Source organism: Asparagus officinalis, chromosome 2 (assembly GCF_001876935.1).
Source record: "Asparagus officinalis chromosome 2, Aspof.V1, whole genome shotgun sequence".
Lineage (NCBI taxonomy): Eukaryota > Viridiplantae > Streptophyta > Magnoliopsida > Asparagales > Asparagaceae > Asparagus > Asparagus officinalis.
In genome coordinates, this window is record NC_033795.1 from 79,085,765 (window position 1) to 79,147,655 (window position 61,891).

At 37.6% G+C, this 61,891-nt stretch overlaps 1 protein-coding gene and 1 long non-coding RNA gene across 3 annotated transcripts; one reads left to right on the top strand and one right to left on the bottom strand.

The window, feature by feature from the left end:
* On the top strand, positions 23,876 to 58,059 carry LOC109831735. 2 transcript variants are annotated; one of them, XM_020399132.1, is made up of 5 exons: positions 23,876 to 23,968; positions 24,078 to 24,157; positions 44,388 to 44,989; positions 50,821 to 50,996; positions 57,220 to 58,059. In XM_020399132.1, the coding sequence occupies exons 2-5, from the start codon at positions 24,130 to 24,132 to the stop codon at positions 57,671 to 57,673; spliced, it is 1,260 nt and encodes a 419-aa protein (XP_020254721.1). In that variant the 5' UTR covers positions 23,876 to 23,968; positions 24,078 to 24,129; the 3' UTR covers positions 57,674 to 58,059. The 2 variants fall into 2 exon arrangements, with proteins under 2 accessions (XP_020254721.1, XP_020254722.1); XM_020399133.1 differs by lacking the exon at positions 23,876 to 23,968 and having other exon boundaries at positions 24,059 to 24,157.
* On the bottom strand, positions 49,440 to 49,644 carry LOC109831736. The gene is made up of 2 exons (XR_002244536.1): positions 49,599 to 49,644; positions 49,440 to 49,529 (listed from the first exon to the last, which is right to left on the bottom strand). It is a non-coding gene; the product is annotated as an uncharacterized LOC109831736 (long non-coding RNA).

The window sequence follows — 61,891 nt, forward strand, 5'->3', positions numbered from 1 at the left end:
TCTAGTCCTCTTGCTCCCGTCACTGCAATCAAGCTGAGTTCAATGTTTCCCTTGTTGAGTAAAAAATCGACAAGCTTCTTTTTGTGCTTGTTGATGCCAACAAGCAAATATTCCTTAACATAGAGGGAGGATATATGAGGATCATGCCGTGCAACTTTTAAGGTCAGAAGTAGATGATGTTGAAATAAATGAATCTTAGAGGATTTCTATGGAAAGATATCATTTAATGATTGGATTTCAGTGAACTTTAGTCCCACATTGGCTAATAGAATACATTTTAGTTGGTTCAAATCAACACATGTGTTATATATGGTATAACAAATGTGTTAATATTATACACTTGTGCTGGTATATAAGCAAGTGAGACCGTGCGTGCGTGTGGTCTGGGTCCGTGGCCCAGCTTGTGTACGTGGCACATGCTCTTTTTACACGTGCTGTCTTTAAACGAGCTTAAACGTTTTGCATGTGCTCACTTAAAACCAGCTGAACATTTCATATGTTACAAACGTTATAAGGATTGAATAGGTTTTATTGTAGACGTTACAAATATTGTAATAACGAGAATTAAAATCTTTGTCTCCCATGAACCTTATAAAAGGGCTTCTTCTGATCATTTGAAACACACAGAAAAATGAAATCTTCTGCCTTCTTCTTTTTTTTAATAATTCAATAAGATGTTAAGTATTGGAAGTTTTGGTGAACTAAAGAAGTAGTTGTGGTGTTCATAGTGTTGTGCCTCGAGAATCCAAACCAATCGCCGAGAAAAGATAAACCAACACACCAAATCAATAGCACAAACAATCAAACACCAGTTTTACGTGGTTCGGCATGATGCCTACGTCCACGGGGCAAGGAGGGGGGAATTTTCACTATTAGAAATTAAGAGGAACAAACTAGGGTTACAATCACTCACCAAAAACCCACAACAACTCACTCTTGATCTCTCCAAATACTCCTAGAATAGAAGCCCAAGCGTCGGTCGACCGCGTCGGTCGACCGCTACCATCTTCGGTCGACCGGTCCGGTCGACCGCCACCAATCCTGAAGCACAGTAAGTGACGTGCACGAAAGCGGTCGACCGGACCGGTCGACCGCCACACTGTCAATCTGAATCCTGAGCTAGAAATCCACTTCTGCTGCCAATTCTACACATAAGAAGAGAACGTTTCTTGGGACTATAATCGTTTCATCCTCGGAAGTACTATGCAGACCCAACGTTACCGTTGGTGGGGCATAGTTTCTTCAAGGCCAGTCCTCTATTAAGAGGGCGATTCGGCACTTCTGTAAAGTATTTCAAACTTGAAGTGTATTTAATATGATGTTTCTAACTTTCTGTTCTTTTCTTTCTTTCTTATACGGTTTGTTCTGTACTATTTTGGATCAGTTTTTATGCTTGTTTTCCCCAACAGATGCTTCACTATTGCTGATGATTCCATACCGCAATCTTCTCTGGCTCTAATATTCAACTCGAGATTTCGTGCTTTGAATCTCGGCTGCAATTTGATAGCACACTCTTAGTTTCCCGAGTGACTGAACTGGGTGTGCGCATGCCCGGAGGCAAAGCCAAGAATTCTGTGCGATAATTTGAGCATAGTATAAGTTAGTTCCAAAAATAATCAGTAAAGCATGAGTTCTTCAGAAGAAGAAAAAATCAACATGATATTAAGGTAAAATTAATTAACCACGCCGTATATGTATTAAAATAGAAAGATAGATGGGTCTTACACACACTGCGAAACTATTAATTCAATATATGCATTGTATTCAACATATGCATCATATTTTAAGAATAAGATTATGAAGTAGATATTTGATATAGATATTAGAACTAATAATATATGAAATAGTACATCTTTTTGTATCAAGGTGTATGAAGAAATCCTGGGAGAATCTACTAATGATAAATTGTCTGATAAAGTAAGTTGGTGGTTAATGAAGAACTTCTGAATCAAATTAGAGGGAAGAGAACATCTTATGAAATGGTATGTGAGTAGTATACCATGTGTTTTGAGTATAAAAAAGTTCATTCGTGAGGAAGAGAAGAGTCAAAACATGCACAACGGCCAAAATCGTGAGAACTAGAATTTCCTAGTCCGGTCGACTACCATGGTCGACCGTAGCCGGTCGATCGCCACGGTCGACCGTGAGACCTGCAGAAAGTTTTCTCCTGTTTTGAGTTGGTTTCGGATGTCTAAAGCCCATATTCGTTTTCCCTGGTTTATATATCAAACTTTTACGAATTTTCTCAGTTTTCTAAGAATCCTAACAGCCACCAAACCCCCCACAAACCCTAATTTGATTCTTGAAGAATATTGGAGGCTTTCAAGTGGATTTTTCAGGTGATTTTGGCTTTTGGATTGGAGATCTGCTTTGGCTTGACATCCTAAATTGTTTTCTATAAGTTTCAGGCGAATTCATCTCTGCTAATCCCCCTCTTAGTTTTAAAAACGTTTTTGAAGAATTTTTAACATGTTTCATAGAGCCAAATTGACTAGTTTATGAATAAAAGTCAATTCTTTTATATTATATGTATAAAGACTAGGTCTTTTCATGTTAAAAAGTTTAAGAACGAACTTACAAAAGTTTTCAAGATCTGAGAATGATTTAAAACGTTGTTTAAAGTGAAGAAAGAGGTTTTGTTCTTCGTTTTGAGTTTTTATGCATGATTTAGGGTTTTGAATATCAATTTACTGCAAATAATCATGTTACATATGTGAGTTGTTTCCAGAAGATTTTATCTGCTGTAGACCTATTTTTTTTCTCACAAGTTTCATGTTGATATATATGTGGTTGCACCATACAAACACGTCACAAATACAATATATGATCACATCTTTAGAACCTGGAAATTTCGGCTCACGGTCGACCACGCCCTAGCGACGGTCGACCGCGTGCAGGACAAAGGTTCGGATAGGCCCTAGAACCCGTCGCGGTCGACCGTTGCATATTCACGATCGACCGCCAAGCTGCATTTTGGCATGTGCATGTTTTCTTCGTTGTTTTGCTTTTCGAGTGAGTCTCTCGACTTTGCACTGTTATGATAAAAATGTTTATGAGCTGTTTAACATCTGAAATGTTAGTAAACACCAGATATGGACACGTACACCAAGATATATACAGGTATGTTTAAAATATGATGTGTTAACATGATAAATAAGAAAAATACATAAATGTTATGTTTTCGGAATAGGGAGATAAAACCTATTTCTGCAGGGCGATTGAGTAAGAGTAGTACAAAAGTATCGTCATATTATATTTTCGGAATAGAGAGATGAAACCTATTTTCGCAGGGCGATTGAGTAAGAGTATTATAAAAGTATCGTTATATTATGTTTCAGGGATAGGAAGAGAAAACCTATTGCCGCAGAGCGATTGAGTAAGAATATTACAAGAGTATCGTTAATGTATAAGAGATGCACATTTGTAAGTGATATAAATTATAAATTGTTTTCCATTTTTGAATACCCGCGAGTAGGGTGCTTTCTATGAGACCGTGACTTACACAACATGGTATTTGGTTGGCTTTTGTTTGGATGAGTTCCTTTTTATGTTAGATCCATCTACCCGAGTGTGGATCAGGATGAGATATTTGTTCTACAGGTTTGAGGTTTGGAGTATTATCTATTTGTTTGTTGTTGTTCATTCATAGAGTTTGGAATTAGTATTTAGGGAGTCATAATTTGAGACATTCTATTTGTTTGTTGTTGTTCATTCATAGAGTTTGGAATTAGTATTTAGGGAGTCATAATTTGAGACATGTTATATACATGATGGTTTCCTTGTTTGGATTATTTCGCTTGACGTCCTAACTCTCGTATTGTGGATTCCTAAATACTAGTCTCCAGATAGATTTATATAAATGATTCTATACTTATGTATTCTCTATATTTTCTATACACTCCTACCCCTTCCCCTGGGGAGAGGTGGAGATGTTCTCACTATAGCGCTTTGACGCTCGTTGTCCCCCCTTTCAGGCAGCGAGTCCAACGTACGGAGAGTCACAGATTGATGAGATTTATGCATAGATCTCACCTAGCTATTTGTTATGTAGTAGTTAGTCAGAACTCCACAGTTAGTTGATTATGTTCAGACTCTAGACTTGTATTTTATTTTGTAGATGCTGAGAGCCATAGTGATACTTTACTTGACTCTTTATATTTGAGGTTTATTTCAGATTCAGAGATACTTCTATTCTATTTTTGTTGGGCTCATTGATGACTATTCTCTTATTTGCTTTTGTTGTTCTATTTATTTTATTTGCCTGTCGGTACATTTAACTATTTGTTGTTTCTACTAGAGAGATAGTTACTGTGATGGTGAAACATATCGTAGCATGATGTTTGGTGCTTGACAGGTGTTCGCGGGAAAAATCGTGTCTTTCTTCATTATTGATTCAATTGCTATCTTTAAATAACAACTTTTTGAGTTACAAAGATCCGGTCTTTTTATAAGATCCGGTTACAACGAAATCAAAGAAAATAAAAAAAAAAGATTACAACTTTCTCCTTTTATCGAACAAATCACGAGCTCCTGTTTGCGGTCACTCGCTTTGTGGGCGTGGGTTGTTTGCCTGCGCCGGGGTTTATCCGTGGACCACCGCGAGATCTAGATCCGGTCGGATCTACGCAGTACGATGGGTATTATTTCACCAAGGAAATAATAGCCGGGGAGGATTAGTTCACCAAGGAAATAATCGTCCAAATCTCGGGTTTAAGGCCAAGCTTTGATCCGGAGTATGCCTGCGTAGATCTGAGATCCGGTCCTCTCGAACACCTGCCTTATTTGGCGTTGACGATCGCCGAGCACCAGATCTGGATGAACAAGTCCTCGAAGTCCCAAAGCTTGGATCTTTTTAAGTTCTGAGTCTTGAATCCAGTAGGGCTTCGCCTCTCCAAATCTTCCAACCTTCTTGAAATGAAACAAGGGGGGCCTATTTATAGGCTCCCTTTACTGTGCCCGGGCACAGATCTGGCTGGCCACCTCAGGGTGGCTCAGCTTTGGCCGAGCCACCCTGAGGTGGCTCGGCCTTTATTCCCGTTTTGTCCGTGATTCGGCTGTGCGATTGATTTGTCTGGACTCGATTTGTTGACCTAATTTGGCAGTAGATCTGATTCCTGATTTGGCAGTAAATCCACTTCTGAGTTCGAGTCCGAAACTGATCTTGATTCGATCGTGATTCGTCCGAGTCTGCCCTTGGTTGGATGACTCGTTGACTCTTCGAACCCTTGGTTTGATTCTTCACGCGAATGGATGTATTCCGTTGCTTGCGTGCGACTCATCTACCTTGTCGCCTCGTTGGTTCGTCGGTTTATGCCGATCTGTGCTAAGGGACCTATAAGCAATTTTATATGCCTACAGATACCCCCTCCAAAGTATTTCAGCCTCGTTCTTTTATAGAAGAGTCTTGAATACTTTGGATATGATTGTCCCCCACCTTCAGTCGGTGTAATGAGACCTTGGAATGACTTCCGTTCTTGATTCCTTCAATTCTCCAGGCTATTCGGTGCTTTGTCGAATGTCTGTAAGAGTTCCGGTGCTGCATTTATTATCTGACCGTTGTCAGAATTTTAAACTTGAAGTCGATTCCTAATTTTCTAATCTTTAGCTCGTGTTTGTTGGTTCAACATAGAACTGACCATCGATTGTTGGCGTTGAGTTCTCATTTGCGACCGTATACTTTTCGGAGTAAGGAGCAGTTTATACTCGTATACTTTTCGGAGTGTTTAAGAAGCAGTTTATACTCGTATACTTTTCGGAGTATTCATTCTTTCGTTGCAACGCATTGATTGGCGTCGACCCAGGGTTACGCGTTGTCCGGCGTTGACCTTAGGGTTTTGAACGTCGTACGTTGACTTTTTGATCGTAACGCGTTGATTGGCGTTGACCTAGGGTTACGCGTTGTCCGGCGTTGACCTTAGGGTTTTGAACGTCGTACGTTGACTGTTTGATTGCAACACGTTGACTGGCGTCGACCTAGGGTTACGCATTGTCCGGCATTGACCCTAGGGTTTCGAACGTCGTTGGATGCTCAGGTCACGAGACCAACTAATGAAGCTGATGCGTCAGTGACTCTCGTATTTATAGGATTTTTGGCAAATCCTCAGCCATCAACGGGTTTAATGAGCCTTTACCGACTACCGTTTGAGTCGGGCTAGCATGCAGATTGTTCAAGTCCGTTCCGCATGTGACGTTAAGCTAAAAGAGTTAACCCTTTTAGTGCTACGATATTGAATACGTAGACTTCGTCTTTCTCTTGTGAAAAGACTAAACAAAAACGTGTATGAGACGTTGACTTAGGATTTTTGGCAAATCCTCGGCCTTCAACGGATTTGACGTGCTCTTACCGACTACCGTTTGAATCGAGCTTACATGCGGATTGTCTAAATCCGTTCCGCATGTGACGTTGTGCTAAGAGAGTTAATGCTCTTAGTGCTACGATATTGAATACGTAGACTTCGTCTTTCTCACGGGAATAGACTACCCGGCGACGCGTGTTAGGCGCTGACTTTAGGATTTTTGGCTAACCCCAAGCCTTTAACGGATTTGATTAACCTTTACCGACTACCGTTTGAGTCGGGCTAGCATGCGGATTGTCTAAATCCGTTCCGCATGTAACGTTGTGCTTAGAGACTGAATCCTCTAAGACTTGTTGCTATGACTTTGAATACATAGACTTCGCCGTTGTCATGGGAATAGGCTACCCAGCAACGTGTATTAGACGTTGACTTATCCCTACTTAGGCTTCGGGATAGTATACCCCAGAATCGAACTCTGGTGTCTTTTTCTACGGAGAAAGACTAAACCGACGACGCGTGTTAGGCGTCGGCATATCCTTTCTTAGGATTCAGGATGAAATTCCCCATGCGTGTAAGGCATGGATTTTGGTGTTATTAATAACAACCTGCCACAATGTTGAATATGTGAACGGGTGTTCTTTTTAACGGTTAAGAACTAACCAGCGGTGTGGGTTAAGCGCCGACTTATCCTTGCTTAGGTTTCAGGATAAAATACCCCAGAATCGAACTCTGGTGTCTTTTTCTATGGAAAAAGACTAAACCGGCAGCGTGTGTTAGGCGCAGACTTATCCCTGCTTAGGATTCGGGATAAACTTCCTAGGATGAATCCTGAATTCTTCGAAAAGGATTGGTATGGGGAAGGAAGAATTTTATATTCTATTCCCCGAACAAAGAAGGAAAGGAGACTCGAGGTGGGATCTCCACCCCCAGAATCCGGAAAGGTGAAACTAAGAGTGGGATCTCCACTCCGAGAATCAAAAAGATTCGGATAACCCTAACTGTCGGAAGGTTTGATTATCGAACTAAAGATGAATTTCTCGTTTATCGAGAATGAATCGTGGTTTTGGTCCTAACTGTAGGAAGGTTTGACCAAGTGGGAGGTTTGAGGTGACCCTAACTGTAGGAAGGTTTGATCACTCGATTTGAAAGTGGACCTCTCGTTCATTGGAGGAATCGAGAGGGGTTTTTGGTTTTGGTCCTAACTGTAGAAAGGTTTGACCGAATGGAAGGTTTAAGACGATCCTAACTGTAGGAAGGTTTGATCGCTTGATTTGTGGACCTCTCGTTCATTGGGAGAATCGAGAGGGGATTTTGACTGTGGTCCTAACTGTAAGAAGGTTTGACCAAGTGGGTGTTTTGAGACAATCCTAACTGTAGGAAGGTTTGATCGCTCAATTTGTGGACCTCTCGTTCATTGGGGGAATCGAGAGGGGATTTTGACTGTGGTCCTAACTGTAAGAAGGTTTGACCAAGTGGGTGTTTTGAGACAATCCTAACTGTAGGAAGGTTTGATCGCTCAATTTGTGGACCTCTCGTTCATTGGATTCGAAGATGGCTGGAACATCTTTGTCTTTGAAGGAATACTCTTTTTGGAGTTTCCGATCTGAGGTCTTCTGCTGTCTCCGGGGCTGCTGTTGCGATGTTTGATTAGCACCACCAGTAGCTGCAGGTGTTTTGCCCTTCCCACGGGAGGTGAAATTTGAGTTCGGAAGATTCGCCGTCGGTTGGCTCCTCTCGGCTTTCTTCCTTCGGAGGAAGCATTCGGCTTGTTCACCGCGCACCTTCAAGTCTTTTCAAGTGTCAGACGGTGCTGTTCCCATTGCTTCCAACACATCTAAAGAGAGGTTGTTGTGGCAAGTCTGGAGAATGAACTCCTTAGTGATCGGGTCCCGACAGTTCATCGTCTTGTTTCGGAACCTCTTGACGAAGGTATCGACTAGCTCCCCGTCCTTTTGTTTCTCATCGAGCAACGTTCCGATGGATATCTCAGTGTCGTCATCGAAGAATTTAGCGAGGAATTTGGTCTCCATGTCATCCCAGCTATTCACGCTTCTTGGCTTGAGGCGGCGATACCAATCGAAAGCGGCTCCGCGAAGAGTGCCAACGAAGGACCGTACCATCAGAGGCTCATTACCAGAGATAACACCCAGGTGCGATTTGAAGTAAATCAAATGCTGAGTGGGTGAACCCTTCCCATCAAACGGCGTGAAGTTGATCAGATTGAACTTCGCCGGATAGGGGATCGATTCCCATTCTCGTGGGTATGGACAAGGAATGCCCGTCTTCTTAATCTCTTGAGCAGAAATCAATGTATTGATTTTGCTCTCGAGGTTTTTGATCTTCAAGTTTTCACTTGTATCTTCGTCAGCATTCTCGTTACCACCCCCTGCATTGACGGGAGGAGCATTGGCGTTATGAGTTTCATTCGCACCTGTGTCCTCATCTTCCAGATTAATCTGGTTGCGATGACTTTGCTCGCCTCGCTGGTTTGTCAGCGCTTGGATTTGCTGGTCATGCATTTCTCTCATACTCTGCATGGCCATCTGCATTTCGTGCTTGAAGCTCTCTTGCTGTTTAGCCATGGCTTCCTCGAGCACTTTGGCCACTTGTTCCGCGCTTATCATCAGTGATTCGCGGGGTTGCCCTTCACTGGAGACTGTATTATCCGATGCAACCGCAGAGCAGGCATCCGATTCTTCATCTTCGGAAGGTAATCTTGTCCGAACCCTACCATAAGTTCCTCGCTTGATGGCTCCGGACTGTAGACGGGTTACACGCCGGGACGCTTCCAGAAACGACTTGAGATTACTTGGTTTTGGCGTTTCGGTGCTGAGCCTTTCGAACACTGAAATTCTCTCGGGGACTACCTTGATGCAGTTGCACTCAGACAGTATTGCCCGAATGAGCTTTGAACAAGGGCACTGAGTTTCTAGCCTTCGAGGACTCCTCTTTCTGGCTTTGCTCGTACCCCCAGCACGATAGTACAGCTCGTCAGTTTGAAAGTCAGAGCAACCTATCGTGTGTTGGCACGATTTCTCAGGTATAACGCAATCATCACCAGACGATAACGTTTCCTTCTGAGAGCGAATTACCTTCTTCGGACTTTCGAGAGTCACGCGTCTCGAAACGCGCCTTTGTGGGCGCGAATTCTCGACGGGCTCCTGAACTTCAATGCGCAAAGTAGTGCGCTTGGTTGCCCTGATTTCCTCGTCATATTGAGGGTTGTGGCGACCCCCATCATGTTGATTCGTTCGGGGCTTTCTTAGTGGGCCCAAACGTCCTTGGATTGGAATTTTGCTTCGCTCCTCGGGAAGTGGACCGAGGCGCTCCAAGACTGACTTCCTTTTCTGGGATGGTCCTGCGGGATCTCCCGGAGCAGTTGTGGAAATCATCGGCGGTCTGGATTGATTCGCCGGAGGTTGAACTTTCGGAGGCTGCAGTTGTTGCTCCTTAGTCTGAATCGCCGCTTCAGACTTCAGTCTCCAAGTTTTACGGGTTGATGGCGGTTCTTGGCCACCTCTTAGACTTGAGCTCGTGCCTGCGCTGACATTGCGCGGCGCTTGCGAATGCGCTCCTCAAGCGTCGAACGATTCCGTTTGACCCGGACCCATTCGCTCGTTGGCGGCTTGGAGGAACTGCCATTCATCGGTGGTTGAGGCTGTTTGCCTCTCCTGTTCTTCAGATCCGCGTTGTAGCGGATTCCGTCGATTGACTCCATCGCTTTTGCGAATTCTCGGGCCAAGCGTTGGCGTCGCCTTTAGCGAGCTCTCTTTGAGAGAGTCATCACTTCTTTGGTGACGGAGGGATTGACAGAAATAGGCCTTCCCTGGTTGGAAGTTGGAGGAATCTTACCCGATGCGACTTTGGCATCAAACGGGGCGAGATATTCGTTGGTGTTTTCTACATCTTCACACCAACGAGCTTTTCTCCTAGAGGAGAACTTCTTGGACTTCTTGGACTTGTGAGGGGAGGTAGATCCGGACGAGGATGTTAGATGCTCCTCGAACTTTTGTTGGTTGAACTCATATTCGACCTCCTCCTCGACAGGGATCGAGATCCGCGGCTGCGACGCAACGATCTCGGCAGCGAGATCGGTGGCTCCCACTGTGGTCGCCAGATTGTTCGCGGGAAAAATCGTGTCTTTCTTCATTATTGATTCCATTGCTATCTTTAAATAACAACTTTTTGAGTTACAAAGATCCGGTCTTTTTATAAGATCCGGTTACAATGAAAATCAAAGAAAATAAAAGAAAGATTACAACTTTTTATCCTTGTTTGTCGAACAAATCACGAGCTCCCGTTTTGCGGTCGCTCGCTTGCGTGGGTTGTTTGCCTGCGCCGGGGTTTATCCGTGGACCACCGCGAGATCTAGATCCGGTCGGATCTACGCAGTACGACAGGTATTATTTCACCAAGGAAATAATAGACGGGGAGGATTAGTTCACCAAGGAAATAATCGTCCAAATCTCGGGATCAAAGGCCAAGCTTTGATCCGGAGTATGCCTGCGTAGATCTGAGATCCGGTCCTCCCGAACACCTACCTTTTTGGCGTTGACGATCGCCGAGCACCAGATCTGGATGAACATGTCCTCGAAGTCCCAAAGCTTGGATCTTTTTAAGTTCTGAGTCTTGAATCCAGCAGGGCTTCGCCTCTCGCTTGGATCTTTTTAAGTTCTGAGTCTTGAATCCAGCAGGGCTTCGCCTCTCCAAATTTTCCAACCCTTTTCAAATGAACCACCCTTGGCCTATTTATAGGCACCCAGATCTGTGCCTAGGCACAGATCTGGGCTGAGGTAGCTCGGCCACAAGTGGCCGGGCACCCCTGGGTGGCCCGAGCCACCCTGAGGTGGCTCGGTTTCGGCCGAGCCCCTCAGGGTGTTTGGGTTCCGTCGTTTTGTCGTTATTCCCGTTTTGTCCGTGATTCGGCTGTGCGATTGATTTGTCTGGACTCGATTTGTTGACCTAATTTGGCAGTAGATCCGATTCCTGATTTGGCAGTAAATCCACTTCTGAGTTCGAGTCCGAAACTGATCTTGATTCGATCGTGATTCGTCCGAGTCTGCCCTTGGTTGGATGACTCGTTGACTCTTTGAACCCTTGGTTTGATTCTTCACGCGAATGGATGTATTCCGTTGCTTGCGTGCGACTCGTCAAACTTGTCGCCTCGTTGGTTCGTCGGTTTATGCCGATCTGTGCTAAGGGACCTATAAGCAATTTTATATGCCTACAACAGGTTTGACAATCCAGGTTTTGCCTTGGACTGCAGCCTCGTGTAAAACCTGGGGCGTCAGAGATTTGTTGTTAGATTGGTCCAGTTTCTTGATGCTTTCTAGACTCCAAGTCTACAAAATAGAGAACTCCAGCCACTAATTCCAAAGCTTTGGTGAGCTGACGAGCCAAACGTTGACTTTGCCTCTGACAAGCCCTCTTCATCAGAGTGGACGAACTTCGATTGAACAACTCCTTAACTAGAGAGGAGTTGGGGGAGCAGAGCTTCTGGCTTTGTTGGTTGCCGGAGTAGCGTTGCGAGGGGAAGCCTCAGCAACGATTGGGCGAGAGTCATCACCCACAGCCTTCATCGGAGTTGAAGACCTAAAAACCTTCTTCAAATGCGAGATCTTCCTCATCTTCCTGCACTTGCAGGGTGAGGAAGAACTTGATGAGGATGAGGAGAGGTACTCCTCGAACTTCGCTTGGTCGAATTCGTACTCGACCGTTAAATCAATTAGGATCTTAATCGGTTGTGACACTCTAACCTTAACACTGAGATTGGTGGCTCCCACTATGGTCGCTAGCGTGTTTGTATCGGGAACGAGTTTCATTGTAGTTTCATTATAAAATTTTCTTTTTGGATAGAATCAAAAGAGTGAGCCTTACAATGTAAAACTTCTCTTTACAAAGAAAAAATATCGGGGTGCTCCCTAGAAACACATACAAAAACTATTTATTAATCTCTACTTGCGTGGAATCTTTGCCTATGCTGGGGATGTTTTGATCCGTGGACCATCGATTCAACGATCCAAGTTAATCGTGAAGAAGGCTTAATGTTAATGTTTCAACATGGAAATAAGAACAGAAGTAAATATCTTAGCCAAGTAAGATAGATACCCTTCTCAAGATCAAATTAATGTTTGAACTCGAGGAAATACCAAATGGATCTTGAGATTGCTTAGAAACGATGAAGACTCTCTCTCTCTCTCTCTCTCTCTCTCTCTATTATTCAAAATTGGCCAAAACGCCAATTCTATGCTCTTAGATCTACTTTCCCCCATGCATATGGGTACCAAAGGGGTATTTATAGCATTTGAAATCCGTTACTAGAGATAAGAAGCTGAAACAAACCCTAACCGACAATCCCTTTGGGTGAGACAATGTTTGCTGTCTCGGCCAAAGGGAGTGGTTTCAAGCAACTTGTAACCGTCACCCAATCTATTAAATACCATAATTTTTAGGGATTATGGGTGGATTTGTAGTTTGTAATGGCCTCTTCGTGTTTATGGATGTTCCCAGGTAGTTATGGAGCCATGTAGACCGCTCGAAAAGGATCAAAACCGTCAACAAACAAGCGTAACTGTCTCGCAATTGGCCAGACGACTTACACTATCTTGGCCACCGAGACGGTGTACGCTGTCTTACCAATTGTGAGATAGCTTCAAGTCCCGTCGTTTTGTCGTTTTGCGCATTCCTTTGCTTCTTTTGGCATTGGATGATTCCCTTTGAATTAGATGATAACGTCTTCGTCTTCACTTTGTCTCGAGCTGTATTTGGAACCTTTAGGCAATTTTTGACACCTACAATAATCATATAATTTTCTCATTTTTTCTTTATTTTTTGCCTTTACGGGGACTTTTCATATGTATTCTTCAATTAGTATAAGTACATGTAACCATCATCATCAATAATGTTGATGTTAGTCAGTTAATTAGGTACAAAATGATGGTTTTTGTATTGTTAAGGGTCCCTTTATCTTCTTTGATGGTTGATTATGGCCGCAAACAAATATTCATGCACACAGTAACACCATTAGAGTATTAGAGTTGAGTTCTCCGACGGGCTCTTTGACGCTCAAGTTAGTTACTGATTAAGTGGTCAAATACTAAATTTAGTTTTAGAGTATTCTATTGCCAAAATTGCTCGTACTTTCATGTAGAAAAAATCATACCTATTTATAGGAAGCTGAGGATGACTTTTTAGTAATTTGACCAGGTCTATGTGGGCGATTAAGATAATACTTTACATGTGCCGATCATAGAACAAACAAGTCATCCTCGCATTTGATGTGATAGTGATGAGGTGGTTGAAGTGCTGGAGTCATAACGACCCTAGTCATGCATTAAATGCCATGGTGACTGGACTACATAGCTAAGCATGATAAAGCTGATCAATTCGTCATTCAAGACATTTCGTAGTGAAGTCGAGCGAAAGATGTCATTTATCTTAGAATTCTCAACTCCTTGAGCAGATCCCATCCTGAAGGTGCTTTTTTTATTTGGTCTGGGTCGTGAGACCGACTTGAAGATGCTTCTTGTCTCGAATCTGCACCTCTAAAAATAAGTCAGCTATGTGTATACCTGGGTCAGGTTCTTAATTTGGGAAAGGTAGCCCGGTTAGACATGACACATGGCCGCATTAAGGGGGTCTGTTATACTTAGAAATTTTTAGGGTACAACAAATAATATCAAGCCTTCTCTAATACTTTAAAAAATAATAACGTTGGTATTAAAGCCTTGCTATTAGACCTCTAGAGAGACTTCTTTTTTCCTACTCGATCTCGAGCCCCCGAGGGGGTTTTGCAACTCCACAATTCCCCTTGGCGGCCTCAATACCAGCTTCGACTCCTTTCCCTCATTACAACCTTACTCACAAACAAGTTGCTAGTGAAACCCTAACACTTGACGACGCCTCTGCCCTCTCGGCCTACAAAATCCTAGCACTATCGCTACTGCCTACACTGCTACTGGTAATTCTTACTATCTTGGTTATCTAAACGACACCGCCCTCGACCATCGAGACGATCTCCTACAGTGGTCTCGACTGCCAGCCACTCAACCAACATGCGACCTCTGCCGACATCTTCATCATCATCAATCGCCACACCCCCACCATCGTCTGTTAAATTTGGCTTCATTGTTTTCTCTCTCTTTTCTCTGTCAAGAAAATTAGAGATTTGAGTATTCTTTAGTTTATGATGCACATAGAAATCAAGAAATTTTGTTATCTATTACTCACTATGTGAAATTTGTTGGATATTTTTTTGGTCAAAATCACTTTCTAAAAATGAGTTTTCAAACTATGGATTTATTAACCACTGGTATTTTTTAGAAATCCTTAGTAGCGTAGCAGAAAGTTAAAGTTTTGATATCTCAAAGGTCCTGTGTTCGAGGCTTGCTAACGGCAAGCTGAGAATTATTTTTATTTAATTAATCTCTCATAAGTTCTAGTGGGTCGCGGGCCATAGAGTCATGGGTCGTGGGCCCGTGAGCTCATGATTCGTTGGCCAATGGGCTGAGGATCGGGGCTAATCGGGCTGAGGTGCTAAGTGACGTTTTGTAAGACGCACTTTGTACTTCGCACGAAAGCATCAGGGCTAGGTGACACCTTTTAGCGGCCTCACAGGCTACCTCACAGCATGCGGACAAGCCTCACGTTCGCATGAGGGTTCGACCCTCGCGTTCACAAGAGGGAACGCGACCCCGCGACCTTCGTGTTCATGGGAGACTGGACGCGACCCTCGTGTTGCGTAGGATTATGACCATCGCATTCAGACGTTACTGCATGCAACAATTATAACATTTATGTTATTTGTCATTACAAATATAATTATCATAAATACATTATGTTTATCATGGTCGAATTAAATGTGGGTGACCTTTGAGCTGGTCTTAAAAGCCTATATATAGTGCCTCTTGGGGATCTCTTGGAGATATGAAAAAAAGAGATACAAAAAACACACAAGTGTTTTGTGTTGCTGCTGCAGAGTCTAAAAGCGTGAAAGCTTTAGTCTATGCCCGAAGGAACATATCTCTAAACCGAAAGATTTTTACAGATCGAAAGGTCTTTGCCTGAACTGAAAGGTTATTGAACAAAAGGTTTTAACAAAATCAAGGAGATCTCTGCTTGAACCAAAATGTTATTGAACTGAAAGGTTTTAATAGATCAAGGAGATCTATGCCTGAACCGAAAGGTTTTAAACCAAAATATTTAACAGATCGAGGAGATCTTTGCCTTGACTAAAAGGTCTTATAGATCGAGGAGATCTTTATAGTACTTGGTCGGTGCACACCAGTGTACTGTACTGCTATTCCTGAAAACAGTTTGGCATTAGGATCCTCGCACCGGAGTAGGCCAAATATTTCTTTAAGCATAGCATTTTATAAACGCACAACAGTTAAACTTGAAAAAGTTTTAAAATATAGCAGTTTAGCTCTCTAACAGATTTATCTATTTTATTTAGATTTAGCCACAGACGCTAACAATCTTAAAGCAACATTTCTGATCTGTAATGGATCCTACGAGGACACTTGGAGTGGACTGTCTTAAGTTAGAGAACTTTGACGGATCTAACTTTAACACATGGCGTCGAAAAGTGATTTTTGGGATGCAACTTTGGAAAATCTACTATGTGGTTTCTGAGGAGAAACCCGACTCTGAAGAAGATTCTAAGTCTGAAGCCTCTTATGCTAGAGATGATCACTTCTGTAGGAGTTATCTCCTTAATTGCGTGGCCGATCATTTAGTAGATGCTTACACCAACAAACCCTCTGCAAAGTAAATCTGGAATGCTTTGGAGGACCAGTACAAGGATGAGGAGAATCTGTCCAAGTCTCACCTCATTGACAAGTTTCTGGACTTCAAATTCGAAGATGACACTGAGGTTTTGTCTCAAGTCAAAGAGCTTGAAAAACTTGTTATGAAGCCGAAGGATGAAAAGATTAATCTTTGCCAAACCTTCATTTATGGTGTAATTGTCAACAAGCTTCCTCCATCTTAGATGTCAATCTCTACTAACATTCGGAGAAGGAAAGTGCATGTGACTCTATCTGATTTGAAGAGGTTCATTCGGATCGAGGACGAGATTCGAACTCGCACGAAGAATGAGCTCATTGCTAAACAAAAGGCGTTTACTAACATGGTGACTGCTAACTCTGAGAAGGGTACTAGTTCTTCTTCTAAGAAGAAGAAGAAGTCATTTAACAAAAAAGAAGAACTAAAATCTGAAGAATCTACATGTTCAGAAGAAAGAGTTCAAGAAGAGTGACAAATGATTCAACCGTGGGAAGCAATGACATTTTGCCAAGGACTGTAAAGCACCAAAGAAGCGAACAACACACAATGTTAATTAAGTTGACAATTGTGTGGCTATGCTCTTCCAAGTGATAACTCCCAACAACATCTCTGGTTGGTGGTTAGACACAGGTACTACCTGCCATGTTTGCTCTAATAGAGATTCGTTCTCTTCTTATGTAGCTGCCAAAGAGAACGTATCAATGGCTGATCGTTCTGTGATTCATGTTCTTGGAACTGGGATAATGGTGCTGACTCTCTCTTCAGGGAAGACTCTCACATTGAAGGATGTAAAACATATTCCCTCAATTTCTAAAAACTTAGTCTCAGGAAGCCTATTGTGTTATAGAAGTATGATGCTAGATTTTCAAGGAGGAAATGTTGTGTTATCTTTTAAGAAAATATATTTTGGAAATACATATCATACTGATGGCATATATAAAATTAGTACTATCATACCCAATTCAGTTGTTAATGAAATATCCTCTTCTGCATACTCCACTATGTTATGACATAATAGATTGGGATATGTAAATTATAGAAAACTGTCTAGCACGGAGAAGTTAGGATTACTTCCAAAATGCAGGGGTAACAAACTTGAGAAGTGTAAAGTCTGTGTGTAAGCGAAACTGGCAAGGAAGCCCTTTTCAAGTGTCATAAGGAGCACTAACCTATTGGATCTATTCACTCATATACTTGTGACTTCAAGAGCTTCAACACTCAAGGTGGCATGAAATACTTCATCACCTTCATTGATGATCATTCTTGATTCTGCCACGCCTATCTACTAAAATCTAAAGATAAAGCCTTCAACAAGTTTATCGATTTTTAGGCTCGTGTGAAGAAGCAACTTGGACTTCAGGTGAAAAGACTCAGGAGCGACAGAGGAGAAGAGTATCGATCTAAGGAGTCAGAAGCATACTTCAAGGAGCATAGAATCATTGCTGAGACTACTACTCCATATTCTCCGCAATCTAATAAGATTGCAGAAAGGAAGAATAGCACATTGACCGAGATGGTGAATTTGATGCTAATCACATCTGGTCTAGATACTTACTATTGGGGAGAGGCTATGCTAATAACAAACTAGATTCTGAATAGAGTATCTTATTCCAAAACTATCAGTACTCCCCCGTCAATTATGGTTGGGATATCCGGATCATTTGGATAGTCTCAAAGTGTGGGGGTGTCTCGCATATGTTCGAGTTCCAGATATCAGAAGGCCTAAGCTCAAACCAAAGGCAAACATATGTGTGTTTCTTGGATTTGCTGAAGATAAGTTTATCAAAGATAAATGTTTATTACTTAAAGATATAACAGAGAATGCTAGTACGTCAGATGCACCAGATGAGCCAATTTTGTGAGAAACTAAAAGTGTCAATGATGAAGAAGTTACAGAATCATCTTCCAAGTGTGTTAGGAGACAGAAAGATTTTGAAGATGACTTCATCACCTATAATGTGGAAGGAGATCCATAGACTTTCCAAGAAGCAATGTAGTTAACATATGTTTTTTTGGGCTATAGATGATGAGATGGATTCATTGATCCAAAATTATACTTTGGAGCTGGTGGATGTACCTGAAGGTGCAAGGACTATCAGTTGCAAGTGGATTTTTAAGAAGAAGCTTCATCCTGATGGTACTATTGAGAAGTACAAAGCAAGACTGATAGCGAAAGGGTTCTCTTAGAAAGAAGGAATATATTTCTTTAATATCTATGCACCAATTTGTAGGATCACTACAATCAGAGTGCTTATCGCATGGGCGGCGATAAAAAGGTTTGTCATACATCAGATAGATGTGAACATTGCCTTTTTCAATGGAGATCTCACACAAGATATCTACATAGAGAAACCAGAAGGACTTGATACTCTAGCTGGTAAAGTTTGTAAACTTGTTAAGTCTCTATATGGACTTAAGCAGACACTGAAACTCTGGCATGAGAAGTTTGATGGGGTTGTTCACAACAATGGGTATCAAGTCAGTGAATCTGACAAGTGCTTATACATCAAGGTTGCTGAATGAAAAGTGATGGTTATCTGCATTTATGTGGATGATATGCTCATCATCGGAAGTAATTTGGAGATAGTAATATCTACCAAGAAATTTCTTTTAGCACAGTTTAGCATGAAGAACCTTAGAACTATGGATGTGATTCTCAGAATCAAAATCATATACTCTGAAGAGGATATTTGATTGTCTCAATCTCATTATGTTGAGAGCATGCTAAGAAAGTATGGCTACTATGACCTGCTAGAACTATCAGTGCCGTATGATTTTAACAAGAAGTTTTGACCGAACACTGGAAGACCAGTAGAGCAGCTAAGGTACTCAAAGATCATTGGGAGTCTTATGTACGCGATGAGCTGCACAAGACCAGACATAATTCGCTATAGAAATGCTTAGTAGGTTTACAAGTAATCTTAGAAAGCTTCATTGGGATGCTATTCAGAGATTGATAAGATATTTGGAAAGGAACTACAGGTCTGAGCGTATTCTACACTGGATATCCGACTGTAATTGAAGACTATTCAGATGCGAGCTGGTGCTCAGAACCAAATGAGTGCAGATCTACTGGAGGATTTGTCTTCACCATGGGTGGAGCTGCCGTCTCGTGGAAGTCTAAGAAGTAGACTATGGTTACATAGTCATCGATGGAATCCGAGTTCTTTGCACTTTGTGTTGTAGGAGATGAAGCTGAATGGCTCAGTTGTTTTCTTCAAGACCTTTCTTAACAAAATTACAAGGCATAATTGCTATCTATTGTGATAATCAGGTAGCGAGTACTGTGACAACGAACTCGATGTTCAATGGAAAGAAGTAGACCATTCGTCTGAAGCATGACTATTTGAGAGAACTCATTTTCTAAGGAGTCATCTCTGTGATTAACGTTCGGTCTTAAGAGAATGTGACTGATCCTTTGACTAAAGGTCTAAAAAAAGATATAGTCGAAAGGACGTCTGCTGCAATGGGTCTCAAAATTTTGTGAGTCTTACAAATACTTACCATGTTCATCCAATTATTAGTTCAAAGCTTACACTACTAATAATAGAGATAACTGGTTCGAAAGTCAAGTAAGATTTGTAAAGTTTGGTGAGTCTTACAAATACTTACCATTTCGTCAAGTTATTAGTTCAAAGCTTACACTGCTAATGACAAGATGATTAGTTCAAAAGTCAAGTAAGATTTACAAGTAAAATCCTATCATGGTAAAGAGGATGACTGTTAAGCCTTAATGAGTCCAAAGCATTTTGGATGCAGGCTGTTGGATAAGTAATATGCCTAAATGACTCAACGATGATCCTATCATGTAAAAAGGATGGTTGTTAAGCCTTAATGAGTCCAAAGCATTTTGAATGTGGTGTGTTAGATAGGAAACACCCCTAAAGCACTCATTTAGAATCCTATCATGAGAGATGTTGACTTTTAAGCCTTAATGAGTTCAAAGCATCTCGGATGCAGGACATTTGAAAGGAAACATGCCTAAAGAACTCACCTATACCTGGGTGGAGATTTGGCTGTCTCCTATGGTGTATTGTGAAAAGATACCCAGAGCCATAGCTGAAACCAGGACATGCACATGGCCATAAATGTGCAAGGCAAATGCAAGTGTGGTTCAAAGTAAAAACTACCACATATGAGTTTGATCTTGTGTGATCACTGGATTTTAGACATGTGCTGGTTTAAGTCTCTGCAACACTATGCATCTATCTTTTATTCAGTTGGTCTAAGGGGGATGCAAGTCCTTGCGACATCTACCTTATGCACAACGATTGAAACAACGACACTATTACACGATACTAGTTTAAAAACTTATGGGGGATTGTTGGATATGGTCAAAATCGCTTTCCAAAATTGAGTTTTCAAACTATGGATTTATTAACTACTAGTATTTTTTAGAAATCCTTAATAGCGTAGCGGAAAGATAAAGTTTTGATATCTCAAAGGTCCTGTGTTCGAGGCTTGTCAACGGTAAACCAAGAATTATTTTTATTTCATTAATCTCTCATAAGTTCTAGTGGGTCATGGGCCGTGGGCCCGTGGGCTCGTGGGCCATGGGCTAATGAGCCGAGGATTGGGGCTAATCGGGCTGAGGCGCTAAGTGGCACTTTATAAGGCGCACTTTGCACTTCATACAGATGCATTAGGGCTAGGTGGCGCCCTTTGGCGGCCATGCAGGCTGCCTCGCAGCATGCAAATGAACCTCGCGTTCGCATGAGGGTGCGACACTCGCATTCATAAGAGGGAACGCGACCCTCGCGTTCACGCGAGGCTGGACGCGACCCTTGTATTGCGCAAGAATGTGACCCTCATGTTGCGTAGGATTACGACCCTCACGTTCAGACGTTACTACATGCAATAGTTATAACATTTATGTTATTTGTCATTACAAATATAATTATCATAATTGCCATTATGTTTGTAATGGTCAAATTAAATGTGGATGACCTTTGAGCTAGTCTTAGAGGCCTATATATTGTGTTTCTTGGGGAGCTCTTGGAGATATGAAAGAAAAAAGATACGAAAAATACACAAGTGTTTTGTGCTGTTGTGTTGCTGTTGCAGAGTCTGAAAGCGTGAAATGTGCCCAAAGAAACATATCTCTGAACCGAAAGGTTTTTACAGATCGAAAGATCTTTGCCTGAACTAAAAATTTATTGAACCGAAAGGTTTTAACAGATCGAAGAGATCTCTGCCTGAACCGAAAGGTTATTAAACCGAAAGGTTTTAACAGATCAAAGAGATCTTTACCTAAACCGAAAGGTTTTGAACCGAAAGGTTTAACATATCAATGAGATCTTTCCTTGACCGAAAGGTCTTATAAATCGAGGAGATCTTTACAGTACTTGGTCGGTGCACACCAGTATACTGTACTGATGTTTCTGGAAGCAGTTTGGCTTTAGGATCCTTGCGCCGGAGTAGACCAAATATTGTTTTAAACACAGCGTTTCATAAACACACATCAACTAAACTTAAAAAGTTTTAAAATATAGCACTTTAGTTCTGTAACAGGATCTGTTTTATTCAGATTTAGCCACATGCGCCAACAAAATTATTGAACTTCTTATGCATAGTCCATTAGGTCGTGAGTGATAAATGTCTACCATTTTTGTTGTAGATAATTGTCTCCAATCTAAATGGATTCAGTTACTGATACTTGTGGAGTCCCATGTGGAATTTAGAGGTTTTTTCTCTCCTTTTTATCCTTCTGCTTCTGTTGCCATTTTTTGGCCAAAAAAATCATTTTAATTATGTAGCGTATTAATTGTCATTAATTTTAATGCTTAGCATCTTGTGTTATTATGATTTAAGTTCTTAAATGACTAATCTACGTTTGAACTTTGTTCTTGTCTGGTTAATAGTACAATGTTTACTGACATCCCTCTACTTTTTACAGGAATCTTATATCACCGTGTCATTTGAGAACATTGAAACCTTACTTGATATGGTTTGGCATAGATGATTGCATATACATTTGCACATACATTAATTGTTATCCTGCAGGCTTGTAAATTCTACAATATGATATTCACATAAAAGATTAAAAATTTGACCTTTTTTTTTCTAGGAAACTAGCAAAGAACCTCCGCATAATGCGGGTGAAAAAAATGAATTTAAATCCATGTAAACAATTGACAAACATATTTCTCTGAAATGATTTAATCTTAATACTCATAACGGTTGAAAGGAATTTGATGTTGCCCAAAAAGATAACATTATAAAGCAGCTTGGGCAAGAGATGTACTAGAAATTTTTTTTTTTAAATATAGCTGAAGTTAGAAAACATAAGGATTATACCATACTACAAACAAATATATCCGTATACATGTTCATATCTAGAATCATGACTCAACTTATTACAGATAGAGGGTTGAGAGTTAGTCTAACCAAAATCAGTTGGAAAGATGAAGTCTCTATTCTTCAACATATATCAAGTGATTAGCAATGTTAATATTTACATAACGAAGAGGGAAAGGAAGCAAAACATTGACTGTTCAACATATGTGGATACACATTAATACCGAGTGCCACAAGAAGAGTCGACTTCAAAGCTTCTTCAGGTTCCATCTCATTGTTCGTGGTGCCTTGGTCAATCCTCAGGTTCAATCTTATTATTTGCAGTAGAACCAACTCATTGAACAAACAAAAAGATGAGTTTGCTAATTCTTGAAACTTGAAATCAACAGAAAATGATAGAAAGGTTAAAATACGAGAGGTAATTGGTTGGGCTGGGGTTAAGAGTTGCTCGACGAACAAAGTAGAGTTAGGACCTAAAAAAATAGTTTTAGTCCCAAACTTATTTGTGTTGTGAGATGCAAATTACAACAAAATATAAAAAAATAGTTTTAGTCCCACATGTTTGCTATCATGGTCGTCGAAGTTGGTAGCCTCCTCGGTGGTAAAGTCTTGCGCCATCAAGACACTCGTTTTCATTTTAAGTTTTAGTCCCACATCACTCGGCTGCAAGGAAAGGAATGGGCTTAAATTAATATGCTAGGTTTATGTTGTCAGATAACTAGCTTGGACATTATACATTCTTTAGTTACTCTTCCTTCTCGACAGAAATATTGATATTTTTTTTGAGGGTAAATTTATAATTTCATTGAAGAAGAGATACTGATGGCAAACTTGTGCCAATCCTCAGCAGTAATATTCCTTCGCTACTAATTGGGCATCCATCTCAATCTCGATACATGAACAACCCACGTCAAGCTCAAGCTCACACCGAGAAATATTGATATCAAAGTGATTAGCAATGGATATAAGAAACAGTGGTATATGAGTGGTAATCGACAGAAAATGTGTTGCAACTCTTGATACATATATATATATACATATATATATATATATATATATATATATATATATATGTCACATTACACGATTTTTACTACAGATTGTTACATGTGTGGAAAGTTTCTCCGCACGTGTTCTACCTACACTGTTGAGTTGTGTAACTTGTGTTGCTATCCATTTGTGCGAAACAACAGCGTGTCACAAGGTTGAAAAAAATTAAATTATAACTCTTGTTGTAGTGATGGTTGTTATTAAGGTAGTGCAAAGAGAGGAGTTAGGTATAAAAAGGAACTCAAATTCTCTCCAAATTCCAAATATCCACAATCCTCACGTAAGCTTTTTAAAAAAGAAATAAATTTAAAGAAAAATCTTTACGTGATATATCGCATCCGAAATCTCAACGTTGAAACCCACCAAAAAGTGCCAAATAAATATTCCTACAGTCCCCTAACACCAAACACCATCACAGCCGATCACAAAATGACGCGAACGGAAAACTGGTGGGTCCCACCTGTCAGAAAGTACATCTATATCAAGGAAAGAAAGCAAGTTGTCATCCTCATTCTCGCTCTCGAGCGCTCGAATCACGTGTAAGTTAGCGAAAAATTAAAAATAAAAATAGAAAGAAATAAAAATCTCATTTTTAAATTCGTCGGTTTCATTTCCCTAATTTCTTTCAGATTTCATTTTGTTTTGAAGATCGGGGAATGGGATTGGATCTACATGAATCACAACGATCGCTCCCTTCAAGATGATGACAATCGACAGAGGACACAGAGGTTAGGGTTTCCTTTTCTCTTTTTATTTAATTCGGATCTTCTAATTTGTAACTTATTCTTGTGATTTGATGGTAATTTGAGGGGAATTGTATGTATAATGAGGGAAGTTTTGATCTTGGGATAGGTAGGGTAGTTATTGGTGGTTTATGTAGTGGATTGCAAGTGTAAGGATTTTTCGTAGGTTTTGGAGCATTTGAATGTTTTGATTGATTGCTTTGCGTTGCGGCGTGCTTATTGTCAAGATTAGGGAAGTGTTTGTGAAACTTTTTATTAGGGTCCATTTAGTCCCACATTGGCAAATGGAGAGTCAATTGTGGGTTTATATGGGATTTGGGCAATGTCCCACTAATTGCTAGCTTGTAGGCGAGTTCTGCCAAGTCCCTTACAGATGATATTAAAGCCAACTCGAGTGTTGCAGTGTTCGACTGGGCCTAGACTAGTGCACGTCCGTCCAGCATGGATGCCAAGACTCTGGAAGTGTAGTGGTATGTTAGGGCTCATTTAGTCCCACAATGACTAAATGAGGAGTCAATTGTGTTTACAAGGGGTCTGGATTCTTATTGTTTAGGCATGTCTAGTTCCAGTTTGGTTGTGATTGGAATTGTTGACTCTTTCATGAGAACCACCATTCTTATGTTGCCATAGTGTTGTTGAGGTTGCACAAGTGCATTTAAATGGTGAGGGTTGATAGAACATCGGTGCATGATTTAATAAATACAAAAAATAATTTGGACATCAGTATATTGTGGACATACTGAGGTAAAGCAATATTGAGCATGTGTAGTTTAAACGATAATGCTAGAAAGGGGAATACATAAACATATACTTGGACTGTTTGGCAACTCACCTGCTAACCATGATAATAGGACTAACTTGGTTAAGGGTTTAAAATGTGTTTGGCAAAATCTTGTATGAGCAAACGAAATTAGACTAGTTCATTAGTTGAAAAAAGGCCCTCAACTAGGTTATCTCTGGACCACCCCCACCTTGGTTCAATCCTTATCCGGTTAAGGCCTTAGTCAGATAAGTGTGAAGTTGCCAAGCACACCTGTAAGGTATGGATGTAAATCAACCTTTTGCAACTAAATTATCTGATAGGGATGCAATCAAATGTCATTTAGCCTAATGTATTTATGTTACAATTTGCTATTTTTTCGAATATTTTAAAGATTTGTCCAAAAACGTGACTTAAATGTAAATATAATTTTCTTCCTAATTTTTTTATCTGATTAGCAACCAAATCTAAAGAATATCCAATTTGTACTATAATACACATGAAGATATAGTAACAAATTGATACAGACCTCTTATGTAACATATTTGTTACAAAAAAAGTTCAATTGGGATTGTGCCTTTTATTTAGTTTATAAGTGTAATGTTTAGTTATCAAAATTACCTGATGATACCTTTATAACCATTTTTTATTGCGCATATGGGGTATGTCTGTTAACAACATCACATCCTTTGGTTACCACTTCTTGTAAGTAATGTTTTAATTGAATAAAAATCTCCAAATGTTCACTTTTGTTTTTGATGGATAAGAAAATGACTGATACACTACTGAGAATCCGAATCCATAATCATGTTCAAACTATAATAACCAATGCGAATAGACACTCTAGGTTGAATTTGAATACAAGCCTGCAACTAATACATCACATTTCTCATTTTATAGAATTGAGCTAGAAACCCGAAACACATAACCTAATTAAATTGAATGTGTGATCCAATTCAAAAAGTATTAAGTAGGTTTGGGTTTGAATTCCTAATGTAGAATCTGAAACCATTTAGACCTTATAACGTTACCCTTGTTCGTATTTCTGTCCTAAATCAAAACGCCGCTGGAGAAGATGAATATTGGGCTTAGAAATTTAAAACCTTGAATCTCACCCGAACCCGATACATCCAAACCCGATGCATAACATATAGGCTGCTACTTGAATGACCTGGTTAACCTTTCTTTAGACAATAGTCCAAATATGAGCTAATAGCATCAAAACGCAGACATTTTCCTTATAACATTGATATCACTCAGAAACATCATATGAACTGATACTTATCTTTGTGAGATATCAATTAATACACATGAGTGAGCCATTTACATGTACCATTATACCGATGTTACAGGTGGGAGGGTGCTTATGTATTGCATTCAACCTTGGTTAAGAATGCTTTGTAAATTTCAAATCTGTAATGCTCAACATTTTTCTTTCATTGGTTATTATGTTTGACAGAGGGGGGAGGGGAGATAGAGTCTGAATTTCTCTTCTAGTTTCAACGTTTAATAAAATGACACCAGTGAGAGGAGGGATTCCTACTTCTTAGCTAGGATTTTTGAATTTAATTAGATTGTAGAGTTCTCTCCTCTTTGGCATTCGGTCCATTAATTTGGTCTTTGCGCCATTGCTGGTGTCTCTGCTTCCTTATTACGTCATCGCTCCATTGCTGTCATGGTCCTCGGTTGAAGTTGTTTATGGTGTTGAGTTCTCTCAATCTCATGGTTGCTGTTCCTTGACAAAATAGAGCGACCAATGGAGAGAGAAGTAATTAGATTGCGATTGTGAGTGAAGAGTTGGAAATATTGTAGCTTGTCATTATCAAACATGGGAAAGAGGAGTTAAGTGCTTGACGAATAGTGGAGTGGCAAAGAATTTCAGAAAGAGCTAATTAAAATTAGTCCCGACCATAATAGTGTAAACTGAATGGTTTCAGTATATGTTAGCTTGGGCTTGGGCTATTTTCTTGACTAAGAAGAGACACACGACTTTTTTCTCTTTTCATTCAAATCAAATCCAAATGCTATAACTAGGGTTAAATATTCATTTTCTTTTATAGAACCTAAATAATACCTAGCTTGTTTGCTCATTAGAAAGCTGTATAGATGGGCTTACTTGAAATATACTAGTATCTTGCACGCACATGTACATACTTACTAAATTCTTATATTAAAACATATTAAATTGCTTTCTAAAAAGTTAAGAAGCAATTTCTAAAAATAATAAATGTGCATTTAACTATATTATTATTATTATTAGAACACCAATATTTCATGTAGGCCCTGTTTAAGAGAGATGATGCCACCTATTATGAACACATGCCCATGTACTCCATATAGGCTAAGGAAAAGTACTTAGTAGAGGCTAATCAATAAATCCATATTTTTTTTTTTACTTTTGAGGCTATATATCAAACTCACTGATAAAACACTCGTCCATCTTCACTTGGCGTAACTCGAATCTCTGCACGGTCTTAGTTAAACAGGTAATTTTTAATTAACAAAATTGTAACTCCTATAAAAAGTGTATGATCAACATTAGAGAATATCTATCTACGAATAGCTATCAATATGAGGCCTGCTAAATTCATTTTCATTATTTTGAGGGGGAAATCAATGTAGGTCCCAATTGAAACATGAACTGACATCATTTATGAACAGAGATTTAGTGAATTTTGTCTTATATTTTATGTGGATCGACTTTTAGTATTTCCCTCAGAAGAACTTCGTAAGGATCCTTGGTAAAAAGTGTATTTATGATGTCATGCTTGAACTGTTAGTCATGAATTTATAGTTTAGATATAAGATCAAGTAGTTAAAAATTATATTTCAATTAAATATTGACCTATCATAGTTTGAAAATTGAAAGTAGATTTAATCAAGAAAATGTTAAATTTTAATTGGGAATCACTCAATATTTGGACACTTTTCCACATTTGATCTCTAGGTTCAACTTAATTTGCAAAATACTTCGATAAATGATGTAATTAGAATTTATTAAAAAGTACTCAATAGATTCTTAGAAATTCTATTTTCTTTTCTTTTTGGCAAAAAAAGATTTTATAGAAAGAAATAGAAAAATTTCTTTTCAATTTGATGTAACTAATTATTTAGCAAAGGTTTTTTTTTTCACAAATACCACCTTTAAAATTGGATGAAAATACAAGAACAACCTTTCAATTTCAATTTATATAAAAAAACCACCTTTAAAGGGAGTTTAGTTTTTAATGAAACCACCTGGACCTATTTGCTGGTTAAGTTTTGATTAAATATCTAAAATGCTTTTGAAAAACACACTGAAAAATATGTCAACAGTGGTTAATCATATATGTCATGATCCTAACACATGTATTTTAAGGTTATTTTGGAGATTTCAATTGGAATTTCTACAAAAAATTAGTCAAGGTGGTTGCAGTTCTATTAAAGGCACGTGCCGAACCGTGTCTCATGCGCTGTGCAATGTGGGACAATGGCAAAGTGCTTTCATCTGATGTAGTACTGCTTTTTGCACCTTGCAAACACCATGCGCTTTTGGTAGGGTGCATGTAATATCTAACCTTTTGTTCTTTAACAATTTACCCGGGTCTTTATGCTTGATAACCCATATCTGAAAGAGCAAAATAAACCCATTAGGCTTTTTGGTAGCTCGATTAAGAACCTTAACTAATCCTCATTTACTAGTTGAGTTTGCTTCGATATTAGTCTTGATTTTACTTTTATTTTGGAGAATTGTGAACTTTGCTACTATGTGAGATGTGTTAGCGTTGAGAATTAAACCTTATATTGTGATTTTTAGTAGATATTATATATCTGGACATATTTTATGTGAAAATTCATAAAAATGTTCTTTTGTGCTCGATTATCTATCTTGTAAAATTGTGTGTGCGGTGTACACCTCGCTTCACTCGAGCACGCGCATCATGTTGTGCCTTCTGCATGTGCGCGTAAAGGGCCCTAAATTACGCGTTGCACATTAATAACACTGTGGTTGATTGCAATGGAAAACCTCTTTAAAGATGGTTTCTGTATAAATTAAACTTGAAAGGTGCTTTTTGTAATCTCAACCCATTTTAAAGGTGGTTTTTATGAAAAACCCTTTATCAAAATATGTGTACAATATCATATATCTAAGGTTTTAAATGACGACCGACATGACAGGCATGCGGCTTACATGTTGCTTTGGGAGATCTAATGCCACGATATCATGTTTTCGAAGTCGTATGACGTTTTGAGGATAAATATCAGGACATGTCAGAATATGTCGGCCTCTAAATATTTGCCTATATCCTGATTTTAAAAACCTTACTCTTTCATGCTCCCAAAATTCCAAGCATAATTATCTAATTGCCACAATTTCAATTAAAAGTACTTGATAGCCACGTTTAGAGAAAATTATGCTTCAAAAATAATTTTCTCTGTTTCTTCTCCTTCACTTCCTCTCCGGGGAGAAGTGAACTAAGCGTTCACTGCCAAATTTCGACTTTGGATTGTGTTTTCAACGATGAAGGGTTATAGGGCCTCCCTCCCCCCCTCTCTCGCTCTCTTTCTCTTGTGATCAAGAAGCAAGTTTCTAGAATTAGTTAATAATCTTAAACATTATATGTTACTTGCATTTTGTATGTTTAGACTATATATTTTATCAAGTATGTTTAGGTTGCATTTAGGATGTCACGCCCCCGAAACTGCAGCGAAAAAATTCATAAATACAGGGTACGTGACAGCAGCGACCCATGCACAAGACAAGTTTTATGCATGAGTCAAGCCTGACACTTCATATCACATAGTTTATCTTAAAACATTTATAAACCTACTGATGATAGAAGTTCAGAGTAACTATATATATGTATATAATCGATACTTACAACCCACAAGCTCACCATTATAAGCATTTTATTAATTCAAGCACATTGTTGACTGTATGTAATATCAAAAAGGAGACTCTATATAACACCTCTCAACCAAAAGCTCTAACCAAAAGTTCGGCTAGTATGAAGCTACACCGGATCTGAATTTTTTTTAAAAACAACGGGATAAGTTAGCGCTCAGTGAGAATATTTCCCACTAGAGTTCCTAGATAACTAACAAAATAATAATAAGAATAATTCCCAGAATAACGAATTATAAGTTTTGCATCAGAAATTCAAAATAGCAAAATACTATCCAAATATCATAATATTTTCATCTTCAAAAAAGAATGCACCAATTGTACTTTCTTTCTTATGTGCAACTTAATATACTGTGACATTTCCTGGAATCAAACCCTTTTTGAATCAATGTAAACATTAAAAAAATTACTAATTTGTATAAAATCAGAGGATTATTGTTTTCTCAATTTCACAGTCAATTATCAGAATCTTAATTCTCGATGAGTTATTCATGAATGTAAAAGTTACCTCATTGGTCACACTAAGGCTACAAATTATAGTCCAGTAGTAAGGGAATGCGTAAAACGCATCACATAACAGATAATTTCCGAGAATCGAATGCACCTAACACTATTATGATTACTGGGCAAATACAGAGGGGCCAGAGCAGATTTCAGAATGGCCAATACAGAAAGGTCAATACAGAGGGACCAATACAGAGAGGCTAAATAAAGGTGCATTCACCATATGACAGGTATAAGTCACTCCATAGTGGACTATTTGAGGATTTGAAAACATCGAGAATCACATGTCAAATGAGTAATACCTTGCGTATCAGAATTTACAGATATTTTCAAATAAAATGGACAAGACAAAACTCCTCATTTTAGTTAAAATAGTTTACGAATTTTTTACTTTTCTTTATTTGTATCAGATACTAAACCACGAAATTTTTTTGATTCTGTTAAACTGTTGAAATACATTCCAAATACTTCATCAAAAACTTTCAGATAAAACAATGCCTACAATTATTTGAAATTTCATGAGAGCCAAATTCACTTTTTATATTTTACATAAAAATCAAATTTGTTTTTCATATCTTGTACGGGGCTAACATCGTATTATAGGATAGACCACAACAGAAATAAATCAAATCTTTATATACATGAAAATGATATATTATTTATTTTTCGATCACAAGATAAATCAAGTATAACACTAATGCAAATTTCATATTATAAAATACTAGGGAGAAATCATTGACAAACTTACACCATGCTCGTAATCCTCAAAATGCTAGTATACTCTCTCTTTTTTGTTCAATCTACAAAAAATACTTTGATAAGAGATCTACTTAAAGTCATCATTTGCCTTGGATAGCTATTAAGCTGGACAATTGGTGGAGGATGATTCATTTTCCTGTTCACTAACATACAATAGGCACAATCTATACCAACTGGATGATTATATTATTTTCACCAGATTCTTAATAAAACAAAACCCATAAGAAACTTGATTTCCATCCTTAATTACTTATTTATATCAGATTGCTCTCGACGTCCAGGTGAATCTCAATTATGTCATTAGCCACCACTTACTACTTACTACTAACAGCAACTAATTAAAGATCAAATATTGGTTCAAGGTCAAATCATTTGAACAATCACTTCTAAACTTAAACCGTTAAAAATCATTGATCCACTAATTCATTTCAAAAAATTTCTAACTCTTCTGAATTATATAATTCAATAACTTTATCCAATTTCTTTCCTTAATTAAGTTATAAAAAGGTGGAATCATATTTCTCTCATAATTCCAATTCATTTACACTTGATATCATGTATTTCTTTGTACTGATAATCTCCAACTTTTAGTAATTAATTAAGATGATATCGCTCATAATTCCAATTCATTTACACTTGATATCATGTTTTTTACTGATAATCTCCAACTTTTAGTAATTAATCAAGATGACATCGCTCATAATTCCAATTTATTTACACTTGATATCATGTTTTTTTTTGTACTGATAATCTCCAACTTTAGTAAATAATCAAGATGGCAAACTTCAATTCATGTGTGTAACTCTAATCATAAGGTATAAGATAACTTATTATCTCCCACTTTATTTTGCACATGTACATGTCCATTATCAATACTAAAACATCATTATATACCTCAGTTTAATAATCATGATAATGAGTCTTATTTATTTAATCAATCTTTTGAATCTTGATAACTCCACTTATTTTTTTTATCCATTGGAAATATTAGTCTAAGCAGCATGAATCAAGACACTGAATTTCACTAATATGAATGACAGATCTAAAGTTTTAACAAAGTTTTTCATAGGAACTCATTTCCTGGAAACTAAACACATTACACTAACGCTTAAAACACTCTAGTTTATAGGGTCTACTTATAAGGAGGCATCACATTTAGAGAGTATCTAGATTGCAGAAATACATCTTCTAGTCCCAACGGACTCTTATTATTTACACTATAAGTCCAAGGGACATAGAGGCATATACATCCATGTTAGAACTATTCAAAACCAAGAATAATTCAAGTGATCCCCATGCTTCCTAACTATTGGAAAATCCTATACAGAACTAGTGAAAATACTGTAAATTACTCCATGATAAATCTAAATATTGGATTCATTAATGCATAGAATTGGTGTAATCATCCATCTTTGCTATCACCAAAATAAAACCTTTTACGCTGTAGTTCAATCACATCAATCATAAATAGACTAACAAATAAGATAATTAAAATTATTAGAGTACCCAACTAAATAACTTATAACAACTTATTCTCACTAACATAATATTATCCATACTATCCCTCACATTCCATGACATCAAAACTAAAGAGAAAAATAAAAAATCATATCGTCCAATAGTTTCAAACACTATGCCTTGAAATTAACACATATATTCCAAAATCACTTAATCATTTAATATATCATATTATTCTTGATTATTTGCCAAATAGGGCACTAGACATCATTTATATCTTCGCAATCTAACATTCTCACTTATCACTAAAGCCAATGTTCTAAAAAACGGCCTGGGCGGCCGCCTAGGCGGAGGCGGTGCTCAGGGCGTGCAGAAATGCCCTGAGCGGCCACGTTTAGGCGCTGGAAGCGCCTAGGCGGCCGCCCAAGGCTAAGCGGGCCGCCTCACAATTTAAATAGAAAAAAACGAAAATCCAAACCCAAAACCAAAAAAGAAGAAAACTAACCCTAATTTCACTCTCTCCACGCCGCCAGTCTTCAATCTCATCTTCAATCCCGTCGAGCTCGTCTTCAATCCCGTCGAGCTCGTCTTCAACCGGGATCTGGTCTTCGATCTCGTCGAGCTCGTCTTCGATCTTGCCTGGGAGCTCGTCTTCGAGTTCGAGCTCAACTTTCGAGCTCGTATTCGAGTTCATCTTCGAGTTTGTCTTCAAGTTCGTCTTCGAATTGGTCTTCACTCTTCAAGTTTGTCTTCGAAACTGCCTGGGAGCTTCGTCTTCGACTGGGAGCTTCGTCTACAAGTTTGTCTTCAACTGGGAGCTTCTTATTCAAGTTCGTCTTCATCTCCTCTGTACGTAAAGGACTAAAGACGCTTAGCACAGATAACTTTGGATATTTTGGATTCCCCCCCTTTTTTTTATTTGCACAGATAACTTTGGATTTGTATTACACAACTTCATGTTTAAACCTCGTAAACATGTACAGATTATGCAAGATTATGCAACATTAACGATGTTTTCACACATAAGTCCACTTTTATTAAATGTTAACTTAATATATTTATATTATATTAAGTTTAATTGTTTAAGTTTAAACTGTAAATCTCAGAATTTTGAAAGAGAGTGTAAATATGTAATCATGGGGCTGTTTAATTGTTTAAGTTTAATTGTTTAAGTTTAATTTTAAGTTCATTTTAAGTTTATAAGTAATTCTTGTTGTTCAAGGTTGTTCAAAGTTTAATTGTTCAAAGATTACATTTGTCCAAAGATTACAACTGCATTTGTTCAAAGATTACAACTGCATTTGTTCAAACTTCAAAGATTACATTTGTCCAACATGACTGCATTTGTTCAAAGATTACAACTACATTTGTTCAAAGATTGCAAGTTTACAACTGTACATGGATCACCGCATTCACCTTGTAGTGATAGTTGCAGCAATAACGAATGAAGTTGCTGTTTTTGACCTACAAAATAGAACAATAATAAGTTTGGATAGCATATGTGTTGGTATTTTTGTATTTATGCAATGTTGATTGAGTATATATATATATATATCTCTTCAAGTATCACAATTAAAAAAAGAAAAGAAAAAAACCGCCCAGAAACCGCTTAGGCGCCCGCCTAGGCGTCTAAGCGCTGGGCGCCAAGTCCGGCGCCTAGGAGCGCCTAGCGTTTAATGTAACATTGACTAAAGCATTATCAAATTCCAATCGACCTATAATCTAGGCTCTGATATCATCTTACTGTCACGCCCCGAAATTACAGCGAAAAAATTCATAAATACAGGGTACATGACAGCAGCGATCCATGCACAAGACAAGTCTTATGCATGAGTCAAGCCTGACATTTTATATCACATAGTTTATCTCAAAATATTTATAAACCTGCTGATGATAGAAGTTCAGAGAAAGTATATATATGTATATAATCGATACTTACATCCCACAAGCTCATCGTTATAAGCATTTTACTAATTCAAGCAGATTGTAACTGTATGTAATATCAAAAAGGAGAGGCTCTCCATATGCGTTCCTCTTAGCCAAAATCCCTAATCAAAGGTTCAGCTAGTATGAAGCTACACCGGATCTGAAAAAAAACTTAAAAACAACGGGGTGAGCTAGCGCTCAGTGAGAAGTGAGAACATTTCCCACTAGAGTTCCTAGATAACTAATAAAATAATAATAAGAATAATTCCCAGAATAACGAATTATAAGTTTTGCATTAGAAATTCAAAATAGCAAAATACGATCCAAATATCATAATATTACTGTCTTTAAAAAATAATGCACCAATTTTATTTTCTTTCTTATGTGCAACTGAATATACTGTGATATTTCCTGAAATCAAACCCTTTTTGAATCAAGGTATACATTAAGAAAGAAAAAACAACTAATTTGTATAAAATCAGAGGATTATTGTTTTCTCAATTTCACAGTCAATTATTATAATCTTAATTTTCGATGAGTTATTCATGAATGTAAAAGTCACCTCATAGGTTACATTAATGCTACAAATTATAGCACAGTAGTAAGGGAATATGTAAAACGCATGACATAACAGATAATTCCCGAGAATCGAATGCCCTAATACTACCATGGTTACTGGCCAAATACAGAGGGGCCAGAGCAGATTTCAGAAGGGCCAGAGTAAATTTCAGAAGGGCCAATACAGAAAGGCTAATACAAAGGGACCAATACAGATGGGCTAAATAAATGTGCATTCACCATATGACAGGCATAGTCACTCCATAATGGACTATTTGAGGGTTTAAAAACATCGAGAATCACATGTCAAATGAGTAATACCTTGCGTATCAGAATTTACAGATATTTTCAAATGAAGTGGACAAGGCAAAACTCCTCATTTCAGTTAAAACAGTTTACGAATTTTTTCTTTTCTTTATTTTTATCAGATACTAAGCTACGGAAAATCTTTAATTTCGTTAAACTATTGAAATACGTTCCAAATACTTCATCAAAAACTTTCAGATAAAACAATGCCCACAATTATTTGAAATTTCATGAGAGCCAAATTCACTTTTCATATTTTACATAAAAATCAAATTTGTTTTTCATATCTTGTACGAGGCTAACATCGTATTATGTGATAGTAGACCACATCAAAAATAAATCAAATCTTTATATACATAAAAATGATATATTATTTATTTTTCGATCACAAGATAAATCAAATATAACACTAATGCAAATTTCATATTATAAAATACTAGTGAGAAATGAACTCACCTCCAATGAGTACAGTTTCCTCAAAATACTACTTTCCAGATATCAATCTGAACCTATAATATAAATATAAGACTAATATTAAACTAAGGACAAGTACATATTATAGGATAATCATTGCAAAAATAAGGTACACGTAGGTTTCTTTCTAATTTTAACAATTTACCTAGCTTAATTCCTAATTAAGTTTGAATTTTCTGGGTCTAGTTACAATTTACTGAACAATAGGGTCCTTTTGAATAGTTTTCATTTATTTTTATCTTTGGACCCATATACAAGCTAAAAATCTTTCAGGGGTCCCCAAAAAATTTTCTATTTTACTTTATTTTCCCATTTTTCTCTCTCCCTCATCTCTTCTTCCCCGTTCCTCTTCTTTTTTTTGTTCATTCTCTCTCTCTCCCGCGACTATCTGGCGGACCGCTTGCCGCCTTCGGAGCGGCCTCCCTAGTCAAGACTCCGTCGGCCCGCGACTATCTGGCGGACCGCTTGCCGCCTTCGGAGCGGCCTCCCTAGTCAAGACTCCGTCGGCGATTGGGTCGATGGCAGCCCTTGCCGGCGGTCAGGTGAGTTCTCTCTCTTTTTTTTATTTCTTTTTTTCCCATTAATTTCTAAAAATCAAAGAGGATAAATGAGAATAAGGAATAATACCTTTGGTTTTTTCCTTTATTTTTTCTTATCTTCTTCCTCTTCTTCTCCTTCTCCTCTCTGTTCCTCCCGATCTTTCTCTTTTTTTTTCACCCTAATTTTTTCCATTTTCATCCTCTTTTATAATGTCGGGAGGCGGTGAAAAAATCACTGACTTGCAATTTCTTTATTATTATTATTATTATTATTATTATTATATATTTTATCATTATTTTATTTTATTTTTATTTATCTGTGGCTATTATATAGGACATTATATTATATATATGCATACCATCTAATATGGCAATCCGATATTTTACTACATATCCCCGATATTTTTTGATTTTCGCAATCCAACATGGATTTTAGGCATCAATCATGTCCCCGACATCCAACATTTAAAATATTGCTTGATTCATTTAAATAAACTCTATATTTGGTCTTATGTATTAATGGTCTGTCAGGGAATGGCTTAATGAGATGTTCTTTTTTTTAAAGATGAATTGCACAAAATATCCATTTATCTAAAATAGCTTCATGCCCCATTTGTCCCCTAAACTATTCAATTGTTCGCTTCATAACTTTAGGGAATAACTTATATACCATAAGATTTACTCGTAATGACAGTTCCCAATTGGATCTGTAAGCTTAACCAATTCTTCAATGCAATGTGTAGCATCAGCGGTAATGACGACAAATAACCTTGTTCGTAGAATATGTTGTATTTATTTGAATATTTGTTTCAAGAATAAATAAAATACAATTCTATAGCATGTAATTATGCTGATAAATTAAGATCGTATAAGTTACATGGAATAGGTTGTACTTAAATGTTAAATTAAGAAATTAAAAAATAGAACCAAACCTATTCAGGCTGCACAAAGTCAGGGATCAATTAAATGTAAAATAATCTTAAAATTGAGACAAATAATTGAAAAGATAAACAAAATTAAGAACAATCAAGATTCTATTGGAGCCATCTTTGAACTAATTTCTGTGACTGACTTCTCGATTGGAGAAGCTGAGAACGGTTGAAGCGATTAATAAATGATAATACATTCATGAAATTGAAATCAATAAATAAATATCAGGGGAAAATAGTAAGAAAGTAAGAAAAGTATTACAGGGATCAATGAACTTCATATAGTCATTCATTTACATTCATTCAGGAATCATCATCCAACATTTTTGAGGCCATTACCCTGACATGTTTGGTAATTCCAATCCCAAGTGTCTGCCATAGCTTCAATAACAAAAACAAAGATCATAATCAACAATATTTACATACCAAAAACCAAAAAGAATATGTGGAAATGTCAGTCATCATGCAAAAGATAAACTTCATATATAATTATTTAAATGTAAAGATGTTGAGGTGATTGCTTGATGAATTTACTGAGTTGTTGTGGGGTGCTTTGAGAGGGGGATAGGGCTGGGCATATTCGGTTCGGTTCGGTTTTAAGCCCAATCCGCATCCAATCCGAATTTTTCGGATTCTCAAAACTCTCATCCAGATCTAGATTTTTTCCCCTTCATCCGAATTTTCGGCCCAATCGAAATTCGGTTCGGATCGGTTTCGGTTTTGAACCGAATTAACTCCATTTCACAAAAATTTAGGCAAGTTTCAGTTATATAACTTATATTCATCAAATCAAAACTGAAATCAGTGAAATGAGCGCAACCCATATCAACAAGTACATACAACACCGCAATAATAAACTCATTAAAGAGTTACTTAGTTACAAACCATGCAAATAGTCCAGAAATAATTAAAGGAACACCTACTTAAGTTCTTAAGTTCAGTACATTGAAATTAAAATAAACATTAAACAAGCAGCAACAAATCCCCACATTGATAAATTCTACATGGTCCGTGATGATGAGGCTGAAGCATTTGTGACAACAGATTCTACAAAAACAAGAGAAATAATCTTTAAAAACCATACTTACAAAACAACAAAGATATATAAATTCAAAACCAAAACAAAATAGCTACCTGATGTGAGCTTTTCCAACTCAGAATACTGCTCCATTTCAGTCTTGATAGGCTCAATAAACACCGGCTTAAACATTGGCTTGCTAGTGTCTCTCAACCAGTCACTAGTACATACCAAAGCCTCAACCATTTTTGGAGTCAGACTTGCACGAAATGGATCTAGAATCCTTGATCCAAGGCTAAAAGCACTTTCAGATGCTACTATTGAGGCAGGCACTGCAAAAATATCTCTTGCAATTTGAGACAAGATTGGGAACCTAGCTGAATTCTCTTTCCACCAACCTAACAGTTGAAAGTTAGGGTTTCTAGGGTCCTCAGATGCCTCCCCATATACTTGTCAACCTCAGTCTTTATCTCCACCACATCTTTCTCCTGTCGAAGCTTTACAAACTCATTCACAGTTGCAGAATGGCTGTCCTCCTCATCAACTATTCCACTTGAGGCTGACATTGGCTGAGTTGAATTATAAGAAGCAAGGGCAGCATCAGGATCATTAGCTGCATACTCATTGAAGAGCTCCTGCAATGTGCTCTTCACATTAATCACCAACACCTCCGCCAGCTTCTCGTCTATTTTCAAATTGGGGAAAAAGAAATCCAAGTACAGAAACTTGTACCTGAAAACAAAACATAATAAAAATATGTAACATAGTTATCACTGCTCCAAATTTAAAGAGTATTAATAAGTGTCATAATGCAATATTACCCGAGTTTATTTACGTGCTTAATCGACTATATAAAATACGTGCTTAATTACGTGCAATATTACCCGAGTTTAATTACGTGGAAGGGGAAGCACAGAGGTGATATTAATCATACATGATAAGTCAATTGTCTATAAATCAAAGAAAAAAATTTATTAAGGAGGGTATGCGGTCAGGTAGATGTTTTTTTGTCACAGTTTTGTCACTGCATGAAAATGGAATCTTGAACAACTCGGACAAAAAGATAACTGACAAAAAGATAACTGACAAAAAGATTACTTCATTCTTCCGTTACTTGATATATAAAATGACACAGATTCCCTTTCATGTTAGAACAAAGGAAATGCGAGCAAATATTAAGCATGGTTTGTGCATTAATTCCTTTTACCTTCTCAATATAAAAGTTTATCACCAAATATCTGTTTATATTTTTCAATAAAGGTTGAGCTTTGGTGTATGCTTCCTGCATCCCCAAATCTCCCAACTATATACATGTAACATATTAAGTACAAGTTATAATATGTTACGAGTTATCATTAATTACAACTATATACATGTACCAAATATCTGTTTATATTTTTCAGTAACTATATACTCGTTAAGAATTTGTTTAAGAATTTGTACCAAGAATCTGTTTATATTTTTCATTAATTACAACTATATACATGTACCAAATAAAGGTTGAGCTTTGGACTTGATAAGCTCTACAAATGACAAGGAGCTATGTGCAATCATTCTATTAACCACAAAAATAGCATCATAAATGATTGAGAGACAATTTATCAGAAAACAACAGTGCAATACCTTGGATCTAGAACAACTGCAATGAGAAGAATTTTGTTGATGTTTTCAACCTTCCCCCAATATTTATCGAATTTCTCCTTCATTGATTTGGCAATTTTGGCAAGCAATACATCATTACCTTGCAAAAATACGCATAAGAGGCATTTAGTTAAAATTGTTAAATTGTTAAAGACATAAAAAAAAGAAGATAAAATCATAAAAGTAAATTTGAGATGAAGTTTAATAGTTTACCATCGATGCACTTGTTCATCTCAATCAGTGTACACATCCATTGGATTGGCTGATTCGAAGTCACAACTTGTGTCCCACTAAAATCAAGGGTTGCCTCATAGGAAATCTTCAAAAACCTCACCAGCCTTTCAGATTTGTTCCAATCCTCTGCAATTGGAGGTCCAGCTCTATCATTGAAGTATGCAACAAATTGTGGATCCTCATCTTCCAACCTAAGAAATGCCTTCCGGTACTTAATGGCTATGTCTAGCATTAAGTATGTAGAGTTCCACCTAGTGCAAACATCCAAAAGCACTATCCCACCTTTTTGCTCAACTTTTTCTTGAGTTGCACACTTTCTAAACTTCTCCAACCTAGAAGGACTTGATCTAATGTACTTCACACAATTTCTAATGGACTCAATCAAGGAGTCCAGCTCTGCCATTCCATCCTTAACCACTAAGTTAAGAATGTGACAACAACACCTCATATGCAGAAACTCCCCTTTTAGGACTAGCTCATTCCAATTCCCTATCTTCTCTTTCATGTAATCTAAAGCCACTTGATTAGGAGAAGCATTATCAACAACAATGCAGAAAATTTTCTCTATTCCCCACTTAATAAGACAAGTTTCAACTAGCTGCCCAATAGTCTTCCCCATATGGTTTGGTATCACACAAAAGTTCAAGATTCTTTTGTGTAAAATCCAATCATCATCAATAAAGTGAGCTGTGAGCACCATGTAATTGATATTTTGGATCAAAGTCCAAGTATCAGTGGTCAGTGAAACTCTCTGTCCATAAGTGGCTAAGATATATTTGATTGTAATCCTCTCCGACTCATACAACTCCCAAATATCTCTAGCATCAGTTCTACGTGAAAACTTCTTAAACTGTGGTTGAACATTACTTATAAAATCCCTAAACCCAGGCCCGTCAACAAAACTAAAAGGCAGTTTATCCCTAACTATCATCCTAGCAAGAGCTAACCTACATACCTCCTCATCATAAGACCAAGCAACTAACCTACCCCCCCTTGTCGAATGACTCTTGCGCCTTGAAATGCAAAAAAATCTTGAATCAGTAACTTAACTACTCAATAGTACAAACTGAATTTAAGAATACAGAAAGTGAAAGAATAGAATTTACCAGCTGCTTCTGTTTCTTGGGGACCCTAAGTGGACACTTCGGGCAATTGTAAAGGTTGCTCCTCATGTTGCTGGTTCCGTTCAATCTCGAATCACAACTATAGGTTTGCGGACACCAATTGCACTTTGCTCTCAGCTTGGCCAAAGGTGTGCCATCGGGATTCTTCATCAATGTGAAATGATCCCAAGCAATGCTTCCGTTCTTCCTCTTCGATTGAATAGAGGAAGATTAGCCCAGAGTTGCAGTCGAGACTGACGCAGCAACACTAGGGGGAGTTTCAGTAATGTGTTGAACCATGACAGCAGGTGTAGGAGTCGTCCTAGATCCAGTTCTGTGGCTTAAGGACGGATTGGTTTGACCCGAATCCATCACCTGAAAAACACCGCCCCCCCCTCTAAAAACCAAAGACAAAAATCAAAGCAGCAGCAACGACAACTTCACACCAAATTCAGACCTTTGTAGTTATTGAAAAAATATAAACAGATATTTGGTCATCAGGAATTTTGAGAAAAAGGCAGCTAAAAAGCAGCAACTTTGACATCAACAGTTAATTTTTTAAACAGATATAAACAGATATAAACAGATAATTTTTTAGTTGGGGGTTTCAAAAAGGTAGCTAAACAAATATAAATAGATATTTTTTTGACATCAACAAAGATTAAAAAACCCAGAACCCTATTGAAACCCCCCAAAAAAATTAAAATTAAAAAAAGCAGCAACTTTGACATCAACAAAGATGATGCGTCGGTCATCAGCGATGATGGGATCGCGGATGATCAGTTGCCGCCGGCGTGAAGGAGAAGAAGATCGACTTAGGGTTTTCTTGAGTTTCTACAGTTTTTCTTGAGTTTCTACAAGAATCTTAAGGAGAGAGAAGAGGAGAAGAATTACCTTCGAGTTTCTGGGATCACGGATGCTTCGACTTTGATTTCTTGCAATTTTAGGCAGCAAAATTTGGATGTAGTTTGGAGATTAAAAGGAGATGAAGAAGATGAAGAAGATAAAGAAACATTTTCGATTTTTTTTCAATTAGTTAATTAGTTTTTTTGGTGTTCATGCCGAAGTAATAGGAGAGGGAATGGTGGGGAAGTCTGGGAGAAATAGGGGAGAGGCGGCGGTGTTGTGGGAGTCTGGGAGAAATAGGGTTAGCCGGTTAGGGATTTTTAAGTATTTATAGTATAGAATTCGGGTCGGTTTTTTTGGGCGGTTCAGTGGTTCAAACCGGATCCAGACCGGTTTAATTCGGTTCGGACGGTTTAGAGACTTCTTCTCATCCATTTAATTCGGTTCGGTTAACCGGTCCGCTTTTTCGGGCGGTTTTTTCGGTTGAACCGGTTTTTTTCGGTTTTTGCCCACCCCTAGGGGATAGTATATAAAAACGATTGCAGAGGTTATTATGGGTGATAAGGATTTTGTAGGGTGGAGTTTAATTTGCTGTTAATAGAGGTGTTATGGAGGGTTAATAGGGGGTTACGAAACTGATGAATAATTATGAGAAGCCTTTGAAGGGGTTGTTTATGTATGTATATATGTACGTATGTACATTCTTCTCAAAAAAATGTATGTGTGGTTGTGTTTTATGTGTGAATGTCTGTGTTTTAGAGGGTATTTTGGGAAGAAATGTTTTACATCCTAACACACTTATAATAGTCTATGTAAGATGAAATTAGAGTCCATGGTCTCATTTGCATCCTGGTTGTTCGTAGCATGACAATATAATTTTGTAAATATTTTTGTTTTTCGTTAAACAGCTTTTAAGGCTGGAATTTTTATGGTCGATTGACATGCTCATATTCGCAAAATGAGCTAATACAACTACGATAAAGTTTTTTCTTCTTAGCAATACAAATTCCTCTGCCTTTAACTTTAAAATTGTCTCCTCGAAACATTTACCTGGATGGTTCTTCCAAGGTGGAAGAAAAAGCTCCAACACCTTGCATGCATGCATATACGTAGTACAAACATGTATATGTGTGTGCAAGTGCGCCCCATTTGTGTATGCACATGCATGCGAAGTGAAAAATAATTAATCTCTCTGATGTAAGAAATGTCTCAAATAATGGTATGGTTATATCTTATAATTATAGATGATCTGGAAAATTAGTAGACATGACTATACAGTCCCTTGTATAATATATTTCTTAGAGTTTCAAGCAAATTCGGACCGACTTTCTTTACTATTCTCATTCTTCTAGATGCTCAAGAAGATTTCTGGTGTACATTGTTGAGAATGTTTCAAGGATAGCATTTGTTTTATAGTTTCTGTCTTTGGTTTGTATCTTTTATTTTCTTATCAGCAGTTTATCCTCAGCTCACCTATTGCCTTTTTTCCCTCAGTCTATTTTAAGCGACATTTGATCTCATTAAATGTTGCCTCCGGTCTCTACTTGTCCCCTAAACTATTATTTTTGTCCCATCTTACCCCCTAAATATTTTTAGTACCTACATTCCCCCTAAACTATTTATTTTTTGTCCCACCTTGCCCCTGAACAATCATTTTTCTCTCATAAACCCATTTACAAAACTGTCAAAGTCATAAACATAAGCGGTAGGTAGGTACTGAATTTGGATAGTTCAGGGAGTAAGCAAGGACTTGACAGTTTAGAGGGCAAGGCGAGACAAAAAATTGTTCTGGGGGTAAGCAAGGAACAAATTCAATAGTCTAGCGGGGCATGTAGGGACTAAAAATAGTTTAGGGTGTGAAGGGATAAAACTAATAGTTTAAGGGGCCAGTAGGGTCTGAAGCCTTAAATATTTAATGAACCTGGGCTATATGCATGGGTGTATTAGATAATGTAATATGTGAAGACTAACTTGTAGAGTTGCAGCTATCATATATACTAGGAGGCATAGACTCCTTTCCTTGTTTCTTAAAAGATCTCTTGACAATAATCTGGGGAATTGCTTTTCCTATTGTCTAATAATATTATTTGTGAAGTCATCATCTTAATTTACTGTATGAGCTGTTTTCTAATAAATTATTTTTAGCAATTTTAAGTCAAGGGTTTATTTGCTTACATTTTTTTTAAATTTTTTTTGCAATAAGACCTTGTTATGGAAGTTGACTTATAAATGGTTAATGCTCAACTGAATTTTGTATGTTTCCTTTTAAATGCAGAAGCAATGCAAAGAAGCTTCGAGGCATCCTCAGGATGCCTCATAACCGAGGCACTTAAATACAAATTTCAGGAAACTTCTAAAGAAGGGTTTTCTGAGAATGGAGATGAACTGCATAGAAATTCAATAAACACAGAATCAGAAAATTCGTCGAATAGAGAGGCTTCTGCACCTTCAAATCAAGGCTACAGCAGACCATTCTATCAACAAGAATTTTGTATGTGGCATAACTTCTATCCTGATGGTCATGCACTTCAGCAAGGCCAGTGGGCTAACTTTGGAACTCATTTCTATTCGATGAATAGAGAATTCCCTTATCCTGTGGACAATAGAGTTCATTATATGCCCTTCAAGATGCTTTATCATAATTTTCCACATGAATTTCAGTTTCAAGACTTCCACTATTTTGTGGTTATTGATTTTGAAGCAACTTGTGACAAGGAGAGGAATCCACATCCTCAAGAGATCATTGAATTCCCATCTGTTGTAGTTAATTGCATGACTGGGGAATTGGAATCTTGCTTTCAAACATATGTCCGACCTTCATACCATCAACATTTAAGCGATTTCTGCAAGGAACTAACCGGCATCCAGCAATCCCAGGTTATTATGAGCTTGTAACCTTCCTTCTGTTTTCGTCTAATTGTATAGAGAAAAACTCAACCTTAGCTCCTAATCGTTTTCGTCTATTTGTATAGAGCAAAATTCAACCTCATTTCCTAACCATTTTCGTCCAGTTAGACAGAGGAGCAATTATTGTAAACAGTAGTTACTTTGCTAATATTGTTTGGCATCTAGTTATAATTTGATTTCTCCATTGTTGATCACTTAACTTTCTTTCAAAACATAATTTGTTAAGTAATTTTCTTGCGCATGACTCTTATTCTTCATTGTACTTCAGCCCAAATTCAAGGAAGATGCGATTTTCAGTTTTCTTCATATAGTCCCTGTGTTTTACGTGTTGAATTATTATTAAAAAAAAAACGTGTTGTATTTGGTGGTCATATCTCGAAATGCAGAAAACTGCAAAAAGTAATCTGTCTTACAACCTCCGGTACATTGGAATTGCTGGTAAAATCATGTGAAATAGACACATTGTTTCATTCAACTTTCTCGTCTTTCAGTCATGCTCCAGAGTCCATGCTGATGATTAAGGTATTAAGAAGTTAGTCATGCTCCATAGTTTACTCTATATCAATGATTATAGTTATGAGCAATTCAGGGTTAAGATGAGAAATAGACTTTTTTACTGTTAAATGACTAACTATCCATTTCTTTTTTCTAAACACATTTTTTTGTTCTAGGTCATAAGCACTTACAGGATTTAGAATGTGTTTCACTATACAAAGACAACAACAAGCATCAACAACAATAGGGCTTTTATCCCAAATTTGGCGATTGGGTAAACAAATCCTTTGTTTTCCAGCCAGCTCAGCTACATGTCATCTCTGATAGATTAGTAACTACCATATCCTTTTTTACTATTTTCACCTGCGTTCATTAGTCAATGTGCTATAGATACGTTAGTAGAAGAGCACTTTTTTTTCTTTCTATTTTGTATTATCTGATGAGTAAGTCTGGAAAGTACATAGTTGGAAAAGAAGCTCCGTACTTGACAAATTAGTGTAATCTGTTACTGTGGAGGATGTCATGCAGTAATGCAGACTTGGTAGGACTTTGTTGTAGCTGTTACCCGTTGACTATAAATGTTTGCTGGCATATAAATCTTCTGGTAGGAGGCTTGTTGCTCCTTTTCTCCTATTCCAGATTACTGGGTTTGGAAATCAGAAAAGTAGATGAAGATGCCATTGGCCTTCATGCAGCCATAATCTGGAAGGAATTTATAGCATGGCATGAACATGGGCCTTTTTGAGAACCTCAAATATCATATGTTTAATTTTAAGCACACTTTGCAATATCTTCTAGGATTTTTTCATAGAAAGCACTTTAAAATAGGGTCATCCTATAGAAACCACCTTTCATTGTCAATTTGTATGTAAACCATCTTTAAACGGTTTTTTGTTACAATCAACCATCTGGACTCACTTTTAAGTCATGTTTTTTAGTTTTCCTTATAATGATCAGTCGTCAAAAACCAAGTATATTAGAGAGATGATCCTTAGAGGTTAGATGAGGTTATTTACCAAAAAAAATTAACTAAAAAGTGGGCCCAAGTGGTTGATTGAAAAAAATGTTTAAAGGTAGTTAACGTATAAATTACAACGAAATGTGGTTTCTATAGAATGACCGACTGTGCTTTAAGGGTGGTTTCTGGGAAACAACCCTATCTTCTAATTCACAAAGGTAGGAAACAAAAAGCTTGATAACTGGTATTGATAGCCATCTCTATTATGTTTCTACATTTATGAGTTTATAATGATCCCTCTTAACATATGTTTTAAAGTTTTGTACTTCACCATTACAATCTTCTATGTGAAGCAGACAGATGCAAGTAGAAGATTATCCTAGAGACTCAACATGGAGCCAACCTCAATTAAGATACTTTATTAAGGAAGTTTTTTAGTCTTCTATTTTATCTTATTATAATCTTGGAAGCCATCTCCTGTTGGAAAAGATTGGCTCTAGTACATGTGTTCCACCTTGTGGAATGTTAGCATGAAAGGGTCGCTCTAAGAAACTTCTAAAGATGGTCTTAATATGGATAACAAATGTCAAACCGTAGGAAATGTCATATATTACAGTGCTCGAAGGGGTATGACACAACATATTGCTTATGACAGGAGTTTAGGTTAGCTATTAGGAATGTAGGAGGACTTGGTAATATGGGTCCATCTAGCATGAGTAATGGGTGTCTTTATAGCACACACCTAACAACCAAATCTATATACCAACATACTATTAATGAGTAAGAGCGGGCATCGGAAAATGATTTCTGGAATGGTCACGCATTCTTTACCGTGCAGTGAGTAAAGAAAGCTGTTCATAATTTGTAGGTGAAATTACTTACTAGGAAAGTTATTGATAGTGGTGAGGCACTACTAAGACTATTTAGGACTATAGCAGCAAAAAGTGCAAAATCAAATAGCAGTCCAATTTAAATATGTATAAATATTCAAAAAAAATTTTAAAGGAAAAAATACATATTTGATGATTTATAGAGATCATAAGGAGAAGGAAGAGGACTCAGTGAGCTTCGAGTTAGCGAAGGCGGCGGAAAAGCAGAATAGACAGTAAAAATGGGGGTTTTAGGGTGTAGGTGAGTAGTTGGAGAGGGAGAGGTAGGGGTTGAGGTGGAGGGCAGTTGGAGAAGGGTTTTGGGGTTTGATGTGTTGTAGTTGAAGAGGGGGAGGTAGAGTTTGAGGTGAGTAGTTGGATAGGGAGAGGAGGATCGTCGGCGACGAAGTTGGAGGGAGAGAAGAGGCAGTGGAGTTGGTGGGATCATGGGATTAGGTTTTTTTTTTTGTCTTCTAAGATCGATTTGGAGAGGGGAGAGAAAAGAAGCTAAGAGGGGTTTTAGTTAATTACAAGTTGGGTGCGTGTCGGGTTTGGGTCAGATATTAAACTGAGAATCCATAATGAAAACACTATTACATACTAAATGCCGCTATTGTGAGCATATAGCGCACAGAGCTCTATCTTTCACCTATTGTCAATATTGTTGCAGGTAGTTGGTGCTAATGCAATTTGCAGCACTATTGGGCGCTATTTTCAACAGTGTTACTTGGATAGTACAAATGCTTGCAAGAAAATGTATTGAGGTGTGAACACAGTGATGAGAGAACTAATACATCAAGGACGTAGTTTGGAAAACCTGGAAAAGCTTAGTTAACAATTCAACTTGGTATGTACAAGAAGGGAACCTCAAATTGTAGAATAGTCTTGTACATGCATGTTTTCAAAAACAATTTTTTTCCTACTAGAATAATAAGACCTACTAATACTAACAAAAGTTATGTTAGGATAAGAGGTTGAGCTAATTATTGTTGCATGAAAATGAATAATACTAAGTTACTAACTAAACTATAAACCCTAGACTACTTTTATATTGCTAGAAGCAAAAATGTGGGAGTCCTTTACTTAAATCTTGCTATTAAAATATGCGAGTCATAAGGGACCCCACACTTTTTTTTAGTACTAATTTAGTTTGGATTTGTAGTCTAGTTATTACTACCATGTTAGAATATTGGTAGGTTTGATAGAGAATGGAATCTAAGGTTACACCTCATGCAACTTACATGACCGGGCGACTAATAAATATCAAATAGATGGTTTACGGTCGAAACCATTCATCTTCATCTCCACCCTTTGAGATGTACTTGTGGAAAAACACCTATCATATTTAGAGGTCTCTAACTCGTCAAGTTGTAGCATATAGTTTATTAGTGAAAGTTCATGTTGCATTCACTGGACGAATGGCCTCGAGATCTTTAGATTGGGTAGGAGATGAAGAACATCATCGTGTAGCAAATTTCACTTAGTAGTAATTAGTCACCCCTCATATTTTCCTATCACCTTTATCTCGCGTCCTCATTTTAATATCATACCGATTGAAATATCTAGCAACAGGACACAAAAAACTTTGAGGTTAAATGCTCAAGTTTGAAAAGAAGGGGAAAAGTAGAAGGGTGCCTGGAGAATTGTGGCTATTTTATGAAGATCGAAGCAGAAAATATAACCCGAAATCTTGTATTGCACGTAAATGCCTTTATATAGCAAAATACTTTTTGCTAAAAGCTTACATCCTCATGAACACTTCTTAAATGCTTTTTAGACCCTTACTAGATACAATTTTCTTACCTCCCAGGATATTTCTTTCGTAACAGTTGCATGTTCATATATGTAATTACTTTGTTTTATTCACTGTTATAAATAGCGGTAAATAGCCCCGCAATAGCGGCGCTAATAGCGTTAGCGGTCCCTTCCCAAGATGCTAACGCCCGCTACGCTATCGCACTATAGCGGTGATATATTACGGAATATGTCTGTTCGTAAAAACGGCCAATAATGTGTCATAACGGTAAATAGTGAGCGATTGTATTCGAAATTTGCTTTTTGACTGCTATTTAAAAACAGTTTGAGGCTTATTTTTTTAAAATTAAACTCAACCCTTGACCATTGCATTCCACCGTCTCCTGTGATTTTCAGCATACTCCCGTCACCTCTCATAGCCTCTGGCACCTACCTTGATACTTCACCGTCTCCTGTGATTTTCAGCATACTCCCGTCACCTCTCATAGCCTCTGGCACCTACCTTGATACTTCTTCTCACCTCCTTCATCGTGAGCCCTTCTTTGGGCAGTCCTGTCACCGCTAAGTTCTTCTTCTTTAAGACGATAACTTTTTGACTCCTCCAGTCATCTTCGGTATTACGTGATGGTTACATATCTATTTCATGTTTAGGATCACTTTAAATCATCTAATATGTACTTTTAGATTTCTTAGATTTTTCTTTAATTTTTTTAGTATTTATACATATCAAAATTAGACCGCTATTTGACTTTGCGCTTTTTACCGCTATTTTGCCACAATAGCTCAAAATAGCCTTAGCAATGCCTTACCGCTACGCGACGCTATCCGCTACGTGACGCTATCCGCTATCGATAATCTTGGTTTTATTAAAAACTTACATTCAAGGGAATAGGACGTCATAACAGTGATTTAAAGAAGTTGTAATAAGCTAGGCTGGTTATATATTGAATTAGTGGAAAACAAATTATCTATTTGGAAGTGTTGGTGGTCGTAGGAGCGACTCTAGCTGTGGCTGGGACTCAAATGCAGTTGCACTAGAGACTGCACAGAGGGGAGAGGTCAGTGTTGAAGGGGAGACAGCAAAGAGAATTGTCTGTGTGAGAGTTTTTTGGTCAAAAAATGACTTATATTTTTATTTTTTGGTTTTTAAATTCTGGTTTGACTCTTGTCAACCCTTTATCTTCATCTTTTATCATGCTTAATCTGGTCATATAATTGTTGCTATTGGTGAGGCCTGCTTTAGGGCCCCTGCAACCTAACAACCTAATTGGAGGTGCTCAGGTATTTAAGCCAAAAAATGCGTTTGGGTTAGTACCTTTTACAATAAGTAGAATACTAGATACCTGAAGTGTTTCACCACTTTATGTCTTATATTACTGATCCAATGCAAAACCTGAATCCCAGAACTCCATGTTCAAGTCACTGGCTGGCACCATCTCCATTGCTGAAAATAAAATATCAAATGAAAAAGTTTGATGTATCTGATGTTGTACCCAGAACTGAACTCGAAATCTCTTGCATCTCCAGCAGAGCTTTCCCAGTTTCCTCTTTGGCCAGGGTCACCTTTTAATGTATTACACCTTATTGTGCATGATCCTGCCATAATCTTTTTCTTCTTTTTTAACTTTGCTAGCATGTAAGCATTGAACAGGGACATAAGGATACAAAATTTCAGGTCCTTTCTGAAATTTGCTCTGCATAACATATTAATGATGGAATTTCAGGTGGACAGAGGTGTATCACTAAGTGAAGCTCTACTCATGCATGATAAATGGTTGGAAGGTAAAGGGATAAAACAAATGAAGTTTGCTGTAGTGACATGGTCTAGTTGGGACTGCCGTGTGATGTTAGAGTCTGAGTGCAGATTTAAAAGGATTAGGAAGCCTCCCTACTTTAATAGGTAATGATTCTTACTGTATTTATTCTCAAATTATTTTCTCATACTCCAGATATGCGAGCTTCACTTCTGTAGTTGTGGGTCATGTTGATAAAGTGTTTGTGCTTTTAGCATGAAGTGTACTGTGTTCTTCGGCTGAAGTATAATTTTCCTAGACATTATTTCAGTGATATTTATGCTATCCATAGATTTAAAATTTCAGAGCATTTTCCTTTGGCAATGGTGGACAGGATTCCTTCCCAGATTGATATATATTTGGAGAAATTTTTCATGTCATCAGGACAATGTTGAAATTTGATTAATAGCAGAGTGCGTACATAATTATTGAATTTGTTAAAAAGTTCTACGAACTCTCGCCACTATCCGTTGTAATATCGATACGTGTACAAAATCTCCTGTGACGGTAGTTATACCCTCATTTGCAATCCCCTCTATCTCGTCCAATGCGTCTATCTACAATTACATAAAAATATTGGTTCATATAAGAAACCAAAAGTTAACATAAAGATCGAAAAATCTATTATAATTGTCGCAATTTACTTATCCATCGCCTCTCATCTAACCCTCTTGTTACATATCGAGATTGTTGGTTGCGAATCTCGATTTCGTCGACTGGAGGCACGATTTGGTTTATTATCCAACATCGGGTAATCCCCTAATACCATCTAATGTAATCGACTTCATCCATCGAAGGATAAAGCTGATTGACAATAAGTTGATGCCGATCATTCTACCGAGCAATGTATGATTGATGCGTGCGCTGCCAGTTAATCTGATGTCCACCTTTAGACGCCTTTCTCTCTACTTGTTCGACCAATTATGGAGCGTGCTGTGTGAATCCAAACTGTCTAAACACGCGATCGAGTACGTGCATCTCCATAATTTCGAAACAAACGAGAGGAACTCTGTATCTTCATATGCCGTGTTCCTCCATACAAATTTTCGATAGACGAGGTAGTTAAGGTGTGTATGGTTGCCACTCGAACTGTAAAATAATCCATATATTAATTGTTGTTTGAAATTTACCGATAACTTTAAATGATTGCAATTCAAATTCATACCTAAAAAGTTTTTATTTGGTCGAGCTCCCCTTTGTAAAAGTCTAACTGTCTAGCCGGGACCTCAAAATAGGCTTTAGTGACATCTCATCTACAAGTTTTATATAAGATAGATTTTTGTTCAAAAATTTAAATTTAAAATTAAATATTAAACGAGATTAAATTCGATGAATGTTACCTGCAGCCTAGTGGAATTTGTCCATCCAACTCTCGGATCTCGCATAATCGCGGTTTCAAAATCAGCCTCTCCCATGCCCAAACTTGTAACAATGTCAAACAACCCTTGAGCTCTTTATTTTGCATTAAAGCAACCTTTGACATTTCTCGATATAGATATGCTAAAACAGCACTAGCTCTTTATTTTGCATTAAAGCAACCTTTGACATTTCTCGATATAGATATGCTAAAACAGCACTACCCCAGGATAATGTCCCACACACGTCAAAGTCTTCACATTTCTCGATATAGATATGCTAAAACAGCACTACCCCAGGATAATGTCCCACACACGTCAAAGTCTTCAAGAAATAGTAACCACCTATTGAAAAATCAATTGTGTTAGTCATATTTTCTAAAAATAGTAATAACAATTTATGACCTGTCTTACCTCAAATGCACTTTATGTTTACTTGAATCGGGAAAAAGAAGCATCCCGATCATGTGTAAAATATATGCTCTAGCATGTTGTTGGATCATGACTTCTGATGCATCGTGTGACAATGGGTTTGTAATTCTCTTTAACCACTTCAATCTAATATACCCTCTAGGCAAGGGCTCTGGAGATAGTCCTAACAAATCATCACATACTCTCCGCCAAACATGCCTATCTATCCCTGTGACACAAGGGCCATCAATGTGGAGTCCTAGGATCACTGTTACATCCTGAAGAGTAATAGTTGCCTCCCCGACACGTAGATGGAAAGTGTTAGTCTCGGACCTCCACCTATCCATTAAAGCGGTAAGCAGTGCCCAGTCGAGCTTCATCCATTGCAATTGTGAGCAAATCAAAAAACCGGCTTGGGATACTAGGGTAATGATGCGAGGATCATCAAGCGGCCAACGCATATGTCCAAGGCTATGATCAATCATAACTAGCTCTTGCCCTCTCTAGACAAAAATAAAAACAAATATTAGAATATCACAATAAATAAATAATGTAAGTATAAACTTATGACTAAAAACATAGAAACATAATACCTCTGTAAATGATATGCTCTCTGAACGACGGCGTGGCTGATCATAGAGGACGTCATTAGAAATCGGCCCGGGGAGCATCTTGTATATACCTGCACATGTTATTATTACTTTATTAGTTTCTGCCAAATGTATAAGAATATAATAATAAAATTGTCAATAAAAATAAAAAATATTTTACCAATTAATTCCTATCTACTTGTTCTTGATAGTCAACGAGACTTATTATGCCTAATTGACTACATGTTCCACATCTAATGCGTGACGCTGCTCCTTCCCGGCCTTGATCCATAGTACCTTTAATGCGCGCAGATCGAGGTCGTCTCGCTTGTCTTTTGACTTGAGGTGGTAATAGATATTCCGTATAAATGTCAGGCCAATAACAAGTATCGTCGGGAGGATGAAAACTCTCTTTATAAGCCTTTCGATAATGATTTGTTGAATACCAAGCTGAGCAATACCGATCATACGACAATCTAGCGTCATCATCCTGACTGGAACTAGCCGCTAAAACATGTTCACATGGTAGTTTTTGTAATTATGGTAGGCTATAAGTACAACTACACTCTTGGTCATAGAGATGAACGGTGTAAGTACCATCAAGATCCTTGACCTCCCATTCATTGTCGTTGAATGGTTCAATTCTACATGTTCTTACAGCCATAACCCTTTTCTGCAATATTAACTCATTTTTTGGAGTGTACTTACTCGTCCAATTTGCACCATCACTTCGTCTCTTATTAAAGTATGCGTTCAATCTATAAAACGTCCTTACAACTAAGGCACTAATTGGCATAGCACGGGCACCCTTAAGTACACCATTAAAACTTTCAGAGCAATTAGTCGTCATCATACAATAACGCACTCCACCATCTTTACATAATGCCCATCGATCTTCGTAATGCGGCTTCAAGTTTTGTTCAATCCAATTGTGTGCTTCAACTGATAGGGATTTAATTTTTTATCTACAATGCTCATATACATGTGAGTCAGAGGCACACCCGGCTTGCCACAATAAATTTTGTAAATTGACCTCTTCATGTTTTCTCTTAAAATTAGCTCTTATATGTTGCAAGCAATAACGGTGATGATGTGGTGCACTCCACCCCTCATGCAAGGCTCGTGGAATTCATTTCATTCGGTCAGAAATAAAGGTAATAGCTCTTTGACTTTGAACAGTCGGAATGTATTTGTAAATACACTAAAAAAACCACTTCCAACTGGATGTATCCTCCACCTCCACAACTGCGAAAGCTATTAGAAATAGCTCACCGTTTGCATCTTACACCGGTCACAACCAAGAGCATTCCTTTGTATTTGTCATATAAATGTGTTCCATCGATGTTTAAGAGCGGACGACAAAAAGAGAACCCTTTGATAGCGGGCCCAAATGCCCAAAATACCAGATGAACCTCTCCATTTCTGGCGCGATCTCCTTAGACACTATCTCAGATTCGGTACCCGGATTTTTTCTCTTAATTGCTGCAAGATAATATGTAAGTTTTTGGTAAGATTATTCCCAATCTCCAAAGATTTTAGTCTACGCCTTCCTCCGTGCATTATATGTTTTAAACTTGGATATAGTTATGCCTTTCATAATATGAACCGTTGTAATTATCTGTCTTGGAGTAAGATCAAATTCCCGTCTAACTTCGGGTATAATTAGTTTCATGATATAAGCGAAAGTTGCTGTCTTATGATCATTAGCGACAATCGGATTACAACATGTATGAAGTCCGCAATAACTTGAGATCATAAATTGCCCGTTAGATTTTTTCCTAACACCTGCATTAACTTCCATGAATATTTTAAATTTCTATCGTAGGCAACACTTGTATAAGAGGCTTGACATTTCTCATTGAAGTAGCACTTTACATGATAGCTAGTTGTATTGGATTTCACCGGCTTGAATTTGACCCGGTTCCTAATTGACCATTCACGTATAACAAAAATTAAGCTTTCCTTATTCTCGAATAGATCTCCTTTTTTGAAAGTGATATCCTCAGGTCAATCAAAATTAGGACCAGACTCAACTAACTCAGCTTGTGAGTTATTTATCCACTTGTCATTTTTAAACTCTTCGGGCAACGGTTTTTTCAGACTCTACATAATCGTTGTTCACGCAATATTCATTCATCCAACTTGCGTCATCATTGTTCTTTCCAATTGTGAACTGCATACTATCAAGACGTTCCTCCCCGGACTTAACATCTTCACTATCATCATCAGCATCTACATATTCGTCCTCCTTAGACTCAACATCTTCACTATCATCATCAGCATCTATATATTCGTCCTCTTCTATTATAGAATCACCAATCGGTAAATCAGTTGAAACATGACCCGATGCGTTGTGAAACATGTCACTTGACATTGCACCTGAGACATTTTTTAAGTGCAAGGCACTTTGAGATAACGAGATTTGACTTTCAAGCATGCAAGAGAACTCTCCGTGAGCATACGAAACTTTGACAACGCCAGACTTTAGAATATTTTCAATGAACAACTCAATTGCGATTTGTTTATCCGTAAGTTGTATCATGTCATTCAATTCTTCATCAGTGGTGATCTCTACAACAATTGTTCTTTTTTCATTTATTGGACAATTACAGAATACCTTAATGACATTTTCGGCATGATTAATTCTGGTAACTCTGTATATTTGTTCCATCATTCCATCGAAATTGTAATTTCTAGACAACATGAACATTTTGTCTAGAGTCTCCGTCATATATAGGCAAATTATTCATTCCAACACTCAATTTCCCATTGAATAAGCAAATAATCGGAATTCCATTCGTCATTTTAACAGAAGAATTAAAATTTGACGTATACAAATTAGATATTTTACAAATTGATGATCATAATTAATTATTTCCTCTAGATATACAATATTAACTAAACAAAACAGAGAAATTTATGAAAAAAAAAATGAAATTGTTACCTTGATGAAATTTCGGATCTCGTCTGCATCGGAGAGTATAGACGGCATCGGTGTCGGAGATAATAGACGGCGTCAGATTTGAAGGAGAAGGGGGTGAGTTGGATTTGGGAGAGAGAACGGGTTTGGGAGAGATGGAGATCGAGTTTAGAAGGGATGGAGATCGGGTTTGAGTGTGACAATCGGGTTTGGGAGGGAGTGAGATGGGTTTGGGAGAGAGAAGATCAAGAGATTGAGAGTGAGATTGGGAGAGAGAACTCAAGAGATGAGTTTGGGAGGAATAGCGGCTGTGCCCAAATTTAGGGCACATCTGTTTAAATAGGTCGACTTTTCTACGGGACTAGTAGTCCTGTAGATCTAGGCTGGGGAGTTTTTGTTTTATGTACGGGACTACTAGTCTCATACGTTTTGTTGAACACAAAAGAACTCTTAGAAATCATACGGGACTACTAGTCCTGTGTGTTTTCTGTGAGCACTAATCGGTGATTAGTGCCTTTGAAAACATACGGGACTAGTAATCCCGTATGTTTTTAGTTGCGCGTTTTTTAATCTGTTGGCCAAAAAGAGGTCGATTTTGCTAAATATTTAGTAAAATGGTCGATTTTGTTAAATATTTAGCAAAATCGGTTTATTTAAAAAAATTCCTTTTTTTAACTAAACAAGTCTAAACACCCTTTTAAATCATAGTTTTTAATTTGGATATAGGTTGAAAACGGATCCATGTCTAACGAGTTTCAAAAAATGGGCATGAGACGTCCAAGAAGTGTATGACAAGTATTTTAAACTAAAACACATATCATGAGTACATGTTGGGGTAAATGTACACACATCAAAGGAGTGTCCATAAAGTTTAGGTACAGATAAATGTCGGGTATGTGTCGGGTACATGTACGGCTTCATGATAGAAGTACCCAGGTGACATGGGCTTGTACTCATGGTTTGAATAGTATTGTGAATTTTTATCATTGTTTTAAGAACTTCTTAACCAATGTCCATTCTGATAGTAGTTCCCTCCTTTCTTGTTTATGTCCAGTTGGATCAACCTAAAGGTTCCGTTCCAAGAAATGTTCGGGGTCCGTTGCAATCTCAAGAATGCCATTCAGCTCGCTGGCCTCAAATGGGAGGGCCGTCCGCACTGTGGCCTTGATGATGCTCGCAACACAGCTAATCTCCTATCTCTCCTCATGCGTCGCGGGTTCCGCTTCTCCATCACCGATTCTCTAATTTGCCCCCCAGTGAACTTGGGGGTCCCACCATCACCACCTCAGCGGCCATTGAAAGAACCGATGATGAACGCGCCTCCTCAATTCCACACTTTTGTAGACCCCCTGGGAAGGGATCGGTGCCCTTATTGTTATTGTGGGGTACGGAGCAACAAAGGGATGGTTCGAAGGCCTGGGCAAATGCACGGTAGGGGATTTTATGGGTGCGGGAACTGGACAGCAGGGAGGCGTGCTGTCTGTAATTATTTTGCTTGGGCTTCTTGAAGAGAAACTGGGAATAAGTTGATCTTTCTATAAGAAAATGATGGAGAAACAATAATCCGTGCTAATATTGCTTCGTATATAAATATAGTTGACGAGGACAAGTGACGAGTTGTTATGTTCGTATGCCGGTGGGAAGTCTTGTAGGTAGTTTTATCTAACCTTTGAGAACTGAGGGATATGGGGTATGGTTATTGGCATGATAACTGGGGACATGCTTAATTACCTGAAATAATCTGATGTTGTGTTGAAGGACAATTCTTTTTTTGTGCTCTTTCCTTTAATGGATTCCTGAGCTTGGTTTGGTTTGGGTCAGTAGTACACATGTTTGCAAGTTCAGTTTGATTTAAAATTATCAGAAAACACTGATCTATTCTCCTTGTGATCTATTCTCAGTTGGTGTGCATTGGTGTTGTCTACAATTTCTCCCCTTTTTTCCCTTCAAGATTATGAAAATTTCTGCTTGATTCGCAGCAAGTTTTGTTTGGACGATGTTCTTACCTTCTTTTAAGTTATCCTTGCCTGTTGTCTTTCTTGACGTTGGTTATTTTCATATAAATGGATCCCTTTATTAAGTTTTTGACTCTTTTATCTTCGGTGAAATTTAAGTGAATGTTTTCCCTTGGTGAAAGTAATGAGTCTATCTGAAGGTGAAAGAGTCAAAATTGTTTTAGAAAATATGTTGATTGCCGGCAATCATTGCAATAGAAGGGTTTAAGTTGGGAGTGCGGGGAAACATTGAGAATGAAGGAGTGCGAGGGATAAGAAGGAAGAGGAAATCTTTTGTCCTACATAGGAAAATCAGAAACAAAATAGCAAGCTTCAATCCCAAAACTATTTGATTTCCACTCCTAAAACTCTCTTCTCCTCTCAGTTATTAAAGAAGAAATAAATTAGAGCTGTACAAGGGCCTGTAGCATGTGGCTAATGATCGGTGAATCCTGAAGGGTAGACCGTCAACAACCTGCTGCATCAAGAGATACTCTCAGATGGGCGAAATATACTTTTAGGGATAGCACATTCAAACGCCTCGATCACACCAAGAGAGGTTCCCTCCCATCTTGAAAGCTTGTTTTCAGTTTCGTAGTAGTAATCCTAGTTAATTTTCCAATAATTTTAGGAGTAGATTTAAAATGAGTACTGCTATGGTTGCTACTTCCATTGTTAAGTCTTTGCCTGATATTTATAAAATCAAACGTTTTAATGAAACTCACTTTAAAAGATGGCAATAAAGGGTTTTCTCTACACTTGATGTAACTGGATATGCTTTTGCTTTAATTGATCCTAATCCTGAGCACCTTAAGCAATGAGTTATTTGATGTTTATTGTCCTTACAAAACTATAACTAAAATTTGGAAAAGTCTAAATAAGAAATATGTGCTTGAAGATGCTAGAACTAAAAAATCTGCTATAGAAAACTTTCTTAGCTTTGTTATGTCTGAAAAAAAAATATATCATCTCAAATCTATGAATACCATGTTTTAATTGATGATCTTAAAAACAAAAACATTAACATACCCAAAGCTTTTGTTGCTGGAGCCTTAATCGTAAAACTATCCGAGTCTTGGAAAGATTATAACGAAGAACTAAAGCACAAAAGGAAAAAAAAGAGTCTTGAAATATAATAATTCACATCCAAATTGAAGAAAAGAACAAAGAAAGAGAGAAAATTGAAAGAGACAAGGAATTTGCTTCCAAGGCAAATCTAGGTAAAAGTGGATCTTCCAAACCTAAGAAGCTTTTTAATAAGAATAACAACAAAACAAAACATAACCCAAAGAATTTCCACAAGACTAAAAGCAATCCCAACTCGGCTTTCAAGAAGAAATGAATCTGTTTTGTTAGTGGCAAGCCTGGGCACTACTCTACAAGCAAACATTATGGAGGAAGATATTATTGTTGCAGTGGTCTCTGAAGCTAACATGAATACACATAGCAAAGATTGAGTTATTAATTCCGGTGCAACTCGTTATATATATGCCGATGGAGGAGCCTTCATTCCTACTCCTCTGCTGACAATGGAGAACAAATATTCATGGGCAATTCGAGGTCCTCGCTCACCGCGGGTAAGAAAAATGTACTTCTCAAGCTTACTTCCAGGAAGCTCATTTCTCTTATAGATGTGCTTCATGTTCCTGAGATCCCTTGTAGCCTCAATTCAGTATCCCTTCTCGTTAGAGCTGGTGTTAAGGTATGTTTTGAATTTGATAAAGTTGTAATAGACTAAAAATGGATAATTAGTGGGGAAAAGGCTATGGTGGTTAGGGTCTGTTTATGTTTAATGTACTTGAAATAATCATGAATGAAAATACATCTACCTCTTTTGCTTACTTGGCTGACTCCTCTAATCTTTGGCATGATAGATTTGGACATGTTGGTTTCTCATACATTAAGAAAATAAAAGATACAAGCATGTTGTATAATGTTAATATATCTAGTCATGATAAATTTGAAATATGAGTAGAATCCAAATCAACTAAGAAATCTTGTATAAGTGTTTAAAGAGAATCTGAATTGCATGAATTAATTCATAGTGACCTTGGGGATTTAAAAGATAATTACAAGATGTGGTAAAAAGATTCTATATAAACTTTACAGATGACTATTCTAGATATATAGTAGACTATCTGTTGAGATTAAAAGATGAGGCATTTGAAATATTTCTAAAATATAAAACAGAAGTGAAAATCAGCTACATAAGAAAATCAAAAGATTAAGATCAATGTGGTGAATATGAACTTAAACAATTTAATAAATATTGTGAAAACCATAGAATAATTCATGACACTATCCCTCCATATTCTCCCAAATCTAATGTTGTAACCGAAAGGAAAAATAAAAAACTAAAAGACATGATGAATGCAATGTAAAATAGTTTAGGAGGCACCTCCTTAACCGGAGGGAGGGGGGGGGGGGGGGGGCATCCTTTCTGGCTTAATGCATTATACCAAAATAGAATATCATATAAGAAAAGTAGAATTACACCTTATGAACTTTAGAAAGGTCATGCACCTAAGTTGAATTATTTAAAAGTGTGGGGTTGTTTACTAAAGTTTTGGCTACTCGAACCTAAAAGAAAGAAAATGGGACCTAAGACTTCCGGTTGCATGTTTCTTGGTTATGCTCATCATAGTCCTTCTATTGATTTCTTGTAACTATAAGTGATAATAATGTTGTGGAGTCTAAAACCTTTGTTGAAACTAAATATACAGAATTCTTTGAGCATGTTTTTCCTTTGAAGTCTCATGTAGATAAATCTTCTCATGCTTCATCTTCTGGTCATGCACATGAATCTGATGATAATATAGAATTGAATTGAGAACAAGTAAAAGAGCTTGAAAGAAACTAGTTTTGATGATGACTTCTATATCTTTGTTGTTGATGATGATCCTCTCACTTCCAGTGAGGCTCTCTCCTCCAATGAGGTTCTCTCATCTCTAAATGCTTCTTTCTAGAATGAAGCCATTAATAATTAACTAATATCTCTATTATTTAACCATACTTGAGTGCTTTTTGATTTGCCACCTGGTGCAAAACCAATTGGTTGCAAATGGACCCTTAAAAGAAAATTAAAACCTGATGGGTCCATAGATAAACTTAAAGCTAGATTGGTTGCTAAGGGATACACTCAAAAGAAAGATTTTGGTTATTTTAACACCTTTGCACCTGTGACTAGGATTGCATATATTAGAGTGTTATTCACTTTAGCTTCTATAAATATGCCGATGATGTTGGAATTGGGATGCACGCTTAGAGGGGGGGTGGGGGTGGTGGTGGTGGTAAAAAGATTGCTATAGTTTTTCAACTAAACGCAGAAAATACAGTGAAAATATAATAAATGAAAAATAAAAAGTAAACTAGCAAAGAAACACACGAGATTTTTATAGTGGTTTGGATAGAAATCCTACATCCAATCTTTCTTCTCGCAAAAGGTCTTCCTCACTACGACTAGAGCTAGAGTTCACCTGAATTACAAACCGATTCAGTCGGCTTCAAAGACCACACCCTAGAATCTACCAAAAATAGCCATCTCATCTAACTCTTTACAATGACTAAAAGAAACCTACGCTAGCTAGACTAACCCTTAATTGCCCTTGCTTGAGTATATCATCAAATCTAACCCTAGCTAGCCTAACCCTCAATTACCCCGGCTTGAGTACACCGTCACACTCACAAGTTTAAAATATAACTCTAAAAATAATTAAGTACAAATAAAACAAT

What these genes read in the sequence shown, in the direction of transcription:
- LOC109831735 (XM_020399132.1), top strand. Translation starts at nt 24,130, where the DNA reads ATGATGACAATCGACAGAGGACACAGAG. An exon ending in AATCGACAGAGGACACAGAG is followed by an intron (nt 24,158 to 44,387) that starts GTTAGGGTTTCC and finishes TTTTAAATGCAG; the next exon opens with AAGCAATGCAAAGAAGCTTC. An exon ending in AAGCCTCCCTACTTTAATAG is followed by an intron (nt 50,997 to 57,219) that starts GTAATGATTCTT and finishes GTTTATGTCCAG; the next exon opens with TTGGATCAACCTAAAGGTTC.